The sequence below is a fragment of the Notolabrus celidotus genome, chromosome 2, assembly GCF_009762535.1.
Source record: "Notolabrus celidotus isolate fNotCel1 chromosome 2, fNotCel1.pri, whole genome shotgun sequence".
NCBI lineage: Eukaryota > Metazoa > Chordata > Actinopteri > Labriformes > Labridae > Notolabrus > Notolabrus celidotus.
In genome coordinates this window covers 15801451-15862398 of record NC_048273.1, presented here as the reverse complement: position 1 = coordinate 15862398, position 60948 = coordinate 15801451, and the positions used below count along the sequence as shown (strand labels likewise).

Genomic DNA, 60948 nt, shown 5'->3' with positions numbered 1-60948 from the left:
CATTGTCCAACAGGTCTGCTGCAGTTTGGCTCCATGCTCCCTCATCTGTCACATCAGCTGCGAGACCAAGAATGTCCCACCCTGATCATCAGCACCCTTGCAACACTAGCCCTGGCTCCGACATTTTGTTACTGTAGTTCTGTGGAACCACACAGTATTAATCTGAAATTAATTCAATGTTTTAATGATGTTTCAGTCTCTGACTTCCTGTCTGACTTAATCTGCCCTGTGCGGTATTGATGTGCTGTGCATATCTGCTGCAGAGGGCTCTGGATCAACAGAGCTGCAATGGAGCAGATACACAACAACGTCGAGCCAGTGAAAGCACACACATTGACTAGAGTCTGGTGGAAGATCCTGGTAAGTGCCATTGACCTGTATCAGGTTAAGTTGACACCAATCTCCAGCCAGCAAATTCATTTTTGTAATTAAAGTGGACACATCTGACAGAATACAACCTCATAAAATTAGTTGATCAATGAGTAAAAAGACATGACCTCCTGTTGACAGTTTGATTTCCAGAAAAAATCCAAATAATAATCCTAATTATAATAATATTTGCATCCAGGATTGCAGCTCCTGGCACCACTGCTTTGCTCAGTTCTAAACTTAAAGTTTGGTAAATTCATATCAGGTTTCATTGCTATAGGGTTTGGATGTGCAGTGACATTTCTGTATCTAATCTAATACTTAGGGGGTTTCATTTTTTTTTTTATTTCAACCTATAACATTACTTGTTTCCCAATCTAGGGGCTGCACCCTTCAAAGGCTGCATTTAAAGACCGATAACTGCACAGTGGCGCATCAAAGCCTCCTAATGTGGTTGACAAATGTGTCCTACTTTACCCAGGCCATGGTGAGCTCTTAAAAACTTGGTGTTGCTAACCCTCTTCACGGCAGCACCATCGATGATCAGCGGGGTGTGTTGTTGGTTGTTTGATGCAATGTGCATACCTGCAGCAGACGGCTCTGGATCATCGGGGCTGCAACAGCGTAAATACTCAACACAGCAGAGCCAGTGCGAAAAAATACACATTGACACGAGTGGCGGAGCGGAGGCAGACCAATTTCTTTTTCATAATAACCTTTGACTTATATCACGTGAGGTTGACACCAATCACCAGACAGCAAATTAATTAAATTAATTTATATCATTTCATAGGTAAGTGACAGAAGGCAACTTACAGGGTTACAGTTTTGGTAATGTATCACAAATTGTTGAGACTTCACATTGATGTTATTCAGGGAATGTTTCGGAAATTAACAATATAACATCACACAATTATTGACATGTATCAGGTTTAAGACTTTTAATAATGAAAGCAGAAATAATTCAAAATGAAGGTGCTTCTTTAAGTCCATAGTGAATATTCTGAAATTCATATCAGGTTTCATCACTGTAGGGTTTTGATGCGCAGTGACATTACTGTATCTGATCTAATACTTTGGGGGTTTAAATATTTTCACTTTCAACCTACAACATGGGCTGTTTCCCAATTCAGAGGCAGCACCCTCCTTTTGGTGGATTTTTTCTGTCAGTCAGGGCTGCTCTTAGCGTGAGGTGGCACAGATTTCATACTGCTTTGGTGCCAGAGTTATGCCAAAGGTGTAATCTGTCACAGGCGTCACCCCAGCAGGCATAGAGAAGGTGAAGTGCTGCATAAAGGAGGTGAGAAAGAGGAAAAGCTCCATCCTTGCCAGGTTCTCACCAAGGCATTGCCGTTTACCTAGAAGAGGAAAATAAACTGAGAAACTGAAAACCAATTTAAAATGATTTGGCAATTTGATTATGATATCATTTGAACACTGGCTGGGAAGTGCAATGCAAATTTGCAAAGGATGAAACACTTTTATAAAGTTGGAGACAAGTTAACATTTTGGAAAACATTTTTATATCTTATTAAATAAATACATAAAAAGGGATGAAACACTTTTACCAAGGCCTAAACAATTTACATTTAAGAAAACAATATTACAAAATAAGAGACACTTTTACAAGCAACGACAATTTTACAGGTGACAGAACATTTTTCTAGTCCCGAAACGAAATTGCAAATGGCAGATTTTGACAAAGGAATGTACCAACGATTTTCAAAATAAAGTACGTCTGTAATGTGAAAATGTTCAACAGCCAGGGAATTTATATATATATATATATATATATAATAATATAATATTTGACATTAAAAACACTGTTTCCATTTAAATATTTTGATTCAGACTGGTGAGAGGTAACCTCAAAATGTGTCCCTGCCAATCACAGATATGTATGATTTGATTTGGAATTTCAGAATAAAAAGTATATGATACATTTTTGATAGTTTTTTTCTATTTCTTCACATTTCGAAGTGTTCTCTTATCAGCATGAATCAAAATATTTCAGTGGAAGCAGAGTTGGTAATGTAAAATATATATTAATTCCCTAACTGTTGCACATTTTCATATTACAGAAGTATTTTATTTTGAAAATCGTTGGTTCATTCTTTTTCCCTTGAATCTGCCATTTGTGTTTTTGTTTCGGGACTGGTAAAAATGTTCTGTCACCTGTATAATTGTCTCATCCCCTGTAAGAGTGTTTCTAATTTTGTAAATTTGTTTTCCAAAATGTAAATTTGTCTCCAACATGGTAAAAGTGTTTCATCCTTTGTAAATTTGCGTTGCACTTCCCAGCCACCGTACATTTGTCTTATTTTATTTTATTAATTGTGTATAATAAATCCACTTGGATAAATAGTATAAAACCTAAAACTTTCTTAAATATTTTATTCAAACTGTGACCATTTTAAAGGCTTGAAAATTACAAGAGTTTCAAAACACTATTCTGGTAAAGGTGTACTTTGCCTTCAGCTACATGAACTCGAATGCTCATGAGTATTGATGAACTTACCACCTCTTATCTCGATACTTAATGTGAATGAACGTTACAATCTGTTATGATCCCTGGTCAACAACAATTATGTGAGACCACTGAGTGTTCCCAATATATGCTGGGACAGACCCCAGGCACCTGTGAAAGACGCTAACAAAACAAGGTACCATGTTACTCCTCACCTGCAGAGAAAGGCATGAAAGCAGCTGGCTTCACAAACTTGCCCTCCTTGTTCAGAAAGTGTCTTGGGTTGAAGGTGTCGGGTGTCTCCCACTCATTTTTGTCATACATTACTGAAGTTAAATTTGGAATGATTGTAGATCCCTGTTGATTTAAATTAAATGAAGTTATGTTATGTTATGTTATGTTATATGATATGATATGATATGATATGATATGATATGATATGATATGATATAAATTGCGTTCATGACAATCAACCTTTGGGACAGTGTAGCCTCCCAGCTGGATATCCTTGTTGGTCATGTGAGGCAAGCCGAGAGGAACTATGTTGCCTATTCTCTGGACCTCATGGAGGACAGCATCAGTATAGGGCAGGTTTACACGATCGTCCATTGATGGCTGTCTTGACTGCCCTATAACTCTGTCTATCTCAGCCTGGACCTTCGCTGTGAAGAAGGGAAACAGACAAGAGTTTAAAAAATATGTCATCAACTTTCTGCAAAAGAAAATGAAAGACTTGTGAAGAGATGATGAGCAATGTAGCACCCCTAGAAGAGATGGATGTGTGGTCATTTTGATTAAAATATTAAATCAGTCATCAGGACAAAACTATTTGTACATATCTGTTTGTTGCAGACTCATAAATATGGAGGACAAAGGCCACATTTGTATGTTAAAACTCATTAAAGTTATTGTTTCATAATAATTGCTCATTTTAAATTTGGTGCCCACAAGGTTTCAAAAAAAGTGGGGACAGGGACAAAAAAACACTTAACTAACCTAACTAGTAACGTCAATTTGCAACAGGATAGTAACATGACTGGTTTTACAAAGGCAACACAGAGAGTCTGTGTCTCTCAGAAATAAAGATGGGAGATACATGATTCTGTTAGAGACTGTTTGGGAGGGTTTCCGCACTAGAAGAGTCTGGATGCTACTTCCTTGTGTGCAGTCCAGACTAGTCATCCATTGTAAACATTTATCCAATCATGAAATGAAAATATAACACAGGATACCCTGATACTGTTGAACAAATGAAATCCTTTATCAGGCAAGAATGGGATATGGGTTGCTTGTTGGTTTTCCTCTTGATGCACTCTGCAGCTGTAGAATGTGAAGAACCAGAGAAGTTTGGGCAGAAGGTTGCACTGGTACAACCAGGTCTTGAAGGGAGGCAGGGGAGTCTGGACTGGTAGATCTTCTTCAGCCATTTATGTTTGCTGCACAGCGTTGGCGACATTTATTTGATCTTTTGACGAAGCATCAAGCCAATATCCCAAGCACTTCCTTTGGTAGATCTCGATGGATGGGATGACCTCACCCTGAACTTAGAGACTGAACCTTGTTCTGGCTTTGCCCTTCCTGATCACCAATCTCCTGGACACTTTGAGCCTTGAAGGACATCCTTACCCGAGTGGTTATGTTGTCCAGGATCTCTGGTACCTATCTTGCATGGATATGTGACTTAGATATATTATTGTGATGTTATCCATGAACTCACAAAGTGCCGTAAGGTATGCCATCTGCTGCTATAAGGAGGTCATGCCCATAATGAAAAAGATGGGGGAATGGTGTCCCCTGTTGTAATCCCTTTCTGGAGGTCATGCCAGCTGGTTATGTACTGGCCTTATGTGAATCTGATTTTGAACCCTTCTAGGTAGCTGCTGATGATTATACCATAGGTCACCCCTGGAATGTAGTAGCAGTCTAGCCCTTCTTGAATGAGATCATGTGGGATTGACCCATAGGCATTTGCAAGGTCAGTTCAGCCAAAACATTTTTCCCCGTCTTCTGTTGACCACAGTGGAATGACCGGACAGAGATTTGTGTGCACTACTTCTGGGAACTGCAGCCTCTTCCTCATGTCGACCCTCATCTCCAGGACCTGGCAGTCTGTTGAAGGTTGGGCTTTTGTCTTTTGGTTGAGAAGGGCTTGGATCCCTCCTGATGAAGGTGATGGTCATCTTTGATCCAATGTGGAGTTTGCCGTTTGGGTCCTTTTTCAGTTCCCATGTGTACATGTGTGATTGTGACGGGAGGGTGTCCTACACAGATCTGAAGAGGAAGGAAATACAGAAGGGCAGCAGTCTCCACAGTTCTGCCCACGAGATCTTGCACATATCTTTTTTTGAATTATTAACAATTAGAAAATAGGATTTAAATTATTTGCAAACCATCAAAATAAGTTTGTATCAACATTTTAAACATTGCAGACTTTTTTGGAATTGGGGTTGTATTAACAAATAAGGGTATTCCTTGATGTGTTGGATTGGATGGTGACACCAGCAAAATTGCCAATTATATATTTCACTCATACATTTCCATATCTGAAAGGGACTAGTCTGGTCAGTGCTCTTACCCTGAATCTCAGGGTACTTCGCCATGTAGAGGAAGGCCCATCGAAGGGTGGTGGCTGTAGTTTCTGAGCCAGCAACAAACAGCTCCATGACACACATTACCAAGTTTTCTTCATCAAAAGTGTTACCAGCCTGTCCCTTACTCTGAGAAAATATTCAAAAACACATGTTAAAATCATACTAGAAAATAAAAATGTGCAGCAATACAAGTACATCTATTAGTGTTGAATCTTGTAGCTTTGAACATTTTCAAAAGGCTGTGCTATATTTGTACACAAACAAGAGTTATGCAAATCTCATGTCATATTTTGACAAACCAGATAGCAGATTGTAGTACTGAGTTTGAAACAAAAAAGATGTGACTTTCATAAGTGAATAGTCAGGGTTTTTTCCTAAACAGCACTGTGTAAGTCATACAAAGCGTTATCTAGTTCTTTTCACCATCTGTATCTCATTCAGGTAGCAGTCAATGAAGTCTCTTTGGTCAGAGGGATCCCAGTTTTGTTTGTGTTTCTTCAGTTCTTCTTTTACAAAGTCCCTCACATTATCCCAAATGCACATATTGGTTTGATGTGGCCCTGGTAAACGTCTCATCAGCAGAGGGAATGAGTTGTAAAGCTGCAGAGGGCAGATTAAAAATATAAAACAGAAGGAGTTTCAGCCAAATATTTTCAGTTTGTATCAGTCAGTAGTTATTTTGGGAATCTGTCCAAGAATGAACTTACATTTTACACATTTCAATCATTAGCTGTTCCAATTACCCATATACCCACGTTAAACAACTTGCACCATTTATGAACAGTTTCACACTGAGGGATGTATTTCACTAAGATAGCACAGAAAATCAAAGTAAAACTAATATCTCTAATTGCCATACCTGTGCCCAAATTGAGGCTTGAAGCCGGAATGTTGTCTCAAACCAGCTTATAAGTTGCTTGAACCTCTGATCATTGTACTCAAAGCGATGCCCAAAAACCAGGGAGCAGATGATGTTGGAGACAGCATTGCCGATGATGAGTCGTGGATTGAAGGGCTTGCCTCCAGTTCAACAAATAAAGGAGAAATACATGTATTTATTACATACTCTCTTGTTCTGAAGTATCAATGCACATTTGATACTTACCTTTATAGCTTTGAAAGTCTTTCGCACAATTTGTAAACTCATCCAGGATGACAGGTTCAAGTGACTTGCTGCCAAGACCGAAGTATCTAAGGGTTGAAAGCATAAAACGCCTCTGCTGCTTCCACATGTGCCCACTAGTGGAACCTACACCTGAAAAGAAATGTATCAAAAATAGATTTATTTGTTGTTAGAACAGCTTGTTTGTCAAGATTCACAGGAGCCAAAAAAAAGTAGTGATTTGAGTTTTGTGTGCACAAAGGCTCTGTGTTTTGCTTTGTGGGTGTGTTGGTTATGTCCTCTTACCTAATCCTTTGCTTATGTCCTGCTGCATTGGGATGGATGGACGATCTGCCAGACTGTCCCCTTGAGTAACAAGAGCTTCTTTTAAAACCTCATACCCATTTAAGACCACCAACCACTCCTGGCCCATTCGCAGGCTGTACACATCTCCATACTTCCCTGCTAGCTGTGAGTGGATTCAAGAAAGAAGGAAGAACACAGTGCTCAGAATAACAGATGACAGAAAGATAAGTCCATCAGTTGTCTTGATGCTTTTTTATTATATCTTTGTTGACCTACCTGTGTCATACTCTCATGGGTCTTGTTGTGATCCACAGAGAACATGTTGCCTACAATTGGAAGAGCCAAAGGCCCTGGAGGAAAGCTTACTGGCCGACGGTTCTTAACATAATCTGCGGTGATGATGAAAACTGCAATGAAGATTAGAACATTTATGACATCCCAATCCACATATGATCCAATTACAGAAAAGACTGAATCCATTTTTCAAACAAGGCTAAACTCCGTCTAAATTGAGCCTGGGCTTTGGTTTTTGATGCCTGAAGTCAGTAATATCTGCTCTCTGTCACTCTCCTATCAGAGAAGTGTTATGTTATTGACTCTTGGCCACACAGCTGATGTACTAGTAGATTTGGACTCTGACCTCGTTATTTCGATGGATGAGGGAAAACACTGTTAATCAGTGACCATAAAACAAGATTTGGAAATTTATATTTAATGTAATATAAATGAGGTATTTAATGAGGGGTGTGAAGTAGTTGAAGAGGACTTTTACCTAATTCAAGATTAATTCAATAGCCTGCCAGATTGTAGTTCCCTTTTAACTTTACATTGCTCCTTATCTAAACAGATACAGATTTAAAAATTAACTCCCTTAGTTAAACCTTTATCATCCCCTTGGAATTATTGCTCTTTGCATTCTGTTATGGGAATTAAACATTGATTTTGCAAGTGCCTTTCAAATATTAGACTCACATATATGCAGATACCTTCTTTAAACATAAAAAAATTATTGAAGGCAGTTTAACATCACCTTCATAATATATGTTCTATCTTCTATGATTGTGGGATATGATCACCAAAACATGTTAAAGCCCTGTCATGCTCAAGAAACAGATTTGTTTCCTTTTTGTCCAAGTTGCAGATTTTCATGTCACAGCTCTTGTCATGAATAAGAAAAAACAAAAGGAGGACCAAAGTGCAGACTTCAGTTAGAATTTTAATTAACAAAAAAAAACAACAACAGGAGACAAATCAGACAAAACATACTTTAAACAAATCCATGAAACACGTTAACACCATAATAATAGGAACACTTGGGTTTGACATTCAGGTATGACCGAACATTGAACTCACCCAGAAAGGAGGAAATAACAGAGACTAAACACACACAGGGTAATCGCACAGGTGAGACAAATGAGACACAGGTGGAAACACACAGAACATAATCAGAATGGAGGGAAAACTAAGGAAGTAAAACCAAACCAGAAACACTGGGAAACTTACAAATAAACTTGAAATCTAAGCAAGAGAACAACAAGGAAAATACAACACAAAAACAAAAGCAACTCATGACAGCTCTATTCTTGCTATACTAGTTATCCTATAGAATGCGGGCAACCATGTGTGCCACTGTAACATGAGGGCTCTGCACAGGTAAGAAAATTGCATTAACATCATTGCCATATTAAGGCAGGGTATGCTTTCAAATTCAGCAATAACCTGGGAGCAACCAGCTAAACTGCAGTGGGTGAAGTGACTTCAACTAGCTGGCTAACATGCCTACATTACTAACGTCACGTAACTTAACCTATTTCAACGACATCTTTAAGTAACAAGTTCCTTTTCTTTTTTTTAATTTGTATTGATAGCTTTTAAATCAAGATTAAACCTAGTACCATAACACTTAAATAAGTAGCCTGGGCTTTTATTTGTTCGAATCTGCAAACTCACCTTGCCTTTGTTTGTGACAGTGTTAATAGGAAACTGGCTTTTGAGTGATTTTAAATAATACTTTTGCCCATCAAAGATGGGCTTTCTGTTGTTATTTCATCATTTTTTTATTTAAAGCCAGCACAAGCAATGTAACCCCCCTGATCGTTATCCCCCTTCCTGCTGTCACTCTGCAGTTGGCTTTTCACCGTCTTTCTCAGATGTAAGTTAAAGGTCAGCTTTGGTTCCTCCCATTCTCTTAAACATCAGTAGAAAAGGGTCCTCCTGCTGCTTTTTGTTGCACCAACTTGATTCAGCATGGTAACCATTAGATAGTTACACACACAACAGGATAGGGATTTCCACACAGCAGTCTATTCTACATAACTTAACATCAACCATACAATGCCAGATGTCCACAATGCTATATTCACAAGTCATACATGAGCAGTAGCACAGCAGCACCTTGTAACACTATTTGGTACTGCAGTTATATTACCTCTTGACTGACTGTTACAGCAGGCCACAGGTCATATCAGAGAAAGGGACTGTATGTTAAAGATCATAGAACATGTGAACGTTAATAGCCTGTCAAAAAAAAGACTGGCATTATGGAGAATTTGCTCATGTGTTTCTCCAAGATGTCCTTGACTCCTTTGACAAACGTACAATTGCTGTACACTGCCTGCTTTCAGTTCTTTCAGAGGACTTACGGGGTCTAAGTGTACTGGTCTTGCCTTGCTGAGCTTTTTTTTTTGCAGACTTCTTTGCCATTGCCATTGCACATTTTTTGAGGATTTTTTATGCTCTAGAATTGTTGATTTCTGCCACACATTTTCGCATTTTGCATGCTATTGTGATACAATTACCAAATATACAACCCAATTCAAACATTTTGGACACTGTTTAAAATGTCCAACACAATTTGATGGTTTGCAAAACCTTTAAACCCTATATTTAATTAAAGTTGTGCAAGGACCACCTTCTGGAGTTTTAAAAGTGAAATTGTGTCCATTTCTTGCCTTCCCCTGCTACTCAACTGTTCAGGATCTACTTTGTTACATTTGCCTTTTAATAATGCACCAAATGTGTCAGTGGATGACAAGTCAGGTATTGTCTGGATGGCAGTAGGAGTAAAAATGATTATTTTCCATGTGTTGTTTTATGGTTTTAGAATTAATTAGACAGTTGGAGTTGGAGAACAATACAAAATAGAGGTAAGCCCAAAATATTTTTCTCCAGGTGCATTTACAACATTTTTGACATTTTTAATCTATATGTCTTTATGAAATGGTTTTAAAATATCAAGTGTAAAATGTTGTAAATGAGAAAGACATAAAAACAAAATTGTTCATCATACATTACTTGAAAAAAAAGAAAGAGCAAATATTACTTTTTCATTTCATTTATGACACTCAAACCACGATCACATGGTATGGAGCACAGACAAAACATACAATGTATATAACAAAATGAGGCACACAGCATGGCTGAAGTACAACAGATATTACTTCCTGCATGACACTCGTATTCTAATAAAATTGAATCTGGATGTCTCTTGTCACAGTTTTTGCTGAGCATCTTCAGATCACACCCAGCTGCTCAGGGAGTTAACCATCGAGGCCAATACCTGTTATTTTCTCCAGTCCATCTCCACTACTGTGCTGTGGTTAGCTGCTTGAGACTAGCTGTGAAGGGAGTGCTTCTCAAGGTCCAAGTACAGGCAGTACTTCTTCTTTTTTACCTGGATGGCCTGAACCCTGGACTTGACTTTGACTAGGCAGAGGTTAAATGCTACCTCTTAAGATGAAGCTGATTGGGACAGTGAGGATTAACAGTTACATTTTCTGTTTCATTTTTTTTTGTTTTTGTTTTTTGAACACGCATTCTCTGGCTGGATTCTGATAATTCTTGAGATTCTTGGTTATATTTTATTTTGCTATGCTACCGCCACCGCCACCCCTTAAACATGATCTTTGCACAAACTGCAGTTGTCACCCGAGTTGTACAAGATACTTCCAAACTTTAATGAACTTCCTCCATACATTAGCGTTCTGCCTGGCAAAATGCACAGACCTAATGACGTCCTGATGTCGTAGTACCGCGTAGTACATGCAAATGATTGTGGTAAATAATGAAACTGATTGAATAGTGAATATACCTGCCCTATAGATTTGCCATTTGTCACTAATACCACTTCTTGCTTTTTGAGACTGTATATGATGATACCCAATACCAGGATCGGATTGGTGTATCCATAGCAGTGTTATTCAAAGAAGGCAAAGTATCATGTTGATAGATTCCAATCACATAATCCTAATTGAGGCCAACCAAAAACAAAGATTAAAGCTGTTGACCGTTTTCTGTCAGTCAGAGATTCTCTTAACGTGAGGTGGCACAGATTTCATAATGCTTTGGTGCCAGAGTTATGCCAAAGTTGTAATCTGTCACAGGCTTCACCCCAGCAGGCATGGAGAAGGTGAAGTGCTGCATAAAGGAGGTGAAGAAGAGACAAAGCTCCATCCTTGCCAGGTTCTCACCAAGGCATAGCCGCTTACCTAGAAGAGGAAAATAATGGAGAAGAACTAAGACTCAACCTTGAAAAATGATTTGTTAATTTGATCTATCAATTGTTTTCTGTTAATTTATTCACTTAAGAGCATGGAATAAAATAATTGACAGCTTTAATTCTATAAAAATACTTTTTAAAAATGATTTAGTTCAACCTGTGATAGTTTTTACAGGCCTAGAAAATTACAAGAGCTTACAAAGACTACCCTGGTAGAGGTGAACTTTGCCTTTCGGGACATTTCCATGTTGAGCCCCCAAAGCACGTGAGAACTTATGAATTTCTCACTCCTAATCTTTTCAACCTGTACTTCTTGATACTAAATGTGGATGTACATACAATCTATTTCAAAGTAAAAGCAAAATGTACTGCCCTGATCTGAGTCATTCGGCCCTGGTATGATCCCTGGTCTGCCTATTCTGTATTCACTTCTTAATAGTTCGATTTTGTTCAAGGCCAATCAGCAACAATTATGGGAGAGCAATGGAGGGTCCCAATGGTGCAGCTCAAGAACTAGAATATCATGAAAAGATATTTTAAGTAATTGAAAATGTGCTGCATACAACACCCTTCATAAGGAGGGTAAGTATAAATCAGGTATAAGCCACAGAAGGTCATGCTGAAAAGGTTGTCTGTACCCAGAGTGCTGGATCGAAATGTTTTGATGGAAAGTTGAAAAGAAAGGATAAGTGTTGGCAGTGAATGGTGCACAAGCAACACGGATGACTGCAGCACTTAGAGGAATGTCAAGAAAAACTTGACAGAGCTTCCCAATAAGTGGACTGAGGCTGTGTATGTATGTATCAAGAATCACCAAGCATAGGACATCTTCAGGAAAGGGACAACTGTGGATATTTTGCATTTCATTTGGAAATCATGATCCTAGAGTCTGAATGAAAAGTGGCGAGGCACAGAATCGAAGTGCCACAGGCTAATGACCTCCATGCCCTGCATTACTGAGGGTAGCAATTTGTGATAAAGCCCCAACCAAGTATTGAGTGTATAAATGAACCTACTTCAGAAGTTGGACATGTCTGTACTCTAAATCCTTTCTGTGATTGAGAAAATATTCTAATGATCTGAGACATTGAATTTCTGATTTTCATGAGCTATAAGCCAAAATCTTCAAAACTCAAATAAAAGGCTTCAAATATCTCACTTTCATCCAATTAATATAGAATATATGAAAGTTTACCTTTTTTATTTCATAGTGAAAAAAACATGATTCTTTTTTTTTTTAGCTGCAACTGTAAGCAGGGACAAGCCCCAGGCACCTAGGAAACAAACCTGCTGACACATGTATTATGTTATTACTCACCTGCAGAGAAAGGCATGAAAGCAGCTGGCTTTACAAACTTGCCCTCCTCGTTCAGGAAGTGCCTTGGGTTGAAGGTGTTGGGTGTTTCCCACTGATTCTGTCATACAGGACTGAAGTCAAATTTGTAATGATTGTAGATCCCTGTTGATTTAAATAATATGATATGATATGATATGATCTGATATGATATGATATGATATGATATGATATGATATGATATGATATGATATGATATGATATGATATAAAATGCATTCATGATAATCAACTTTGGGGACAGTGTAGCCTCCCAGCTGAATATCCTTGTTGGTCATGTGAGGCAGGCTGAGAGGAACTATGTTGCCTATTCTCTGGATCTCATGGAGGACAGCATCAGTATAGGGCAGGTGTACACGATCGTCCATTGATGGCTGTCTTGACTGCCCTATAACTCTGTCCTCTCAGCCTGGACCTTTTCTGTGAAGAAGGGAAACAGACAGGAGTTTCAAAAATATGTCATCAACTTTCTGCAAAAGAAAATGAAGACTTGTGAGGAGATTATGCACGATGTATCACCCCTAGAAGAGATGGATGTGTGGTCATTTTGATTATAATATTAATCAGTTGTAAGAACAAAAACTACTAACAAGTCAAGTAAAATGAAATTACCAGATGTGTGGTATTTGATGTTGACACTGACAAAAATGACCACTAATATATTTTTTTCTCATTAAATTACACATTTTTTGCTAAATAACTGGCCTGGTTAGTGCTCTTACCTTGGATCTCAGGGTACTTCGCCATGTAGAGGAAAGCCCATTGAAGGGTGGTGGAATGTAGTTTCAGTGCCAGCCACAAATAGCTCCATGACACACATCACCAAGTTTTCTTCATCAAAAGTGTTGTCAGCCTGCCTCTTACTCTGAGAAAGTGTTAAATACAGATGCTAAAATCAGTTTTCAAACAGGTACCTTTGAAAGGTTTAAAAGATTACGACTATATTTGTACACCACCAAGAGTTTTTGCAAATAACATGTCATATTTCAACAAATTATACAGCAGAAGGTAGTGGTGGTGCTGAGTCTGCAAAAACAATGTAAATCATGCAAAGCTTTGTCTTTATCTACCGTCTGTATCTCTTTCAGGTAGCAGTCAATGTAGTCTCTTAGGTCAGAGGGATCCCAGTTTTTTTTGTGCTCCTTCAGTTCCCCTCTTATGAAGTCCCTCACGTTATCCCAAATGTGCAGAATTGTCTGATGTGGCCCTGGTAAACGTCTCATCAGCAGAGGGAATGAGTTGTAAATCTGCAAAGGGCAAACACTTTTTACACATTTCCATCATTAGCTGTGTTCCAGTAACCAATGGTTATTGGATCCTCATTGGGCCACTTATATCTTTTATGAACAGTTTCACACTGAGGGATGTATTTAAGATGGCACAGAAAATCTAAATAAAAACTAATATCTCTAACTTCCATACCTGTGCCCAAATTGACGCTTCAAGCTGGAGTGCTGTCTCAAACCAGCTTATAAGTTGCTTGAACCTCTGATCACTGTACTCAAAGCGATGCCCAAAAACCAGGGAGCAGATGATGTTGGAGACAGCATTGCCAATGATGAGTCTTGGACTGAAGGGCTTGCCTTCCATTAAACATAATAAATGAAGTTAAATGTATTCATGATATTTTTCCTAATCCTATATGTATCAGTGCCCATTTGATACTTACCTTTATAGCTTTGAAAGTCTTTCGCACAATTTGTAAACTCATCCAGGATGACAGGTTCAAGTGACTTCCTGCCAAGACCGAAGTATCTAAGGGTTGAAAGCATAAAACGCCTCTGCTGCTTCCACATGTGCCCACTAGTGAAAATTACCCTGAAAAGAAATGTATCAAAGATAGATTTATTTGTTGTTAGAACAGCTTGTTTGTCAAGACTCACCGGAGCCAAAAAAAGTAGTGATTTGAGTTTTGTGTGCACAAAGGCTCTGTGTTTTGCTTTGTGTGTGTGTTGGTTATGTCCTCTTACCTAATCCTTTGCTTATGTCTAGCTGCATAGGGAGGGGTGGACGATCTGCCAGACTGTCCCCTTGAGTAACAAGAGCTTCTTTTAAACCTCATACCCATTTAAGACCACCAACCACTCCTGGCCCATTTGCAGACTGTACACATCTCCATACTTCTCTGCTAACTGTGAATGGATTAAAAAAAGAAAGAAAGAACACAGTGCTCAGAATAACAGATGACAAAAAGATAAGTCCATCAGTTGTCTTGATGGTATTTTTTTATTATATCTTTGTTGACCTACCTGTGTCATACTCTCATGTGCCTTGCTGTGGTCCACAGAGAACATGCTGCCCACGATTGGAAAGACAAAGGCCCTGGAGGAAAGCTGGCCGGCCGGCGGTTCTTAATATAATCTGCAGTGAGGATGAAAACCACGATGAAGATCAGAAGACTTCTGACATCCCAATCCACATACGATCCAATTAGAGAAAAGACTGAATCCATTTTTCAAACAAGGGCTAAACTTGAAATGTGTTGCCTGGAGTCAGAAATATCACTCCTCTTTCTCTCTCCTGTCAGGGAAAGTAGGAGTGATTGACTCTTGGCAAACATAGCTTATGTGCCAGTAGCACTGGACTCTGACCTCTTCATTTGATAGTTAGGGAATGTAACGACTGTTAATCAGTGACCATAAAACAATCACTGGAATTAAGTATAAAGGTATTTTCTGAGCGGTTGTAAACAAGTTGAAGTGCACCTTTATTTGGTTAAAGGCAAACAGATTGTAAATACCGCTTTACAGATATACTGTAGATATAGATTTGACTATTTATTTCACAAGGCAAACCCATAGTTATTGCTTGTTGCAGTCTGTTATGACATTAAGATTGTGATTTCTTCCTTTCAAATTAATTATTAATTATTAAACTCACTCGTATATAAATACCCTCTTTCAGTAGCGTGGGAAGAGGGGGGCTCCCGGGGCTGCAGCACCCCCCTGTGGTGGCTGCTACATTGTTTTTCATATTTGTTTTGAAGAGGATGATTTAAATAGTATTATGGTCTGTCAGGCCATCTTGGAAGTTCTAGTGTTAACAAAAAAAAAACAGATTACATATCCTATATCAGATGCTGCCACAGCCCCCCCAGCTGTAAACACGTTTCCCGCAGGTATGCCCTCTTTGGACATGAAAATGTATGAAGGACCTTTAAATATCACCCTCATAAAACAATTGTATATGTTACCTAAACTGGTGTTCAAGCTTTGTCATGTTTCAAGAAACGGATTTCTGTCCTTTTTTATCCAAATTGCATATTTTCATGTTGCTGCCCTTTTTCTTCTATAGGCCTACTAGTTATCCTATAGAATTTAGACAACCTACAACATGACATTGAAAGATGATTGTTTGAACATTTAACACTAAAACTCTGGCTGATGCTATAAAGCCAGGCCCACAATTTGCTTTCAAATTTCATCCAATAAGTGTTTGCTAGGGCAAGATTAGGGTTCTGACAAGGTGAGATAATCGTGTTAATGTCATTGCCACGTCAAGGCAAAGAAGATCACTCAAGCGGCTGCAGCAAGGTGGAGGCAAATACGTTTTATATTTTATCAACAATACTTCTTCCAACTCAAAGTGACGTCAGAGAATTGAATAGGGCCATGGTTTTTGTCATAGAGTTTCAAGCCCAGTAATAATTCTTAACTGGTGCAGTACTTCCTCTCACCGTATTATGGTATTAAAGAGTTTTGTATACCAGAGTGGCCAGGATACCAGGGATCACAAGTGTAAGAGAATCAAGTTGTAATATACTTTAGTCTTATTTCTTATTCAAGTATGTACTTGAAGTGTGTACTTTTAGTATGTACTTGTTCAAGTATGTACTTAATCAAATTACGTGTATTCAGATAAACTTCCCATATTCGGCTAGATTGGGCATCGAGGAAAGGGTTAGGTGAAGATAGTAATACAAGGATTAAAGAGAAAGAGGGACTTTCTGGTTTTTTGCAGGTCTGCAGCTCAGGTGGCCAGATCTGTCTCACTGATGGTGATAGGGGAGACGCGGAGTGGGATTTGTCCCAGGTAGGAAAGTTGTACTGAAAGAGGTTATCGTATTCTTTTTCGACTGAGAGAGGTTATCTTATTCTTTTTCGATTGAGAGAGGTCATCTAAGGAGTGCCATTTGGGAAAGAATTAAAGGTATAGAAGTGCTGAGGTTGCTGACGCTCAGGGGCGTCATTGTGGGGGGAAAAGTGGGACTGACTACCAAGGGCCCAAGTGGGGAGGGGGGGCCTTAAAGGGCCTGAAATAAAATGTGTTTCTCCTAGCTTTCTTTGTTTTGTTATAACTGTAATAAGATAACTAAAATTGTCTGAATAAATAAACAAACATTCAGAATTCCTTTCTGGACTTTCTTTAGGGCTCCTTGAGATGCTCATCTCATGCCTAAAGTGGGGAATTGTCATATTTTTATAGCATCAAGTATGGCTGAATCTGATTGAAGTTTTGAGTTTTATTTTACTTCATGAGGTTAGATTATACCAAATAAGCCCCCCTTGTTGTTATTCAACAAGTCACTTGGCTTCAAATAATCTTGTTTAAATAGGTGGACAGTCTGAAGGTCAATATTGTGCAGTAACATTTGGAGAAATTGTAAAAAAAAAAATATATATTGATATGTAGCTTAGATTTGATTCAGTTAACCAGGATAGTTTCAATCATATATTTGTGTATAATGCAAATACACCAGCATTATAGCAGCAATGTTTGTTTTGTAGGATTGGTAGTGGTGATGGGGCCCACTGAGATATCTTTCAGGGGGCCCAGAATTCCTAGAAGCTAAGCGTGATTTCACTATTGTGGTGTCAACATTTCAGGAGAGTGTTCTTATGCTGTCTGTCTTTTTTTAATCCAACAACGGAACCAAAGTTTTCAGACGAGTGTTTTGTTTTGAAATCCAGAGGACCGGATGTTGTGAGTTGTCGCTTCCTGCCTGTTCGTGTTCGTGTGACCTGCTGTGTCCTCCAACAGTTGCGATTTGACACCCGGTCATCTAAGGATAAGATCAACGAAACCATGGTTTTTGAGGAGAAGATGATCATGAACGGAGAGCCAGAGGATGTTAGTAGATCTTGAATACTCGTCGCAATTCAACATTTGATCGTTAGCTAGAAAGCTAGCGTAAGCCGGCCTGAATAAGCTACACTCGGGCAGTTAGCATTAGCCTACATTTATATTCTCCTCGCTTTTCACAGTTAGGTTGAAGATAATCCTCACAGCATCTATTAGTTTGTCTTTTTTTGAGGTTGACATGTGAATATTGGAAAGTTTGACGTGAATTTAGATGAAAACGACATCTAATACCTGTATGCTAGGAGGTGATTCATGTTATTGATCTGATTGTGTCTTTTTTTAGGAGGAGGAGGAGGAAGAAGAGGAAGAGGAAGACATGGTGGTATGTTGTTTCGAGCCTCACATCACAATAATGATATATTTTTTTTAAGGTTACTAGCGATCACAAGCCTGGGCACCCTTTGATGTTATTAAAGTCTTCTATTTATGGAGGATTCCAAATGGTAAAGCCTGTAGATGTGTCACTTTCTTGAGAGCAAGACTTGAGACACCATTACACCACCTGTTTCACCCTCTCTATAACATCAAGTATCTACCTGGGGTTGTTTCAGGTCTTTCTCGCTACCGCCCCTCCCCCTGGATCTTTGTCTATAAATACATGAGACGTATTGTCTCGCACTAAAAAAAGGACCCCCTAACAACTCCCGACACCATAGGGGTAAACTGTGGTAGAGCATGGAAGACAACAAAGTTACATCTCATCATGGATAAAATATTGGCACAACCACTGTAGACCCTTCTACACCCTCACAACAGGTTGACAGCCTATGTGGTATTTCTTTATGACATGCCTCGTGGTTGTTGTGGTACTCATCAACCACTACATTTTGGATTGTTGTGTGTTCTGTCTTAGGATCCCCTTGAAACATTTCGTCAGAAGTGTGAAGAGGCAGAGCACTGTGTGCACACGAAGGAACTCCTGGAGGAGTGTGAAACCAGAGTTGGCTCACGTTCTGCGACACAGGAGGATTGTACCGAAGAGCTCTTTGACTTCTTGCATGCTCGGGACCACTGCGTAAGTTTAAAATTTTCAAAAATGTGTCAAGTGGAAATAATTGAAATACATGCTGTTTTGAGATAAACAAAACGTACTTGTCCTGAAAGAAAGGACGAGTGCTTCAGTGAAGAAACCCATCCCACTATGCCCTTTACTGGTAAATGTAGTATCCTACCCCATGGCTCCTGATTTCCCCAAAGCCTGCTGAGATAAAAAGGACAGCTGGGGAGCTCCCTCTGTCCATCAAATCAACTAGCAGAACACCCAATTTAATAAAGGAGAACAAGCTTTAGGATCAACGTGGGTTGCAAATGTTTGCATGCAAGTAAAAGCCCTTTCGCCTCTTTTTCAGCTGGGTTGTGCTTTGCTCAGCTCAGCAACATCCCTAATGAGCAATTTTATGTTAAGGATAGACCTTGACATATTTAGGAAGACAGAGTGGTGAAAGACCAAGCAAGTAGGCATAAGGGGGTCTGAAGTGGACTTACTAAAGATATGTTTGAGGAAAAACTAAAAGCACACAGTTGAAAACCATAAGTACAATCATATGGGTTAACAAAAGTTGTCTAGTAAACGTAACTAAAGTTAGGCAATTCTGACTTCAAATCAATACTAAACTGACTTAGTGAAGACAAAACAGATCGGGATGTAAACAATAATAACAATCCATGAGTGCTTTTTTAAAAGTGAAGTTTTAATACTGTAATATAGAAAATAGTTTTTTTTGTTGCATAAAAGATAACTGGGGTAATCAAATAAACATAGCAAGTCTTATTATGCAGGATTCCTTTTATTCTAAATACACACAGTACAAATAGAGCTGAATTAGTAATCAGTGTTACTCAATATGATGTATTTTATGGTAAGTATGAAACAAAAGCTCATTATTCATCACTTTAGCTGTTGTACATGTGCAATATGCATGTAATATGTGAAGCCAAAGGGTCACTCTTTAGGCTGAAGATATTTGACCTTGCGTTGGCATTCACAACCGTCTGCATCGTTAACGTAAACTGTACACATACTTGACCATATATTATGCCTCTTACCGGAAAATACCTCTAGAGGGCACACCAGAGAGCTCAGGCTGTATGCAGCTATTGAATTTATCAAATGAAAACAAGAAACATGGCAGGGACTTGTGGAGGTTACTGTCATGTTAATCCTGGGTGTCAGTGGCCAGGTAAATGACACATTTCTGAGCCAGCTGAGGCGACTGATGGCCTGAGGACAGGACACAGCGCCAGCAATATCCCCAATTAATTTTTCCAGCAATATCTGGATTTTTGAGGTCATGCACAGCCGACGACACGCCAATCAGAAGCAGGGAATTTGGCAGCTGTCAAGTGTATTTCCCGCCTTTGCTGAGCTCTAAAGTCAAAACTAGATGTAGCGCATACAGGTTAAAATTTACTACCAGCTGTGTGGCGTCAGACTAGGGCATCACAATAGTGTACTTGCATCTCTCTGGTTAACCTCAGCCGCCACCTCTGTAACACTACGTCATCTTTGTGTGTAAATTGTACATTTGACTCAAAGTAATCTGACTTAAACTGTATCAAAGAATAATGAATAGTCCTTTAAATAAGTATGCTAATTATATGTAAGAAGGCTTTAATACTGGCAGCTTGTGTTAGGTATAAGAACTTAACTGGCAGCCACATGCAACCTTTCCTCTAATTACTAATACCTCTTATTTCTTATATTGGATCACAAGCTGCTTCATCACTGTCAGCTGTACTGTACTTTCTTTGACAGTATATCCATACAGTGGAGATAACTAGTGTTGTACTGCACCATAGAAGGAAAATGTTTTACGTACTGCATGTCACAAGAATTAACTTATGGCTAATATTCAGATGTGCAAAAAACAGTTGGTGCCCCTTAAGATTACCCGTCCTCTCACTTTATTGTGGTTTTGCATTAATGGATTTCCTCTTGTGTCTTCTCTAGGTGTCACATAACTGTTCCATTCAGTCAAATAAAGTCCACCTGATTGTTGCACCACTTGCTGAAGACATTCTACCAACATTGTACGGCGAGGAGAACATGCTTTTAAATACATCCATATGTGGATCTGCTGTATGTTTTTACCTTTAAATGTATACTATGCTATATTTGCCCACGTGAAGAAACAAAGTATTTAACAATGTAATCAGAGTCGATGTTCCATTAAAATGAATGGCTTGAAAATGTTTTCTTGTGTCATACTTTTTTTTATACATTGCTTCATTATAATTGTAAATGTTGGTAATGATTCATGACAAGTTTAACTGATTCACAGACATTACGTTGTGAAACATTATGTCTTAAAGTCATCTGATGTGTTGGAGTTAGAAAATAAACTTGCACTAAGAAATGTAAGCAAGTTTACATTAAAATAAAAAGGGAAGAAATAGAATCCAACATTTATTTGCTCAAATTCTGCCTGAAAAGACAATGCTAAATATAATTTTTATGGAGGTATATGTAGAGTATGTAGTGTAAGGACATGCTTATGACAGGAGGACAGAGTGTGACTTACATAAATGGGACTGACCACAGTACAGTTGTCTGTGGACATTTAAAATGATCTGTTTCTTGTCTTTGTGGTATGAGCTAAACACGTAGCAGCATGTGACACTTTACTGGCAGTCACTGATTGAGAAATACATATACAAGACAGGCCTTCAATGGGCCTGTAAAAATACTTATTGAAATACATTTTTAATTAATTATGAAACAAAAGATAACCTACAAGACAGACCAGGCCAGTGGCGTATACAGGCTATTCTGAGGTGTATAGGCAAAAAAAGAAGAAAAGGCACCTCCTTTCAAACCCCTGGTACGCACAGTTTAGGGTGAATATAAATGTATTGAGACAGCGTTAACAAGAGAGGGTCTGGGGGTCCTCCCCCAGAAAATGTTGAGCATCTTACACTTAATTCCTGCATCATGGTGCATTATGTGACCAATTGTGATGGGAATTGAATTATGAAAAATGAAAACAGAATTATATTGATATATTTCTATATTATTGGTTATATTACATTATTAAAATAACATAATTAACTACAAGGGCATCTAGATGGCCATTTATTTTACATTTCATTCAATGGAGGGGAATCCAAAGGACACTTGTGTGCATTCAATCTAAAGAAGAGGAATCAGGAGGGCACTTTTTAAAAACAATTTATTGACTTTAAGGCTTCGAGGAGTATTTTTCCATATTAAGTTCACTTGAAGTGCACCAAGAGGGCTTTTTTCTTTACGTCTAAGACATTTAGGGGTTTCCAGAGGGTACTTTTTTTTATGATTTGTGCATTGGAGGGGCGTCCAGTTTTAATTTTGTTTTTGTTTTATACACTCGAGGAATATCCAGTTTTAATTTTGTTTTTGTTTTATACACTCGAGGTTTGGCCATTTGAAGGGCATCAAGTGTACTTTTTAAAAATAATAATTTTTTTTACGTTTTTTACATTGGAGGGGCATCCAGAGGCCTTTTTTTTAATGTTTTATACATTTGAAGGTCATCCAGAGAGCATTTTTTTTAATGTTTTATACATTTGAAAGTCATCCAGAGAGCACTTTTTCTTGCGTTTTCCAATGAAAGGGATCAGGGGAAGAAAATCTGTAATGTTTTATCTAACCCAGAGGAGTCAAACATGCGGCCCGCGGGCTGAAACCGGCCCGCCAGAGGTTCCAATCCGGCCCGCGAAACGACTTTGCATGAAGAAAAATTACAGAGAAGACATTAACTGCAATTTACAATAAAAGTAAGTACTATTTCAAATTTGTCCTCTGGGGGTCGCATAAAATCATAGTGCTGACGGAGTACCCTGTACGGTGCTCTGGGACTTTTCTTCTCAAAATGAGAAAATAGATTACTTACTGTTTGCATAATCCAGTTGAGATTCATAAAGACTTTTTAGAGCACTATAAGGTGATTCACTAACTACTAACACTAGCACTACACCCCTGCATACAACACTGTCCAGGGGACAGCAAACTGTTCATGCTGGAGCTGAGGGGTCCCTAATAGTCAACTTTACCTGCTTCATTATTATAATCTCTGTTCTTTTGCAGTAAACATTACACTGTGTGTCAGGTGAATGGGAACCCTGTGTGTTTGGTGTGTTCGCAGCAGGTTTCAGTGCTTAAAGAGAAAAAAAATTGTCCCACTATGAGACTCAGCATGGCAAAAAATACAACAGCTGTTTTTGTAGAAAGATTGTACTTGTACTTTTTTGCACTAAAACAAAGGGAAACATTTGGAGTTTTCATTATGTATAGGTTTTTATGTTATGATTTTACTGGTCCGACCCACTTCAGATCAACTAAAAGTATTGAGTATATTTAATGTATTTTGTTTATGTCAGACAGTGGGTCATTTAGGTCCAATCACTCAGTTGAAGCAGCAATAGCACCCTCTACCTTGAAACTCGTGATCTTGTTCAAAAGCATGCTAGTCGGCTATCCACACCTATCTTTTTCTTGCGGAGGAGCAACACGATGGATTTGTAGCTCGACTCGTAAACCGCGCCCACTAATCGACTTAAAAGCTCCGGCAGGTCTGACACTTTGCCAAACCAGTCTTTAACAGCAGTCTGTTTGTGTCTGCACACATTAGCTGGTCTGCTCTTGGAGCTAGAGGACAGACGAGGAAGGAGCCATGGATTTCAGACAGTTACTTCAGGAAGTCGAGCCTCACTATGGGACAGCTGCAGTGGTTACAGGTGCAGCCTGCGGGGTGGGGGCTCTGATACTTCTGCTGCAGAAGTTCAACAGCCACCAACAGACAAAGGAGAAGATCCGGAGGGCGAGAGCACGGAGAGATGACAGCCTACAGCGAGCTGAGCAGGCTGTGCTCCAGTACAAGGAGTCGGTGAGACCTGATACCTGAGGGGAGGAAGTTTAACAGGGAGTGTTTGACAGTTAAGGCAGCTGTCAGGTGAAACGATGTGGACTGGCCCAACGACAAGTTACAATTTGCAATTATTATTAAGCATAGAGGTTCAAACAGGTAACATTAGCTAACAGTTAGTATTGTAACGCCCTAACTTGTTTAAGTATCTCTTTGGAACTGTTAAACTTCAACAGTGTTAACTAGAAACTTCATTAAATCATGAGGGCTGTGGGGAAGAAAGAGCACGGGACAACATCAGTTGTGCGTCGTGATGCCTTTGATGACTCTTCATCAACGTAGGAAAACAGCAAATCCAACTCATGTGACACCTTTACTTCAACTAAAAACCATATCATCCTGAGCAACCATAAACAGGCAGTTCAATATATAAAATAGAAGTATTTGAACTTCATCAAAGAACTCAATGATAAAAATAAAATTTGAATTAAATAAGGACTATTTGGTGACACTTAAAATAAATTAGACCAAAATAAATCTCATCTTACAGTAGTATGGATAAGCAGTTAAAATGATTAACGTGAGCTACGTAGTCAACGTGTACGTCAATACCTTATCTGATCAGCTCAAAATCAATGGATAAACGCTTAAAATAGTTGGCTCAAGTAATGGATTAACGGTGTAAATACTTAGTAGAAAGTAATGTACAAACGTTTAAATATATTAAGTCAAAAGTAGAGGGAAAGTTGTTTAGATCAGGGGTTCCCAGACTTTTCAGCCCGCGACCCCCAAAATATAGGGTCCACGTAGCTCCCGTACCTACGCCGAGGCCTATGCACGTAGCTGACGTGCACCTCCTCCAAAATGTAACTCCCCATAGAATCGACGCGGACCACAAGCCCTGTGATTGGTCCACTCGGCGGCTTTGTCTTTCCCGCATTCACAGCACTTCCGGGATCCCGGATATCAGCCGCACATCTTCCGTGTATTTCATCTCCTCTTCTCTATTCTTCATGTAATCATGTCTGTATGATAAACAGCAACATGTATCAGCTGTAGATTAACATAACACGCTCTGAATCTCTGTGGAAAAGTAAACAGAGATCGTAGAGGGGCCGGAAGCAGGCGACCGGCTATCAGAGAGACCACACTGCCCTCAAACGTTTCGGCAGAGAATTGCTGCTTGACACAGACACAAGTATGTGGGTCTCATGTCCGCGTCAGCCCCTGCTGCGAAGGGGAGACGCAGAAGTATAAATCATCCTTAACTGTCAGCTAACCCTAACCCTAACTTTAGGAGTCATCTGGCAACAAAGAAAGGCAGAAAACTAATTAAATTAACTTGTTTGCAGGGTTTTATTTCAAATGTAATCACTATTTTTGTCTATAAAAAAAAATAAAAAATTGGAAGACATCTCATGACCCCCAATTGGTGTCTCGTGACCCCTCAGGGGGTCCCGACCCACACTTTGGGAACCCCTGGTTTAGATAAGTAACGTCTATATATCATCTACTTGGGTAGTTGGGGGTCTTATAAGTCAAATAGAGAAGATATTACAGTTCAGTCCTTACCTGGTTTTGATTAAAAAATATAGGCTATGTGTAATATTAGGGAAGAGTGTCAGATAGCAAAATGTCATAGTGTCGGTCAGCCACTGTGACAGCCTTTAAAAAGTGAATACATGGACTTCTTTATCCATCAGTCATTTTGAGCATTGATGGTATAGTCTCAGGGTCCTGATATTGTACACATGTTTCAACTTGCATATGAATATTAATGTTATGTAACGAGTGCTTAATGTTTGTGTGTGTGTGTGTGTGTAATTGTTTGTCTTCTAGCATCCCTTGTATGATCCTGCTCACATCTTGCCACTGTCCCTACCTGAGTTGACAAAGCAACTGCAGGAAGGCTCCCTATACCCAGAGGAGGTGTTTTACTCTTACTTGGAAAAGGTCTGATACCAAATACTACACAGCTCATTTACAGTACAAACCAGTAGAGGAAAATAATCAGTTTTAACGTCCAGTATCCGATCTCTCTTTGATGTATATTTGTCTTTAGATCTTTGCATGTATATGTCTTGTATGGGTTTTTAAATCATATGAGAACAGTTTACAGTTCCTCTCCAGATCTAAGTTTTACAAGACTTTCATGTTTTACCAAAGAGCTACGATATGAACCTGGCTGATTTGTGTTGTTGTTCCTTACCTACAGACTCTAGATGTGAATAAGAAGCTGAACTGCTGCACTGAGATCTTGTTGGAGAGTTTCGACCAGCTGAAAACTCTTTCCTCCAGCAAGAAAGGGCTTTTGTACGGAGTTCCAGTTAGCATCAAAGAAAACATTGCATACAAGGTACATCTTTTAGTTATATATTACCTCAACATTATAACAGGATGGTACTTAAACTCACAGGGTTTCCACTTTCTCACTATGTAGGCCACTGTTCAACTAGTCCTGCATTCAATATAACTTTAAATCTTTATGCCTTTGACTTGCTCAATGTAATACTGCTCTCTTTGCCTTTTTTATGTTCCAACACAAGAATCATGACAACTCCTGCGGCGTGGTCAGTAATTTGGAGAAGCCTGCTGAGATGGACAGTGTGCTTGTTGAATTTCTGAAGAGACAAGGAGCAATTCCTTTTGTGAAAACCAACGTGCCCCAAAGCCTGTTAAGTAAATGATTATCTAACACTTGGTCATAAACTCAACCCGTGCATTTGTTTTTGCATGGTGCACTTAGCTTTGTGCAATTGTGCTTTGATATTTGGCCAACACATAAACTGTTGTGAGGCTTTAACATGTTACTAAAGCTGTTAAGCTTGTAGCTAATCTGTGTTTCCTTTTATTGCCTCACCAGTTATGACTGCAGTAACCCCATCTATGGCAGACCTTAAACCCCCACAACCTCCAGAAGACCTGTGGAGGTTCATCTGGTGGTGAGGGGGCTCTTATTGGGGAGGAGGGTCTGTGCTGGGTTTTGGCAGCGATATAGGAGGTAGTATCCGTATTCCCTCCTCATTCTGTGGGATCTATGGCTTTAAGCCAACAATTGGACGGCTAAGGTGAGCGTCCTTACCTTGTCTAGATTATGAGTAACCACAGTGCAGTCATGACACTTTGAACTCATTTATATCTCTTTTGTCCGGGTGGTTTCCTGGTCAGCATACAGGGTGTAGCACCTATTTATGGAGGGCAAAAATCAGGTTAGTAAAAGCTGTTTTATGATTGAATACATACTACATATTTTGGAAATATGTTAACTCTTTCTGTGTTTCTTATTAAATCAGTGCTGGCAACCATTGGACCCATGTCTAGGGATGTGGACAGTCTGGCTCTGTCTATGCAAGCCCTGCTGAGTGAAGATATGTTTCACTTGGACCCCACTGTTCCACCCATGCCTTTTAATATGCAGGTGTGTTCTCTGATGAAAAAAAAAAACATGACATTTAACAATTAAGGAGATTGGGGTTGTGTTCCAGACTATTTCTCGAGCAGGACTAGTAATTCCCATTTTGTTCTTGCATGAACAAGACTTAAAGAGTTAAAAAAGTATGCTAAAGATTGCAGGTAGATACGTTTTGTGACATCTGGAAAGAGCAAGTTAAACTGAGCTAACCGACTGCTCTCCCCAGGTACATAGTTAAAGTCTGTACACAACACAGTATCCCCATGTACTGTATCTGTTTAAAAAAAAGAAAGTAAATAAGTCTACTTCCCAACTGTTTAGTAGTTATGCTACAGCGTTAAAGGATGTGCTTCTTACAGTACTTGCTTCAAGCTTGTGGCAATACCCTTTCCTCTATGTCCCCATGCCCTTGTGCACAAAGCTAAGTTTGTAAAGACACAATGTTTCAAGTTTTGAGTGAAATAACTTGCTGGCCTTAGTAAAACCTTTACAATAACCCCAGCTCACACTTTGGTACATACTGTAACCTTATCAACCAGGATCTGTAAACACCCGACTAATGCTTGTGCTGCTGGTGGGAACAGATCCCTGCTGACACGTTCCTGTAGGAGGTCTACCCACAACATTCAGACAGGGGACACACTGTCCCTAACAGAGATAATTTAACAGGGCTATGACCAGAAAGAGCTCACATATGTTTGAATTAACAAGTTTAATCACTTTTAGCAGTGTTACTACATTAGTTTACTGTTTTACTGTGTGCTGTGATTTAACGCTAAATTGAACCTTACTCTGAATAAAAGCATCAGCCTCCCCTACTCATATATTCGTCAGCTAATACCTGCTCTGTTTGTCTCATCCTCAGATATACCAGAGCTCCAAACCCCTCAGGATTGGTTACCTTGAGAACGATGGCTTTTGTCAACCATCTCCGAGCATGGCCCGAGCCGTCCGAGAGGTCAAAGCTCTATTAGAGCAAGCAGGGCACACTGTAAGACCAAACCTCACACAGGCATATGTACAGACATTTTGATACACATAAAATTTAATCTGAGCTGTTTGTTTTTAATGCAGCTTATTTCCTCTCCCCTCCTCTGCAGCTGGTTCCCTACAGTCTTCTGAAGGTCAGACAGAGTTTCTATGAACTGGTGATGAGGGGTGTTGCAGCAGATGGCGCTGCTGCCATAGTTAAAAAACTGTAAGTCGATGTTCCCTTTGAGATTCCAGTTATTCAGTCAGTGTAGAACAAATGTATTATTTTATTTTTTTGCACTTTATACAAAGGAGAAATTTAGCATTTTATCTTTAAACTTTTATTAAGAATTATTTTGAATAAAAGATATCTCTCTAAAATAATTGTCAAAGATTTTTGAAATCCTCAGAAAGCTTGTTTTGAGAACAACAAAACCATCACTTATTTATCGTGCAATGGTAGAAAATTCTCATATCTAAAAAAATCTAATTGGTAACTTGTTTTCACAATTATCTAGATTTTTGGTGTGTGGTGTTCATTTGTCTGGTTCACTTCATAAGTCCTCTGACTCCTCGTGTTCCATCATGAAGTTTATGTTTGTTGGATCGAAATCAGTATCTTGTGTATGTTGCACGCAATATTGCAAAACCTTTTAGTATGCATGCTTGTTGTATGTTCCCCTAAGAAATGCTAACACATCTTAGCAATATCAAGCTGTATAGATTTGATGTGTTTATTTGTAGCCTGTTGTACAGTGTGACTGAACATTGTTATACCGTCCTGTTACTGAACTACAATCTCTTTAAACAGACAGTTTCTTTTGGTGTCAATCCTTCATCATTGTTTGTGTTTTTCAGGGAGGGGAGTCCTCTGGACCCCAGCATCAGAACACAGGCGTACCCGTTATATTTTCCTACGTGGTTGAAAAAAGTCCTTTCATTCCTCCTCAGCCACTGGTGAGTTCTCTACTTCTATAAAGCACACACTGGTATGAAGATAGATTAACCCTCCTATTATCCTTGGGGTCAATTGGACCCCATTCAATGTTTAACGTCTCTAAATTAATGACTAACATAATTTTTTTGGCTTCTTATTTCATGACTTTTCCTAATTTCATGGAGACAACTGGGAAAACGTAAAATTAAAATGTTGATATGTTCCAACTTCTTGTAAAAAAAGTTATGCATCAGTGTTCCTTGGGTCAATTTGACCCCAGCCTGTTTAAGCTGCATAAAAAATATCATCATTTGCACACATTTGTTTTGGTTGTTCTGGATGATATTGAGGTCACTATACTGTAACCAAGGACACTTTTGCATGTGACTGCAGGAGCTAGGATCGAACCACCAACCTTGGATTGAGATATAATATTTCCAGCCACCATGTCTCTAAAGACATTCAATGATGTGTCCTGTGCCATACATTTTGATAATATAGAAACAAGGCAGGGCCGAAGAGAGCATGACAAACTCACAGCAGTTTGATGTTCTGTTTGACAAATAAAGCCATTCTAAATGCTTTAAATTGTGTTTATGCTTGAAATATATTTCATTAAAGGCTATTTAGGTAGTCAACAAATAAACATAAAGTACCTGACACATAAACCTGGTAACAATCAGTTTTTGGAGGTTTAAATTGCTGGGGTCAAATCAACCCAAGGATAAAAGATGTTAGTTAATTTGAGGGTAACAGAGGGTTAAAGAAAAGTCACTTTTCAGAGACTTTTGAAGTCACTACTTCAAAAGGTCTGGAGCACTCACAGGGTCATAGTAGAAACATACCTACCAGTTTTCAGCCACTGAGTCTTCAATGCATTAGCATGCTTTAACTATGACTCTGTGGCCTTGAAAATAAAGCCTTTGATTGAATGACCCTCTGAGTGCCTCAGGTATTTGGAAGATGTCTGTACTTGGACCACTAAACCATGCACCAGGTGTTTTTTTGTGTTCTTTTTAATGATCTTGATCATTTTTTTTGACAGAACTGATGCCGTGTAATTAACGATGTAAAATCATGTCTTAACTTTTGCAGGCTCCTCGTTCCTCTGCTATGCTAAATGCTCTCTCTGGTGTTGGGTGAGTCATTTTAAAATTGACAGCTTGTGCTATGCATTTAATTACTCAATTATTGCATGTAATGGACACAGTGAAAAAAGTACTCTTTCTCTGCCTTATTTTCAGATCCGTCTCAGAGCTGTGGGAGCAGCATGAAGCTATCGAGGTACTGTTGAAGACAGTTAGCTAAATATCAGCCATGAGGTGAAACTGTCTTAGATAAGAGACTAGAGCTGATTGAAATCAAGAGCATTGGATGAAATAGAGGATCATCTCATCTCTTTGTCTGAGTAAAAGTAGTGGATACTAGCCATAGTAACACCAGCTCAGGTGAGCTGAATTTTAAAAAAGCAGCGAGTTAGAGACATACAGGTTAGTTTTGTTTGCTCAAATAAATATGTTTCCCCTTCTGTACAACCCTGCAGGAAGGTACCAATGTTTGTGTAGCTCAGCCCGCCCTCAGTCAAACAGACCACAGACCTGCAGCTCTATGATGTAGACTAACTTATGACACAAACAGCAAGCAGACACGATCTCCTCCAGGCATTTGTGTAAACTAGCAGCTTTTTAAGAGTCGCAAACATTAGTCTTTAGCTTTCAGCTTGAATGAATGTGTATTGTAGACTTTGAATCTTTTGTGTTTCCCATTAGCACTACATTGAAGAAACAATAGCAGATTGAGACGATGCAACATAGACGTGCTGCTGTACCCTATGATTGGACCAGCCTACAACTTCTATTACTGCTGCAAGAACACTCGTACGTTACCCCAGACACTTTAGTACGATATTTCCTCTGTCAGGCAGAAACCTTGTGGGTGTCAGTAGGCTTTCTACAATTTAACAGATGAAAAGTATTAAAAAATCTTGTGTTGAATGTCATGCAGTGTGCAGTTATGTGTAAAACATAGGTTTTTAAACTTCCTTGAAAGTGGTGGTTTTGGAGATACAAGGTTTCTGCCTGACAATATGTGACAATATGACAATATGTGTTGGCATGCTGAATGATTAGAGAGATGTATGACTTTGAAAAACAACCATTCCTCTTCATTATGTTCCTATACCCTGCCATATTGTTTATCATTTTAAGACTGCATTTGAATGACTAAAAAAGAGTGGGAACAACAGTTAAAAACACACCTCTGTCTTCTTTCCTTCCAGAGATTTGCAGTTACACGATGCTCTTCAACCTCCTCAACTTCCCAGCAGGGGCTGTACCCGTCTCCACGGTGACTTCAGATGATGAGGAGGAGCTGAAGCACTATAAGGGCGTTATCAGGATATGTGGGACAAGAGTTTCAAAGAGGTAGGAAACATGAAAGCCAGAGATGTCTCCAAAGATGTGATACAATACAGCACGAAAAAGTCTTACTTTTGTGAAATTCATAGATTCATGGGAAGCTGGTTTGTGTTTTACTGGCCCTGAGTTTGACAGAGTCATTTTGAAGCTGTTTCTCGTCTTACCAATGACTCATTTGTGTCTCAACATTTGTCATTTGATGCATATGAAAGAGAGTTTACCTTTTTAAAGATCCAAGATTATTATGGAACCAATTCACACAAGTATTAGAATCAGGGATTCTAGGATCAGATGTTTGTGGTTCTGAGCCGGGCAAGATCTATTTCACTGTTTGTACATTTTAATTGCAATTTCATTCCCACATTTGTGAAAGAAAAGTAAAACACTTTTGGGGAAAGTCTGTGACTAAAACATCAAATCTGATAAAGGTTATTTAATGCTGAGCCACAGCAAAAAGAGAAATGATTGAAATCATAAAAGAAACATATGGTAACCCTAATTTCTGGGGAAAGACAACTCCTTTAGATACAGCAGCTCCTCAACATATACATAAACAGTATGTATGTTTCTGGAGTAAACCAGCCCCCTATAGTGAGTACCAAAAATCTCTCAAGTTTTGGGATGCTGGGATTCAATTTAGAGGTGCTTCACCACCCCCAACAATGGGCTAAAAACGGCCATGATTAGAATTAAATGTTTATCAACCACAAGGGGGCGGCAATGAGCATGAACCTTCTTCACTGGTCATAGTAACCATAACATCTATTGCATATTGAAGCCCATCAGCCTTGAGATATTCAGATTGATTCAAATAAACATTTATAAGAAGTATAAGTGTTTGATATATACTTTTGTATTTATTGTGGTTAAGCTGCAGAAAACTTTGTATATATTATATTATAATTTCATCTTAAATGATTTCTTAATTATGGTTGTCTGAATGCCTTAATAAAGAAAAAAATATATTTGTTGTAACATTGATATTAAAGGTTCTATTCAGTTTAACTCTTGCTAAATGAGCACAGTTTTCAAGCCTCATCAAAAAGCCCTGGTTCTACATAATAATTATAATTACCTTCTTATTGTGTTTTATATTTAGTGTCTTTATAAGTGCAATATTCTTTTATGTAAAAGGCCAATATGTTGGTGTTTAGTAACTTCTTGTTGAACCCCCCACCCCTGAACAATTCCTGCTAAAAGGACACCAAGACTGAAAAGAGACAACTTCTTAAAGCAAACACAACCTGGGTCAGTGTTTATAGATGCTTTGATTTTGGTTTTCTGCATCGGACACAAAGGCTGTTTTGGAAACCACCTGCCACATACTACCTACGAATATGCAGTACGTACTGCATACTGCATACTGCATACTGCATACTGCTTACTGCGTTTGAAGGTAGTATGTAGTGTGACTGTTCTGTTTGGTCTGTTTTGTAGTATGTTGGGCCAGGTGTTGCTGGATTTCCGGTTTCGGTAATCGGACGTAAACAGCAGCCAAGCTGATAGCGAAACTGCTTTTTTTTTAATCAGTTATGAACTTTCAAAGTTAAAAAGTGGTTTATATGGAATTTCATAATTTTCACATCACCTAAAAATTGAGTGCCTGCCGTTATATACAGAAAAAAAAGGAGCGTTTTGCATTGTAGAAACAGTACGTGAGGGAGTCTGATTCGCTAAATACTAAGAAATTTTCCAGAATCAGTACGACATCTGGGTAGTTTTGGCATACTGCAGATTTTGCTCTTGTTCACATACTACATACTGAATTTGGCCAAATCAGTACGTACTGCTAGTATAGTAGGCGGTTTTGGAAACAGCCTGAGACACCATTTGTAAAGTGCTCTGACCCCTTCAAGTTGAAGTCACCTTATCTTTGCCAATGTACTTTGTAGTTCTTTTGTTGCTCTTTGTGTCAACAACAAGCCTCTGACTCTCATGATTTCAGCAGGTGAAGTAAGCACTAGGGGTGGCCTGTCAGATTGTCTGTTTAAACCAAACTTCAGTGCCAGGCCCTTCTAGTCTCTGTTTAAGAGTAGTTCCAAATTTGGTCAGTAGGTGGAGGCAGAAGACTGTGCTTGTTCCCGTCTGTTGACTGACTGAACCCTGTGTTTGTGTGCAGGCTGTGACTGGAGCCGAGGGTCTGCCCGTGGCGGTGCAGTGTGTTGCCCTACCTTGGCAGGATGAGCTCTGCCTGCGCTTCATGAAGGAGGTGGAGGAACTGGTCAAACAGAGCAGGAAATAAGGCCTGGAGGCCACAGGTGGGATGCTCACATCAGGGGCTTTAGGTTTAATCTACCTTCAATAAAGATTACAAGTCCCTGAAACAAGCAATAACGAAGGTGCTCCATTAGAAGGATATTACTGCACTAAACACAAGACAACGATAAATTACATCAAAACTAAATTAAATACAAGTCAAATGAAAGTTATTAATAATGGATTTAAAAAGGTACTTGGACTTTTTTTTATCTGAAAGGATTAACTCAGGTTGTGTTGTGATGCTCAGTGGTTTTTATGGCCATAATTAAGAATTAATAACGGGTATAGGTTAAATAGTTTGAGATTATTTAAAAAACATACTGATATGAACGGCTCACTCCTTGTGTTTTTCTGGTTTTCATGAATGTTTACTGTCCTTTTTAAATTTTAACAATTCAGTCATCTGCATAATGCTTGAACTTTTTTTGCTACTATTAATCACTACACAAAATAAGTGACACTTGTTTTGACGTTAGAATAGATATGACGTAAAGTCTCAGATTTGTTTTTTCACCGTTGGAATTATTTAATATTTCACATGATGCAGCAATAAGAGAATGAATATGCCTCAGAAGAAATTCAAATCACGCCAAGCAGCACTGCACCCACAGTCAAAAATATTTGAAATGTACTGAATTTATATTGTCTCCATCATATTAATGTCTTGAAAATAACTGATCAAGATAAAACAAATTAAATGATCACTCCAGATTACTGCTGTTGAAATGTATTTCCAGTTGTACCAATGGTAATGCACCACAACAGGTAGGGCTTCATCTTCTCCTCCTTCCTCTGCTTATATGTTTCACCACTTCTAAAATATTTAGTGACATACCATTGATGTTTACAGCTTTTACAGCCTGAACATAGCTGCTGAATATTTGGAAAGCTAACTTTTAGAAGTTTTAGAACATGAAGTGCACCTTCAAAGCATCCACCTTGTTTTTGCCCTCTTCTTTTTCCTCCAACTCTCCATCACCGTGTCTCAGATGAGTATAGAAATATTTTTTACTCTCATATCATATCAAGTGATTGTTGCACCAATGCCATAACAGGAAATGAGATAAAGGAGACTAATGACACATAGCGCCTCCATCTACAGGCCAGCGCACCATGTCGCCATATTGTGATTACCCCGTGTTATTGTAATATGTGTTTCTGTTGGGTTTACATAAATTTACATATGCTTTAAAACACTCCTGGGATGGGAAACCATTACCAACAATGTTAGTGTGTTCCATTACTATCGCCCACATTTGCTCTGTTGTCTCATTGAATAGAAATGGCCGTGTGCATGTGGTTGAGGAAGGAGGGCACATTAGGCGAGGAGGGGGAGCTGGAATTGAGAGGTTGTTCTTAGCATTATCTGTGGCACATAGCGAGAGGGTGTGTGGGTCTCGCTGTGCCACTCAGTCAGGGAGCATTAAGCTTTAAGATGCAGTGAAGAGACTCAGGTCTTCAGAGGGAGCTTGACATTGTTCATAAATCCCTCAGGATCTGAAACAGGAGCAATGACAAATACATTCACAAAGACGGCCTTCAAACTTGCCAATTAAATGCATTTACCAATTACAATCTGGCAGCTCTATTTATAATATAGAGTCAATTTACATTGGTGTACTTTAACTGTGCCAGATGATATCACATTTTAAATTATAGAGATGAGAAAATCAGAGTTTTTATTTAATCCTAACACTACCAAATTCTACAATTTAACACATTCATGTTACTTTTATTAACTATAATGTGTCAAACTTTTAAGATGTGAGACTTTGCCGTGGGACCTGCCTTTTTGCAAGGGACTAGATCAGTTAATTATGCCCTAAACAAAGTTTAAAGTATTCAATGTTCGATTAATTTAAATGTCAAATGGACTTGTACATTCTTTACACCCCATCAGTTTACACCACCAGTCACATTCACCCCCTCACTTCCGTAGTCATACCCTGATGCAGAGGATGCTTCTGTAGAAGATCAGTGTTACCTTATTCTAAATGTACGCGTAAGCTTTCATACACTCCTGAACCATCACCGGGAGAACTTTGGTGTTCAGAGTATTCTTTAAGGACACTTTGGCATGTGACTGCAGGAGCTAGGTGAACCAGTGAGACAAGCCCACCCAGCAACAGCTACAGTGGATATCAAAAGTCTACACACCCCTGTTAAAATGCCAGGTTTTGTGATGTAAAAAAATGAGACCAAGATAAACCATGTCAGGACTTTTTCCACCTTTAATGTGACCTATAACATGAACAATTCAATTGAGAAAAAATCTTTTAGGGGGAAGAATAAAAATAAATAAATAAATAAAATGATGTGGCTTCATAAGTGTACACACCCTATTATAACTGGGGATGTGGCTGTGTTCAGAATTAACCAATCACATTCAAACTCTTGACAAATAGTAGTCAGTGTACACCTGTCATAATGTAAAGTCACTTTGATTGATCCCAATAAAGATCAGCTGTTCTGGGAGGATGTTGCTGACATTTCCTCAGTTGCATCCTTCAGCAAAAGCCATGGTCCACAGAGAGCTTCCAAAACATCAGAGGGATCTCATTGTTGAAAGGTATCAGTCAGGAGAAGGGTAATGTTCCAAGGCATTAGATATACCATGGACCACAGTGAAGACCGTCATCATCAAGTGGAGAAAATATGACACAACAGTGACATTACCAAGAACTGGATATCCCTCCAAAACTGATGAAAAGACGAGAAGAAAACTGGTCAGGGAGGCTTCCAAGAGGAGCTGCAGGGTTTTCTGACTAGTACTGGCTGTGTATTACATGTGACAATATCTCTCCTATTATTCATATGATTCAGCTGTGGGTAGGGTGGCAAGACAGAAGCTGTTTCTTATGAAGAAAAACATCCAAGCCCGGCAAAATGTTTCAAAAACAGACATGAAGTCTCCCAAAAGCATGTGGCAAATGTTTTATGGTCTGATGAAACCAAGGTTGAACTTTTTGGCCATAATTCCTAAACGTATGTTTGTCATAAAAACAACATTGCACATCACATAAAGAACACCATTTACTAACAGAGAAGCATGGTGGGGGCAGCATCATGCTTTGGGTCTGTTTTTCTTCAGCTGGCCTTAGTCAAGGTGGAGGGAAGTATGAACAGTTACAAACACCTGTCAGTTTAACACAAATCCTCCAGGCCTCCTTTAGAAAGATGAAGATGAAGAGGAATTTCACCTTTCAATACAACAACAAACCAAGGCATAAATCCAAATCAACAAAAGCATGGCTTCACCAGAAGAAGATTAAAGTTTTGGAATGGCCCAGCCAGAGTCCAGACCTGAATCCAGTTGAATATCTGTGGGGTGGTCTGAAGAGGGCTGCATGTGCACAGGAGATGGTCTCACTGTCAGATGGATTTGGAGCTTTTTTGTAAAGTAGAATGGGTAAATATTACCACGTCAAGTTGTGCCATGCTAATAGACTCCTACCAAAAAAAAAACGGAGGGCTGCAATAAAATCAGAAGGTGCGTCAAACAATTATTAGTTAAAGGGTGTGTACACTTATGCAACCACATTATTTTATTTATTTTATTTTTTATTCTTCCCCCTAAAATAAACAAAAAAAAAAATTGAATTGTTCATGTTATAGGTCACATTAAAGGTTGAATAAATTCTGACATGATTTATCTTGGTCTCAATTTTTACATCACAAAACCTGGCATTTTAACAGGGGTGTGTAGACTTTTGATATCCACTGTAGTTCTGCAATTCATTCCAAGCAGAGGGTGCTGCAAAGTTAAAAGCCTTTTTACCCATCTCAGTTGTGACCTTTTAAAAGCACCGATTTAAATACTCAGAATTAAGGATAGCCCAGTTTAATTTTGCCACTCTGTTTTAAGGTTTCTGGTAATGTGCTGTTCATGACTCTGGACACTTAAATAAATGAAGCAATCTTCAGAAACTTTGTCAACACCTCTGGCTTCCTCTGTTGTAAGTTGTCAAAAATGTTTCCTAAAAAAGGCCTTTCAAATTAAACACAAAAGTAAGAAACAAAGATAATGTGACAGTTTATTTTAAATAAGGGCTTAATAATGATTTATGAGCAGTATTTTTACATGTTGTAATAGCTTGGAGTAAATGCATTGTGCATAATCCTGCAGAAGATATTTGTGCTTCAAACCCACAAATAATCTGTCACTGTGGCAGCTCTCAGCACATATAAGTTCCAATATTTAAACTGTTGATGAAAGTTATCTCTAATTGCTTATCTGGATGTAAGTCTACATTCATGACAATGCTCAAGCAGAAGCATTAAAGTTCATACAAGGTTTTTAACTTGAGATTGGCTTCTTAACTCCATGTGAGAGTCACTGATACTGTTGGTCTCTGTACATCCCCCGATCTGCTGATGTTGGTGATGTTGTTGACAGATGGGGTCAAAAAGTCTTACCCTGATAACTAGTATACCTAAGAAAACTCTAAAGATTTAGTCATAATGTTTTGTGTAACACTGACAAAGTTGAAAAGCCAAGGTTGGAATGAAAGAGTTTGAGAAGTTTGATGTCTGGCCAAAGCTCAGCCTGTTGTAATCAGACTGCTGAACCGTCCAACAACCATGACAGGCCAAGGTGCTCTCCTCATGTAACGTCTCATTGATAAGAGCAGCAAACACCTCATTTACAGGAACCTTAGGCTATAAGATCAGGTACTTTAAAAGCCATCCAAACACATTCAGACCCTGCCCGTGTGCCAGCAAATAAAACACCTTGATATCGCCCCAACTAAACTAGGATGATTCTGTCTTAATGTCCCATTTCAGGGACCAAGGAGCCCATAGTCTTTATGGCTCCACAGTATTGCAGGTAATAATGTTTGACACAGCAGGGCTTCTGCCTTTCAGATGATCAAAGTGACAAGTTCAGCCTGCAACCACAGCCACTTACAGGAGACATCAAGAAGCAGCAAGATTGGCAGCTTTTAGTGCTTTGGTCCATTTCATCAGCCGTTACTACCAGCAGAGGCGACGTGCTGTGGAGGACGAGTGGGAGGAGGGGAAGGCAGATTAACAGACAGCTGATACAGGTGTATAGGCGGTATCAAACAGCAGCTCTGTCAATACAGCAGGCTCTAAAATTCCCTCAGAAAGGGGCTGAGGGGCTGGGATCCTCAAAGTATACCCACAGATTTCACTATGACAGGATTAACTGGGAGCTCCGTATGATTTTCTCAGATTCTGTGACTCAACAATTCAGTGATCCACGTTCTATCGGCTTTAAAGGCCCCTATCCCAAGTTTCAAAAGCTTACCCTTCGGACAAGGGACATTCTTTCTCCCATGCGGTTCCGCTTCCCCTTTTCTGCGACATTCAGTTGTTCATCAACCCCCGCGTCCTCGCCAGCTCTCCCATCCTCCCTTCTCTGCACATCTGCTTGGTTTGAGTTTTCCTTTCTTTTCTCCAGCGCCTTGCTTGGCCCAAGGCCCTTATAGCCAAATTGGTTTACATTGGAGAGATAATGCTCTGCAAATGCGCTTAAACACGTACAGTAAAAAATGCAGACAGTGCGTGTCAGGATTATCACCCAAGTCAGGGGGAGAAAGGAGAGCGTCTCTGTTGCACAAAGCTGGGGAGCCGGAGTGAAGCCTGCAGATATAGTCCGTCTCATCCACTTCTCAGGAGAAAGAGAGGAGGATTTAGCATTTGCATGCTAGTCTGTAATTCCTAGCATTATATAACTTGTCGCCAACAATCAAACTCCTGTATTGTGAAAGTATTGTTTCACATGGGTGAGCAAAGTGTGAAGTTAAACTCTAAGGGGAAGGGGTTTTAGTGGGAGCATGGAGACAGCTGGTCCAAGATGCATGGCAGAGACCACCCTATAAGCCTGTGCAAGAGATATTCTGAAACCCAGCCTCAAACCCAACAGAAGGTGCATCTCAAAATCCCCTCAAAATATTCAGCTTAAAGCATAAATGACTCACCTGACTGCACTGAGTGGCATGCTGAAAGAGACTGATCCAGGGTGCTACAGCTATGGGAGGAGAGTACACACATATACATATGTATAGCCCCAATGATTATGCCTGCTTGACCATACAGATGATTAGAATGTCCTTTAAAGACATCTGTTATTGCATTCAATATTCCGTGTTTAGAAAAAGTGTAATATTAGATTTTTTAGATACTTTGAAGTATGAAGCCTGAAGGTTCATATACTCGTTTATATCTTATTCCTTTTTAGTTTTTTACATATAGATATGTGTAAATATCATCCCCTTAAATATGTTACTCTCACATGTGACATTTATTTTCACAACTGATAAAAAAGGGAAACTTTTTACATTTGATGATTTCATGTAGATCATTCACATGTCCTTTCTTTTATTGGGAAGGTACTGGGTTTACCTGTGCAAGGCCTTAAAAAGGAAAATATCTAGCTATTAAATGTAGTGCAGAGAATATCTTTGCTTTAACTTTTAATTTGTGGTGATATTTTTCCTATTTGGGCATTTTTGCCTTTATTTAGACAACTACTGAAGAGAAACAGCACGTGGGGAGTAGAGATTGTGTAATGAGATGCAGCAAACAGTCCTGACAGGGAGTTGAACCAGCAATCATTGTCCCGTTTCTTCACTGATACAAAGCGTTTATCATGCAAGCATTCCCCTTTTTGTCCTCCGAAAACAAGACATTTTAAGGGAGGAAAATATACATTTAAGAACAATAAATTCTTTAATAACAAGATCAGTGTTTAATATCCTGATAAGTAGTGTAACAATAATTAACGAACAAGGAAAAACTTCCCCATAGATATAAAGAAATAATAGAATACATTATGCACAACATTTTCTGACTTCCTGAGCCTAGCTATTGTTTGACATACAGATGTCAAACAACAGCATCTGTCAGACAGAGTTTCTGACTCATTCACCGTCAAGCCAAACTGGCTCCCCAATTTGAAGCAGCTGAGACACCCCTGTGGATAAAGCAGAAACCTCTCAGCTCTGTGGATTTTGTTCTTTACATGCATAAGTAGAAAGTAATGCTTTCTTTCACTCAAATGTATCACTCTGTGAATCTTTGCTGAGGATAATGTTAAAAAAAAAAAAAACAGACTTCCAGCAGCATGTTGTCAATCACTCCCTCTGACACTTACACCATGACACTGCTTTCAGACATTTGCAATGTAGAAGTCATCGGTCTCGTTACTGATGGTCTTATTTGTTTTTATAGGTCTTAAAGAGTCGGCAGTATTAATTTCAGTCTGTTTAAAAACTAGATAAAACTCCATACATGAGTTTAAAGATCAAAGTGTTTGTCCAAATCCCTGACATTCAGTTTGAAGTCATGTGTTGTGTATTCATTCTAAACAAATCCAATTAAAGGAGTGCTCTGATACATCTGATGCACCCTACAGTCAGTTGGTAAGACGTAGCTTCTGCATCATATTTACTGGTAAAAACACCTTTTTGACCTTTTTATTATTATTATTATTATTATTATTATTATTATTATTATTATTGAGAGGGCCCATAATTTATAGATACAGCCCTTTTTTTAAATTATTTAACACTGTTAGTCCATGAGACAAGAACAGGCTGAACATGCTTTAGCTGCACAAACAGTGCTTGTTAATAGTATTAATTGATTCTCTTTTTGTAGTCTCTTGATGAGATTTGCTAACGATGAAAGTACAGAAAATGTTAAAAGAATAGTTATTAAATGAAATAAATGTTTCCCACAAGCAAAGTTGTGTAACCAAATAAGGCTCCAAACATAAAGAAACACCAGCATATCTAAAAAGGAAAGTTTTACATACAGAACCGTATCCAGGCAATATTGGGAATAACCGTCCTCCGCCTGTACTCGTCTTTCCTTGGAGGACACTAAACTGCTGTCCCTGTCCACCAGCATCAGTGTAAAACCCCTCCACATGCTCTGCCATGGGGATTTGGGTGTAAAACTTCCAAGAGAGACCACAGCCAGCCCCCCCTTCCTCCCTTCCCAAAATCCCCCCCCCCCCCCCTTTTCCTCGTCCCCAAGACCTATACCCCTCCTTCCAATCAACGCCGTCCCCCTCAGACCCCCCAACACAAAGCCCTCAGTGCAAAACCCAGCACAGAAATCACAGCACACCATTCAATCATTGTTTTTTCCCCTCTCTCACCCCTTTATGGTCCACTAAAGGGTTTAGGGCCGGGCAGAGAAGGAGGGGGCTGTCACTGAGGAAACCTTAGCCCAATTGATGAAGTGACAGGAGCTGCCAAAATATGATCCTAATCCTGTTTCTAGCATTCTTTTAGCCCGCTGGCATCGCAATTCCTCCACACATTCTCTGAGCTGTCAACTAGGAAATCCCTCTAATAGCGCATTGCCCAGATACACATCAAAGAGCTCCTGGAAACCTTCAGCGGCTTAGCTGCCATTGACACACTCACCACACTCACACATACACATACACACAATTTTCCCATTAACTTACACCCATATGATCTTTGAGAACACACACAACACAGACACATTGACCACATGTTTAAACACTATGTCTGAAAAAATGCTTTCGGCTGTTTCTAAGAATTTGCCCCAAAATAGTTTTCACTGTACCCTGCCCTCTCCCAACCTCCCCTCTCACCTCCCTTTCTTCTATTGGACAGTGATATAATCTTTACAATCAATGAGCAAGAGAGTGGTAAAGAGCAGGAAAAAACAGGTGTCCTGAACTTTGCTGACTCCAGGAACCCTTTCAGTCCCATTTTATCTCATTCTATTCTTACTTAATCCATCGATATCCCAACCAAAGGTATCTTCTTATGGCAAAGCATTCTGTTTCGGTGCAGCCAAACTCAGCTGACAGGGTGGGGAAGAGGAGAGCAGAAAGAGCGAGTGAAGGGTAGGTGGGTGGGATGTGGATTGGAGACTCTTTAGAGCCTGACACTGTGCTTCAGTCATTTCATTTAGGATTAGTTATTCCACACAGGGTGAACAAGTGGCAGGTTCCCCCTTATGTGGCGTGTAAACCTCACCACCAATGATGGTAGACCTCCTGTGTCTAAATTATGAACGGTTCATCAAGGCTCTTTAGAGGAACATATTAAGTAAACTTTAAATTGCACTTAAAAAGATTTGGAGGTAATGTGCGTGGAAATCAAAAACTGTTTCTTAAGTTACAGTTTCCTGTCAGTCCGTCTCAGAGATGTTAGCAATCCACAGAGAAGCCAGATGGATTCGACACCCACTAATCTAATCCCTCTCCTTTTGCTAACTTCATTTTACTTAAGAAACTTGTTTTGGTGTGTTCATTCGTCTTTTCGTTTGCTGCTTTGTTTGTGAGAGCTTGTAATAACTCCTGGTTTACAATGGCTTGCCGGGTCCTATTCTGATTCACCTTTTAGCTAACAAGAGTCCAAAGATTCATGAATCCCTAAAACTTGTGGAAATACAAAACTTCTACTAAGACAATGGATTGTTTCAGTAACACTGGTGCCACTCTTTTCCCCATTCAAATCCACAACTTGTTTGGTATTTGTTCTTTCTGTAGTTTTTTGTAAAAAGCATCTTTTTCGACTCTCTTTTTAACTTCTTCAGTCATTTCTTTTCTAATTTGTGCTTTTCTTTTGGAGAAATGCTAAATTGAGACATCAGCACAAGCAAACATTCTCAACCGACAACACTGAGAACACGAGTCATTCTTATGTTTGATTTATTCCCTTTGCATTGAACAGATAAATTACTTACATCTTAAACAATTGAGAAATACATGTCTTTAATCTACAGTGACATAATACATACAGAACGGGCCTGTGCATCTCTCTGCTGAATATGCCGTCGGCTCAGAAAAGGTGACGACTTTTCGAGTTCAATCCGGCACCCGATTGAACAAAATCTGCCTGGAGTTCATTTTGAGTTACCGTGCCTCCTTTATTTCTCCCCGTATAGGTCCCTCACTTAAAGCCAAAATCCAAGAATAAATTGAAAGTTTCCTCTGAAATTCTTCACACAAAAGGAATATGAGTTACTCTGTTAGCCGGACAGTTGAAGGCAAACACTGACGGATATTTAAAACGCTCAATGGATTGTTGGATGCTGAGCTGAGTGCTGGTACTTCAAACAAGGCAGGGTAAAAAATACATTTGGCCAGGGATAAATTGAGTCATCTGAGCCTTTCTGATGTGGATCTTCATCTTGGTTTTGCAGCTGTAAGCCATGCTGCAGAGGGTGTGCATGCCTGCATAGGTCACATTTAAGAGTTTACTATATAATATTTCAATATCTGTGAATGAAACCGACTGCTCAGGTGTTCAAGATCTCCTGCCTGGTATTCACATAGGAGGCTGAAGTCAAAGTAAGAGGCTAGAATTATTACAGTTGGCTTACGCTGCTGTGTACAAATATCCTGTGATCACTGGCCAAACAGTCACAAAGGTTCAATCACAACTGCGGTCAAGTTGGAATTTTTTTCATAAAGTCTGTCATTTTTCTGCCTCAAGCTGAGATGTTCATGATTTGGTTGCTTGGCGTGGTGAGCTGCATGCGTTACAATGATGAGTCAAGGTGTGATGGAAACCCAGGGACCAAAACTGGAGGAATGTGTCTTAGAATACAACAATTTTGAATATGTGTGTGCTAAAAGTTTTTTTTGTGCTGCTTTGGTTTTAGAATTGGGTTCATGTGACACATTAGAAAACAGCAAATAACAGGTTTGTGTAAGCATAAATTTGCAGTTTGGGTTATTTTGGTCTCTGTAGTTATCTTCATGGTCAAAACCAGAAAATCAAACTTTTTTCTGGGTTAATTCTTAAGAACTTTTGGAGTGTTTTGGTCAGATACACATAATTGGAGACAGAGTGAGTGGTCAGGAAGAAGGTGGATGTACCAAGAGGTGCCTCAGGTTGAAAGGACCCATAATTCACAGGTACAGCCCTGACTGGAGAGTGAACATGAACACTGGGCAGTCTGAGCTTCAGTTAGGGAGTGTGTCAAGTCCCAGTGACGCTGCGTGCTGCTTGGCCCTCAGACGGAGGTTCTCAATGCTGGTGGTCTTGCTGTTAGGCTTCCAGGGAGGTGCCTGGTGGCGTCTGCAGCAGCGGGCTGTTCCACACCTGCTGGCCTGCGAAAGGGTCTGATAGTAGGACTGGCAGGGCAACGAGCTCAGTGGGGACTGCATGTTGACGTTCATGCCCAGGTAGGGCAGAGAGGGCTGCGTGCTCATGTCAAAGGACGGGTAGTGCACCATGTTGTTGGTGGCGGCCATGTGCTGCCGAAACTGCTCCTGCAGGCGGAAGAGGCTGAGAGGAGACGAGGCATAGGAGTTGCCTTGCGGCATCCAGTGGTTGCGCTGCTTGAGGAGGGCAAGGTGGGGGAGCTCATAGGAGAGTCTGAGAGAGACAGGAAGAAGCAGAGTATGTTAGTACACTTCACTTAATTCAGTTCACGAGTTTATTTTGTTTTGGAAATACGTGTGCTTCAGTTTATGATTTATGTACATTTCAATCAAATATCTGTCTTTAGTTTCCCCAGCTAGTGAATATAAAGGAAAGGAGCAACAGTGATATGTGTACCTGATGTGGGGCTCAGACGTTTGCACGAAGGGGAGCCGCTCCCTGGCTGCACTCCCCCCTCCCCCTGCGTCTCCTCCCTGATCCTTCCCCTTGTCTCCCCTCTCATTTCATCCTCTTCTCTGTCAGCACTTTCTTCTGCTACTGACTCGCTGTCCGATGGCTCTGGGGAAGTGACGTTCACTTCCACACTCATCTCTCCCAGGCTGCGGCTGAGCAGTTGCCAGCCTCTCCGTCTCTGAGTGACAGGAGGAAGAGGAGGAGGGAGGGGGAGGAGTGCGAGATTCTGCAACCGCTGTGGTGCTGTTGGTGTTGGCGGAGTTGAGGTCAGTTTTTGAGTCATCTGTGGAGCCCTCTGCGGGTCCAGACGCCTCCTTCTGTTTCTGGAGCTGCTCCTTCTGCAGCTACGCTGCTTCTTACGAAACTTTGCTCGACGGTTTTTGACCCACACCTGGATGATGGAGGAATAGACAGATCAATATCCTGGTTGAGGACTAACAATAACTTAACAGTCACAACTTCAGGATTTATAAGCATAGCTTTGTCTCCACATTTTTCTGCACCTTGTAACATCACTTTTAATGCAGAACTAGTGCCTTTAGGTTCAACTTATCAACTTTATATAAACAATCCTCTTGAAACACATCAAATAAATGAATGGTCAGGAGGTTTACCTGGACGCGTGCCTCAGGCAGGTTGGTGCACATGGCCAGACGCTCACGCATCACCACATCAGGGTAGTGGGTTTTCTGGAACGTTTTCTCCAAGGCCTCCAGCTGCTGGCGGTGAATGCTGTCCGACTGCGCCGCTGCTTTCGGTGCTGGGAGCCATATCGGGCCTCTAGATAATGTCTTGAAATGTACAACCGTTGAGAGAAAAGAAAACATGCCCAGTTTAATTGAAGGACAGTGATCCATACAGTATTTAAATACTAAGTTGATGCTTTAGGGAAGGGGAGTTTTGGATGATTATGAATTACAGTTTCACATCAGACCACAAGATAAGCAACTAGTTCTTACCAGCCAGTCTTTCTGCCAAAGTGAGGGCATGCACTGAGGGCCTGTAGTCCGGCGCGTGCTGGGCCTGTTGCGCCGCCTGCTGGTGGAGGTTGTACATGGCGCTCAGTGAGTTCATGGCGTGGAGCGAGTAGCCGTTCACCCCGTAGTGCTGCATGACTGGAGAGCTGTCTGCACAGAGGAAAACAGGGTGAGTGTCAAGGCCTAAATTACCAGCAGATCTATACTGACTTAAAAATATTTATTGTCATTGTATTGATATGAAAAAGCGAGAACTTGAACAATGTCCATTAGTATTTGTTGCAGGCTGACGGCAACAGGTTTACTAGACTGTCGGCATTTATAGTTCCAGTGGAGAATACATCTTTTTCTTTTTTCTTTTTTAATTAAATGAAAACAAACCACACAAGTAAGACGTTTTAAACAAATTGATATTTGGTCTCGCCTTTTGTAAATTGAAGAATCCAATAAGGCCTAAAGTTTCTACAAAACAAAACAAATCATAAAATTATTGCTGTCAGAAATAAAGGTGTTTGGGAATGCAATTAAAAAGACAGGCAAACAATTTTATAAAAGATGATCGTGAAAAGAAATTTGGTAAACAATTATAGAATTATAATTTGTCTGCAATGGTATTTCTATGATCTATTAAGGACATTATTCAGAATAAATGAAATAACCTATATAGGCCTACTTTTTTTTTTAAATAAACACATTTATATAGAAATAGGCTATGCGTGTCTTCTCTGTTCATTATGGCATTTTTTTGTGGCCTAACGTTAACATTAAATAGTTACAGACCTCTTTCCTATAGTTTTCTTCAATTAAGGGGCGATATGCAAACGAGAATTAATGTTACTCTTATGGCACCCATTATTTGTTGTTGTTGTTGTTGTTGTTGTTGTTGTATTAATTGTGGAAACTGATCCATTTTAATTCTGAGGTAAAAAGAAAAAAAAAGAAGAAAGAAAGAATTGCATTATTTTTTTGAACCTCCTCTAAATAAAAAGGCACTGAAATGACTTCTGATTTTTGGAGTCTAATTTTACCATCTCGCTAACCGACACTGAACTAACAGGGTCCGTAGCCTACAGGATTCTTTGAACTAATTCTGAAATAAAAAATGTAATTTCAATGTCCATTAAATCAGGGTGGACTGACAGCAGCTGAGAAAACATTTTTATTCTGCTCCCCGAGAGTTTGACTCACGCGTGGACCGTTTATTTCAATCTGTGGCGGGTCCCTGCAGGTCACTTTCTGACGCCTGGGGGTCCGCCGTGATGTGTGACAGGTCTTCGGTGAAATAATCACGCGGGATCCCCAATAGACTCCTGTCTAATGTGGGTGCAAATAGGGTTCCAACTATACAAGGCTATTAATTTGTCATCAGGCCTGACACTTAGAAGATGTGTGTGTTATTCAGTGGGTTCAAAACGTGTGACTAATGCAATAATTTATATTTCTATAGTGACTTGCATTATTTCACTAAATCAGCCTCTGGCTGGATTTGTGTAATCTGTTCGATTTTTTTAAATCTGCAGCTTAAAAATTGAACATAACGCTGTTTTGTCAGGACAATGTCCCCCAGCCTTGGGCTCTGCTTTAAGCCTAATTATGTTAATGACCGTGAATGTATGTGTTACACAGCGTTTACTAAAGACTGCTTCAGGCCACAGCTCTGTATGCAGACACACACACTTTAAGAATATATGGGGATGAGTGTCATTTAGGTTAGGCAATTACTAATTGGAATGTTTAACAAAAAAGGAGCTTCTTTGTAACATCAACAGGGCTGCACGGCGTCCGCCTCCCAAAGAGACGAGCTGTGTGTGACGAGTTTACAGCTGTGTGACACTGTTTGGGAAAACCATAGACTGTATAAAACCTATTGCTAAAACTCTGAAAACGGAAGCTGTGCGCCTTTAATCGATAAAGTCGATCAAATGACTATCGCTTTTTTTGACCTGATTGAGTTTAGTTGAGGATTGGTACTCGACGGATTTCGCTTAGAACCGATGTTATGGAGTAGCTGGATGACAACAAACTCCATAACAATAGCGAACACAATTATTAAAGTTTAAAAGGAGCAGCAAATTCCCTGAGAGATTAAAAAAGAAAAGCTTTTGTGGCTTCTTTTTAAGGCTCAGAAATGTGATCACTGTAAATAGTCCAAACAGACAAAGTTCTTACCTCTCTTCTCTCTGCGGGATCTGAATCGAAAAGTCCCCAAAAACGGCCGAATATTTTCCTTTTAAATCTTCTTCTCTAAAGTCCCCAGATGATTGTTCATTTTTTTTTCATTTCATAATATAAACTTCATTTATGTTTAAAATCCTGAGAATATCCAGGCGCTCACTGCTCCGTCTCTCCGCTCTCTCTCTCTCTCTCTCTTTTTCGTGTGGCTGTGGATGTGGATGTGGGAGGATGCTGAGCTGCCATCTCTCGGCCTTTAAAGCGCTCCGGGTGGGGTCACCGGGCCGCTCACACGCTCCCTCTCTGTGCCAATCACATCGCTTTCCTCCTCCACCCTCCTCCACCCTCCTCCTCCACATTACTCTGCACCTCAGACTAGATTCTTCTGCGTCTTAGGTGCCGACGTGACTGTCTTTATTTCTGCTTTGGAGGGAAAATGATAGCGTTATCTCTGCATCCTATAGTCTGCATAATATTTTGGTTTGGTCAAAAATGACTGTTTTAGTTCTCACTGTCTTGTTTAGATTTCATAAGATGAAAGTGATTTTATCTTTTAACAAGACGCAGACCCTTTCTACCCGAAAGCTTTTATTACTGCTTATTAAATATCAGCATAACAGAATTTAGTTTATGATATTCAAAGTCTTACCTTTATAACTATTTCTGTTATTTTCGATGAAAATGTTTTATTCAAAATAAGCAAGAGCCAAAATGAAAAAGCCCTTCTGATTTTTTTGTATATTTGTTTTATCTAAGAATATTTCATGCAAAATTTTATACTTTCCTTCATTGTAGTTTAAGTTTTGTGACACATATTAGAACTATTATTAAAAGCTAATAAATAATTAAATAATGTAAAGGATCACAGGTAAATAATTGCATTTTTTTATTCATAGAAACAGAAAAATCCAACATCATAAAACTAAAAAAAGAAAAAAAAAATCAGCAGAACATCCATTTCTAAAAGAACCCTGAGCTTTTTATATGCTAAGGAAAGTCCAGTTCATAAAATGCTCAAATTCTTCTAAAATGGTTGAAAAGAGTTTAATTAAATGATATGCAAATGGTAAGTGATGGCCTGTACCACTCCTTTGCAGTGCCTTGTGCACAGTGACTTTCAGGTTAATACCCCGATTTAATTTTATTTTCTCCCTGCCTTGGTGTGACTACATGTTTTGGTGGGTATGCAGCTGAGATGGAGAGATGCAGGCTGGGCTCCACTCCTGCCTCCAGCAGCTCCCGGCCCCAAGGGATTTAGGTTAGGATTGGGTAGACAAGACGCCATTTCACCCTCCAAAAAAATGTCTTAAAATGACTGCTGGTAAGAGGATTAAAACAATAATGCCCCTCTCTTCTTCAAGGTTTTTAGAAAAGATTTCTTCTCCCGAAGAAAAACCGTTTAGGCTGGAATTAAGGGCAGCGAAAAGTAGCCTTTTAATGTAAAGCTTGCATATTTTGTTGAATTTTCTCAGAGAGAGCGAGAGAGAGCAAAGCAAGGTGGGGTAAGGGGGTTAAAATCCTAAACTCAATTTGATCTTTGGCCACATTCATCTGCTGAACTTAAGAGTCCTGGCAACAGTCAATGCACAATGTGGAAATGTGTGTTTTATTTTTGCACGTTCACCTGAAGTTCACTTTTTCAGACTGCAAGTATTACCCTTACTTTTATCCTATTGTGCTGCTTATACAAAAAACAAAAACATGAAAAGAAACAAAATGAATATGAGTTGAGAGGACAGCTCAAGCAACAAGTGGTTATCAGATCATAACCAATGTTTAATGGGAGTGATCACAAATGAAAACAGAGATTAAAATTCAATAAAGTGTTGAATGTTTGTTTTCTCATTCAGACCGTATCTTTCTTCTTTTTGTTTTTGACAGTTACGCTGCAGAGATTTGGCCACAGAGGAGGAAAAAAAAAAGAAAAGAAATGGGATTAACTTGTGAACGGATGGAAATAAGAACTTAAACTGGAGGTAAATCTGGCCAGTGTCTCTTTGTGGGAACCGTTTCTAAAGCAATTAAAGCGAGAAGGAATTCCTCTCAGCTGCTCTTCCTCAAATCAGCTTTTTTACGGAACTTAATGCGGGCTGATGTCCAGCACGGCTGAGGGCTTTAATACAAGTGTCAGAGGGCCTGCTATTAGAGTTATATTAGGCCAGTGGAGCAACAACCTGTCCAGACCATGCAGCAGACTCACTGACTCAGTTCAGACATTTTCACATACAACTCAATGAAGTCCTTAACTCATACTTATTATGATGACTTATATGGTAAGACAAATAGTGAGGCATACGATTACCATATTATACAGGTATTTCTAAGTGTTTACTTGGAACAGGGAGGCATCATTTGTCATCTCACCCTGCAGAATTATGTTCCCATGAACTCAAGACTGACTTCATAACCGTAAATGTTATTTTTGGAGGGTTATAAAGACTGTTTTAAAACTCATCATTCAGGAGTTTAACTTTGTTTTGCTTATTCTGACATACAAAATACATGAGGAAGGCATAAAGAAGTACAAAGCAGAGCTGACGCCAGAATTGTATCCAGAATAAGAGGTTGATTGTAGCCTATGATTTCACATCATCTTCAGGTTTTTTATTAGGTTTTGCCTTCTGACAGTTTATTTCTTATTAAAATGTGGTGCACATTTTTCTTGTTAGGTTGTTTTGTCTCTTGTTTATCAGACAACACAGGCAAATATCTATCAAAATTGCGAAAACATATCAGATATGCAGAGAGAACAAAAAGAATCAAAACAATGCAGCAGAAACATTTGATTAATTTGTTGCTGCTTTAGTTGCTGCCGATGAACAGAGTCAGTGCTGTTGTTTAAACTTTTCAGCTCTCATTTTGCAGAACACTTCCGGTGGTTTTGAGGCCCAATCATCATCCAGCATGCAGGCCGTAGTTTACTCCTCTGTTTATTCACTATCTTCTCTTCTTCATCACCTTCAAGGATCTCAGCACTGCTCGCTCCCGGCTAACTTTCTAAACCCCAAATTCATCTGAGATTTCTGCGGATTTCATCGCTGCACTCATTGTTCTCTGCACTCAGGCTGCATTCAGGCTTTATCATGTTAAAGCCTCCTCTCAGATCTGAGTTATCGTCTTTGCTCTCAATCATCCTCTCGCCTGCTTTCTGAATATCAAAACTTTATCCCTGCATCAGGACTTTGGCTGCCTGAATCAAAGCTCAGCCGATGGAAGCTGCAGCGATTTATAAATCATGTTCAGTTTTTAATCAGGTTTATAGCGCATGAACGTTTGTAATTTTACCCCTCAAATGGCTCCCTATATTTGCAAGTGGCGTTTTACATCAACTCGAGGAGAAGTTGATGCCTTCAGCCTTCAGAGCCCATTAACTTTTATCATTAGGTTTTCTTTAACTTCATGAATATATTAGGTTTCAATCCAGCTGCTCCGGACTGCACACGCTCTTAGTCAAGGTTAGCTTGTGCTCATTTGGGTGAAATTAATCATTTTGATGTATGGTTTAGAATTGACTGCTTTCTTGGGACTTGTGTGACTGGAGTAACAAAGCAACTTGCCATTAGCAATCCTCAAGCTGTGTATAAGCGGTGCATTCGCGTCTAAGACTTTCCCGGTTTGTGTTAGATAACCTGATTTATATGGACAGATCTCTGGCTTCAGATGCCTACACTTCCTGTACTTTACATCAATTAATGATTGTGCCAAAAGACGAGATCTCACAGCCCCATACACATATACACGACCCCAATATTACACTCATTTTGTTATCATAATTTTCTTCTTTTAAAGCTCCTGTGAGGAGTTTTGAAATCAATAGTAATGCCATTTTATGACCCAGAAAAGAAAACCAGGGTACCAGACAGATTAATCCTGTATAGTTATTTTGCCTGTGAATGCTAATGCAGGAGGTGATTAACAGTACATTATGAATCAGCCTCTTTAGAAATTGTCATTAACAAGGATTCATTCTTTTAGACACTTTGGACATTGCAAACACAGTAGGGCGGGGGGGGGGCAAAACATTTACCAACTAAAAGTTCCTCATTGAAGCTTTAAATCGAGATTTCTGCGTGTTAAAAGGACGTTGTTCCTTGGCGCTGTAACTAGCTAAATACTGTGAGGTGCAATGCTCATGGTGGATTAAGATGAGATAAGATCGAGTCCTGTCAGTAAGAGGGGACTGGATCTTATCCTGACTTGGTGCTGGGTCTTTGTTAATAACTTAACATAGAGTATGTCTAGACCTGCTTTGTTGGTACACTGTGTTCCAAATGATTATGCAGGTAACTTTTTCTTGAAAGTTTGGAAGACTGATCTTCAGGAAAAAAAATTGTGTTTTAGTATGATGTATTTAAGGCCTTGCTTTAACAAAACCATTTTTGTTTGAATCTACAAAGCTTTCTATTATCCCTTATCACAGACCACATGTAAATAAGTGTGCCACATTATTATGCAAGTCCTATTCAACTTTGACCATGGGCAAGAAAAGTGACCTGTCCAAAGAAGAAAAGAGTCAAATTGTCAAGAGACTGAGTAAGGGGGAATCTACTAATGATATAGCCAAGAAATTACAGCGTGACCACCGAACCATAAAAAGATAGGTTCAAAATAGTCAGGATGGGAGAAAACCCAGAGTACAAAAAGCTTGTTGAACATTATCAAAGTGAGAACTGTCAAAAATCAAGTGAGAGATTTCAAAAAGACCCTTGGCTACCAGTCAGGCTATTTTTAAAGCTGTGGGCCAGGTCTACTCGATGTAGGATGCTAAGACGAGTGGCAATGGTCCAAAAGGCTAAGAAAAGACCTCCTGTGAAGAAAATATATCATGAAAAATGACTGGAATGGGCTTAACAATACATGAAGGCCAACTTCTCCAAAGTTATATTCACCGATGAGTGCCAGGCAACCCTAGATGGATCGTATGGGTGAGCCTCTAGTTGGATTTCAAGTGGCCATGCTGCTCCAACTCAAATACAACGTCTACAAGGCGTTGGTGGTGTTATGTTCTGGGCTGTTATTGTTGATGTGAACTTGTTGGTCCTTTCCGGGTTCAGGATGGTGTAAAAGTTTCCTTCCATGGAGGAAAATATAATCAAAAAGACTCTAGTGTTCATGCATGACAATGCACCATCACATGCCTCACGTTATTCCCAGGACAGGATGGCATCTCAGGGCTTTAAAGATGATCGCCTCATGAACTGGCCAGCTTACTCATCCGATCTCAAGAACTTGAGAACTTGTGGTCAATAATAAAGGAGATAATTTACAGTCATCGCAAGAAATACAGCTCAAAAGAGCATCAGTGGAAAACCATACAAGGTGCCGCTCACAGTGTCAGCAGAGAAGTCATCAGAGACCTAACTAAATCCTTTGACAAGTGACCTCTGACCCTCACTGAAAGAAAAGGAAGTTATATTGGACATTTGAGAAAAACTTTAGATTTGAAATGGTTCAAAGACATTAACAGTTTTATTTTGTACACAATATTAAAGAAAACTGTTGTTTCTTTGTTGAAGTTTGAATAAAGTTGTAGTAAATATTATTATTTTCAATCAATAGAATGTTTAAAACGGTGCCTAGTTTTGATTTTTATAAGTTACATGTTCTTATCACCAACTTACATTATGATTTGGCACACTCATTTCTGCAGATTCTGCATTTTTTTTGAAAATACAGCCAATGTACTTTGAAAAGCATAATTTTAACAACACATTTGAAGAAATATATTCACTATCTGACTTCTAAAGCAATTTGAAAACAACTGTTAACATCGTTTTTAAGTAGTGGGAGAAACTTTTCCATCCACTACATATTGTAGATGAAGTACTGTGTAATATGATGTTATTCTGCCATGCTGTTAATTATCACAGAGCATATCTTCATAAGGCACTTTCTACATTTTGCTAATACACCAGGGGCCTCATGTACAAAGGATGCGTACGCACAAAAACGTGGCGTACGCTCTTTTTCACTGCAAAGGTCAGATGTATCAAGAGTGAAATGACTGTGGAAATGTGCGGTCCCTCACACCAACTTCATGGCTGGCGTACGCACGTTTCTACAGCTGTTGATCCTTGCGCACAGATTCATACATCTGGATAATTATTTTTGTGTGTACTACATTTTCTGGATTTGACGTACGCCATGTTTCAGTAGGAAATCCAATCAAGTCTTTGTACATGAGGCCCCTGGTCTGTAATAATTGCATCCAGCTAGAAGAACATGAGATCATTTCCTTCATCACCCGGCAATGAATGACAAAATGCCATCTGCATGTCATCAAGACAGGGACAAAGTTACTATTATAATAATATTCTTCATTTCTTTTGAATAATATCTTAGTCGTCTGTGTGGCCAGTGAATCTATGTAAAGTGTCTGCTCTCATACATGCATGAAGTATATGTTATGACAGAGCAGAGAGCTCCACAGGTTCTTCCTGGTGTCCTATACATTGTTGCCAAAAGTAAAGTTACAAAAGTAAAAGTTGACCTCTTAGTACAGCCTGCATATTAACATGCATATGTTAAAGGGAGACTCCAGCTTACTGACATCCAACAGTTTGTTGGATTCATCTATATATATAGTTTGATATTTAGAACAGCTTTAAAACCGTGCCCCACCAATTGAACATCATATTCCTTTGATGAAATTTGACTAATCATGGAAAGATCAAAGTCACTGCAATGAAATCTCCATTTCACCCATTGTTCTGTAACCGAAAACTTGATGCAATGCAATACAATGCAATTGAACTGCTTGCAATCTGATCAGAGATTTAGGTGTGTCATGCTAATCACAGCTTAGAAGACTTGAGCTGCTAGCCCCGAGAAAAAACACAACACTCCTTTGTAACTCCACTGCCCCAGATTTTCACCCAGAATTTAAAATGCCCTTTGTTCATCTGATGTTGCCTCAAATGACATCACTTGAGGATATCTACACTTTAGACCCACAAAAGGATTAATTCAATGTTTTTGGATGTGTCAAATTACATCTGTGATGTTTGTAAAAACTGTACTTACAACTTTTCACATTAGCACTTTGGTGGAAATTGATGCTCAAAGATAAAAAAAAACCTCCAGCAAAACAGTAATTCTCTGACCACAAGTTGTTCACTTTCACTATTGTTGATCCGTGTGTGATCCTGTAGACACTGCACACCACGCTGCAGCCAGGGCCGCTCCTCTGAACGGTTTCTCTGGCAGACTTGACATATCGAGGTTGGCAGGTTTGTTTCCTCCCTCTTTCTCAGAGCCACTCTTTGGTTGTGCCCCTCAGGCTGCGGCCCAGCACAAGGGTTCCTATTGTCAGGGCCTAATCCAGGGGCTACACAGCTTTAGCAACATGGTGGGATAAAAGCCCATCAAACCACTACTTTATGGGGGCAAATCTTTCCTAATCCCTCGCTTTATCTAAACAAAAGGAGAGAAACAAGAGGATAGAAAGAAATTGTGCAGACACAGGGCAAGACCGGGAGCTAAGATGCAAAGAAGTAGTTTCACTGGAGAAGCTAACCATTTTTGACAGGCTTTCACTAAAGGACTGACAAAAAACGGACACCAGGATTCTAAAAAGGGCCGTACAGGGTCTTTTTCTCTTTTCTGAAGTTAAGCTTTAAGATCCTTGGAGGGATATGTCGAAATTAGTGAGATTAAATTCAAAAACCTGAACTATTAAGAGGACTTGGCAGGGGGCACCTGTCAGTTTTGGGCACTATAAAAAAATTCTGGGTTTACTCGGATTTCGTAAACAAGCAACGACTGTGTGATCTTGAATCTATTCTTTGCTCTTTTTTCAAACTGGGGGAAAGAGAGTATGGGAATTACACTTTCGCGCCTCACACAGCACTAAGACAATCTCCTCCATCGAACAGACTGTGCAACGCTGACCCGTGTCCTACACACATTTTATTTCAAGAAGGCCCAAGTCAGCAGGAAGCTGTTTAAGTCTTCAAAGACACTGAATGACAGCTACAAATTGAGCTTTTCATTTTATGTCTGCGTTTCTCAAAGCCTAAGTTCAAGTGTGACTTTACTGTTTGAACTGAGCGCCTTTATAAATTAGAGGACTTTGTTACTTGTAGGTTCTCTGTGTGTGTTTGTGTGTTTGTGTGTATGTGTGTGTGTGTTCCAGTGACAGATCCCCTGACCCCATTTCTTGTCATCTGCCAATTCCAATTTCTATCTTTGCTCTGTGGCAACTCGCATCGAATCCCAAGAGTCGCATCTGCAAATGACTGTGTGAGTTAGAGGCTCCATTTTCTGCCACAGTCCAAATGGACCACAAGAGGACCATTTGGAGCCTGGCGGTTGCAGAGCCGAGCAGAGATTGAGAACAAGCCAGTTTGTTCTGGCTGTATATGAACATAAACCACTACAGCCGGGGGGCCTTCAGTGTCTTTCTTGCCCTCTCGGGTATATGAACAGAAACAGACGGACATACATATTAGTAATAATTCAACACCTGATAGTAAAGTTAATATGCACACACATAAGCCCATTACACATTTCTAGATTTTTAAGTATTAAATTATCATTATTTCATTGTTAGAACAAACACTGATTTAATTAGCATTAAAGTTTTCCTATTTCTCAGAGCACGCCCCCTGCTGGCCAGTGAAGATGCCTCCTGAATAGGGTAATTAAGAGATAATAGGCTAGGGATGCTCGTCAGGGACTGAGTGATTAGTGATTCATTACATGAGCTTAGAACGAGGAAGAAGAGCAGAGGGAAGTGGTTGGGTTTTTGTGGGGGGTATACCGGAACAGCCTGACAAATTGCCAATAGATTTATCCTGAGTAATTAACTATCACCCAGGGAAAAGGCTGAGACTGCGCCTATCGTCTCAGTTATCAGGCTGATTCTGTTTTTTTTTTCTTGTCCTGTGTTGACAGTTGTTGAATTTTCACCGTATTATATGGTCCTGAGTACATCCTGGAACATTTTGACAACAGCCAGATCACGGTTAATTGCGTGAAGAATGAAAAATTGCCCCCAGCATCAATAGAGCTCACTTATTTGCAAGTTATATCCAATTTTTGAGATGCTGGCAGATGACAGAGACGAAACTTGTGGTGACATTATTGCCTCTGCATTGGATTTCATTCTGTTTGATATCAGTGCTAACTGTCTCAAGAAGGATTTTCTTTTTGTGGGCACCTGAAAACGCAAACCTTAGATAATCAGTTCCAGCGTGGACATTTTTTGAAAACACAACTCCCTCCGTCACCTTGTAAAAGAACAGTTATTAGTGGTTGCACATGCGTAATATGTCCTCAGTCAAATAGCCATGTGCAGGGAAAATATCAACAGTGGCAGACTGCTATGTTGTGTTTGTTTTGTTGATAAAGACTTGACTGTCTTTATCAACCCTGCTTCTGACAGTTATCGGTTGAGTGTGTGTTTGCCACAGTCCTCTTGGTTGGTTGTACTAACCACTCGGTTGAAGAATGCCTTTATTGTAAAAGGTTCATGCGTGGTGTTCTTCAGTGGTGTTTCATTACAAAATTGCACTCCAAACTAATGGCCGAGCATGCACACTCCAGCATTTTCAGTAATTTCTGCAGATTCGTGCACACATGCATTGTTCTCATGACGCTGTCAAGTGAGCACTAATTTTTTTGAAGGCCTAAAAGGCAGACTTTTCCATTTTCAATTTGCCTGTTCTCGCATCTCATGCTAATGAATCGGGATAACAGCAAAAAGTAATTTAAAGTTACTTGAACTTTGAAAGCCAAATAACTTTGTCGGCCTATTGACTTCTGCTTCTGCTTCTGAATTAAATATTTTCACTTATGCACCTCTGGGTTGTATGAGGACATAAAATGAGCAAAGAAAGAAATGCTGCTAGGAACCCATGTGAGGTAGATAGTGAAAATCATAGAACAATTGGACATCTAAGAATTGTAGCAATAGAAAGTGCATTAAACTGTGAAATTCAACAATTTTCCCCTTTAATAATCTGTGCATGGCACACATGAATGACTCCCATCCACTTTTTGATTGTCATGATCCTATAAAGTAGGAAAGTCTATATTTCCATCTTCATAGTCCTCCCAAAGCCGGCCTCCCATCCAGGAGTAATCCTCTCTGGTCCATATCAAGCTCAAAAAGCAGCGCACACTTACATGGAGAAGTTGATTTCCTCTGTCTGTTTTATCTGATTTGGAAGCACTTAGAAACAGCTCAAAGTCTTTCCTCGATTAAAAGGATGGGGGGGGGGGGGGGGGGGGGGGGGGGGGGGGGGGGGAGTCTGCCGGTGTGATAACCGCTACCTACCTCTCAACATCCAACATCTGGCTATTGTTGTTAAATCTGCTTTGAAGCATCTGTGGGTCATCTGGATTTGAACATTTAGAGAATTGAGGCTCATCTGTTGAGCTTAAGTCACTCTCAAGTTGCATTATTTCCTTTTTAGTCCCTAATCAGAATTAAGGCTCCTGAACTGAAGCCCTTTTACTCTTGTAAAAGTGCTGCTTCCTTCCTTATAGTATCTTGTAAATGAAGAATGTATGCAAGTAGAGCTCAAACATGCTCACATCGAAGTGGATTCCCGGTCATTGACAGTTCAAAACCATTTATCCATTAACCTGCATTTCAGTGAGGTCACAGCTCACAGGGCATACTAAGTCGAGCTCTTCTCCCATAAGCTCTATTATAAAGAGTTTTGCACAAATGAGCATAAGGGTTTGATTTATTGTTGTTTCATAATCTGGGTTTATGCCTTGTTCTGCAAAAAGCCTTTCTAAGAAGGCTTTGGCTGGCTGTCAGGGCAGAGCGGCATCCAGCATTAACCCAGCAACTGGTCACTCTCGAAAAGTTCAAATGATGTGCTATATATAAATATTCCCTTCAGAAGGTGCCAAACTGATTGTGTTTTCCCTGTTTTCATTCTTTATCATTGACTGTAAATAGAATGGACAACAAGCCTTCATTTCCAAAGATTGAAGCTACAATATCCCCTCAGTGTGCACTGACATACTGTGCTGGAGGAGCTAAGGCATGCACAGAAGCAATCTGGCAGTACTGATGTCACACCCCTTCACACATCTAACTTACCAATAATACATCTAAGATCCTTCAGGTTGCTTCAGCCCACAGTAGAACAGTTTTGTGTGTTGTTTTGAAGTGGTCATCTAAAGCTGTAGAGAGTTCAAAGTTCAATGGCTGCTGTGTTAGTGTTTGTTTGTCTCCTCTCACCATTCCTAATCCAGTAAAGAGAACGCTGAAGAGCTGTCAATCAATCATCTTTTTAAAGCTCCAGTGAGGTACTTTCTGTTTGTGTTGATTTTGGCGCCCCCTGTGCACAAAGTTCGTATTATATTGCTGGTTTTGTCCTAAATGAAAGTACGAATATTTTACAAAAGAAAAATCATTCTACTTTCTTTAAAAGACAAATGTATCACCCATTAAGAATCTTTGTTGGGGTAAAAGTCTGTTTCTTTAGACCTCCTAACCCCTTGAAGGAGTTTCAGGCATTAGAAATAAGAATAAAGACATTTTCAGTCTCGTTGCTGATGCTCTCTTTTGCTGCTGTAGCTCATAAAAAGACATCATTGTACATTTCAGTCTGTTTCATAATCAAAAAGAAAATTCCTTACAGTAGCTTTAATTTTATTTCAACATTTAAATTCAGTTTAAAAAATACAAGCCATTTTTCGAAATGTTTTCCCTTACTCAGCCTAGTGCAATAAATCATTCTTTCAACTTAATACAGGTTTAAATTGAAGATATATCTGTATATATCCTGTGACAATATGTGTAAATCAAAATTCTGTGAGCTAACCTTAATTTTAGTGCCAAAAAAGGGCTGCAAAGTTGATTTATTTTTATTGGGTTACACCTGCAGATCAGCAGGTCTGCTCCCAGCCATTTGGCTCTAATTACAGAAAGCCTCTGCAGAGAGTGTGAGCTGCAGTGTTTAAGAAATGACCGAGTCTGCCTGAAGGCATCCACCTCTCTGCAGGGACGCTGTGCTTGGCCACTTAACCTGAATACCTGCTCACACAGATCCAACCAATCAGAGTTTGATTAAGGCCATATTTTCGAGTTTAAGAAGTAGTGGGGGTGAGCAGTTTGGCTAGCTAAAAACACACACCAATCAGAGAAGGTGATGAAGAAAGAGAAGGTGGCGGGAGCTGTGAAACAGAGAGGCCTTCAGAATAAAAAGGAGTCTTGCTGGGCCCAACTGGCCATGTAAAGAGTCAGGCTGTCCTGCCTGTCAGAGGGGGGCTGGCTAGAGGAACTCGGTAGTGAGTGCTGCCGTCTTGTCGTTAGATAATCCCTCCAGCACACAGCAGCAGCAGGGGGGCCGGCCAGAGCCTGTTAAAGAGAGCCAGTGCTGATGGATATCTGTGTGTATTTATCTGTTCCTAATGAGCGCTGATTAGCTGCCCACCGAGCTGGAACGTGGGCCTGAGAAATGTAAACACTGCAGAAAATGCCTTTAATTTGAGCATTGTGCTGTAGAATATAAAATGGTTAAACTATAATGTTTCGTTTCCTCTCTCATCATTCAAAAATGTGGAGATAAAAAAAATCATACACAAACAAAAACTCCATGCTGATATTGACTCTAATGGTTTATGGGTGTGTATGTATGTTTTGAGTGTGTT

The 60948-nt window shown here is 39.6% G+C and overlaps 5 protein-coding genes across 7 annotated transcripts; 2 read left to right on the top strand and 3 right to left on the bottom strand.

The window, feature by feature from the left end:
* Window positions 1–1132: 1132 nt before the first annotated feature.
* LOC117829969 (cytochrome P450 2J2-like) lies at window positions 1133–8277 on the bottom strand. 3 transcript variants are annotated; one of them, XM_034707836.1, is made up of 10 exons: window positions 8189–8277; window positions 7112–7242; window positions 6836–6998; window positions 6533–6682; window positions 6287–6447; window positions 5851–6027; window positions 5412–5553; window positions 3311–3498; window positions 3052–3193; window positions 1552–1727 (listed from the first exon to the last, which is right to left on the bottom strand). In XM_034707836.1, exons 2-10 carry the CDS (start codon window positions 7154–7156, stop codon window positions 1552–1554), a joined length of 1344 nt encoding a protein of 447 aa, XP_034563727.1. In that variant the 5' UTR covers window positions 7157–7242; window positions 8189–8277. The 3 variants fall into 3 exon arrangements, with proteins under 3 accessions (XP_034563719.1, XP_034563727.1, XP_034563735.1); XM_034707844.1 differs by having other exon boundaries at window positions 7112–7224; window positions 8189–8242; XM_034707828.1 differs by lacking the exon at window positions 8189–8277 and having other exon boundaries at window positions 1133–1727; window positions 7112–7315.
* A 1876-nt stretch (window positions 8278–10153) lies between these two features.
* Window positions 10154–15218, bottom strand: LOC117829990 (cytochrome P450 2J2-like). The gene is given in 14 exon segments (XM_034707857.1): window positions 10154–11322; window positions 12652–12750; window positions 12753–12792; window positions 12920–13089; window positions 13092–13106; window positions 13409–13463; window positions 13465–13551; window positions 13757–13933; window positions 14109–14269; window positions 14356–14505; window positions 14657–14743; window positions 14746–14818; window positions 14936–15003; window positions 15006–15218. Coding segments are annotated over 14 exon segments (1503 nt in total). The 5' UTR covers window positions 15139–15218; the 3' UTR covers window positions 10154–11134.
* Window positions 15219–17591: 2373 nt separating this feature from the next.
* On the top strand, window positions 17592–20962 carry LOC117824533 (cytochrome b-c1 complex subunit 6, mitochondrial-like). The gene is made up of 4 exons (XM_034700058.1): window positions 17592–17756; window positions 18052–18090; window positions 18622–18783; window positions 20719–20962. Exons 1-4 carry the CDS (start codon window positions 17712–17714, stop codon window positions 20863–20865), a joined length of 393 nt encoding a protein of 130 aa, XP_034555949.1. The 5' UTR covers window positions 17592–17711; the 3' UTR covers window positions 20866–20962.
* Window positions 20963–23169: 2207 nt separating this feature from the next.
* Window positions 23170–34314, top strand: LOC117806795 (vitamin D3 hydroxylase-associated protein). The gene is given in 19 exon segments (XM_034675860.1): window positions 23170–23629; window positions 25448–25561; window positions 25824–25964; window positions 26155–26309; window positions 26472–26497; window positions 26500–26565; window positions 26568–26676; window positions 26777–26817; window positions 26902–27026; window positions 27886–28011; window positions 28121–28218; window positions 28851–28953; window positions 30025–30068; window positions 30174–30213; window positions 30699–30723; window positions 30726–30806; window positions 31208–31315; window positions 31318–31352; window positions 33466–34314. Coding segments are annotated over 19 exon segments (1773 nt in total). The 5' UTR covers window positions 23170–23416; the 3' UTR covers window positions 33589–34314.
* Window positions 34315–43252: 8938 nt separating this feature from the next.
* Window positions 43253–48537, bottom strand: LOC117832242 (diencephalon/mesencephalon homeobox protein 1-A-like). The gene is given in 12 exon segments (XM_034711291.1): window positions 43253–44629; window positions 44631–44676; window positions 44679–44891; window positions 44894–44944; window positions 45128–45329; window positions 45331–45530; window positions 45533–45575; window positions 45799–45908; window positions 45911–45970; window positions 45973–46066; window positions 46112–46311; window positions 48331–48537. Coding segments are annotated over 11 exon segments (1305 nt in total). The 5' UTR covers window positions 46298–46311; window positions 48331–48537; the 3' UTR covers window positions 43253–44529.
* Window positions 48538–60948: the final 12411 nt, after the last annotated feature.

Coding starts and splice junctions, on each gene's coding strand:
- LOC117829969 (XM_034707828.1), bottom strand. CDS start 7,315: ATGGATTCAGTCTTTTCTGTAATTGGATCATATGTGGATTGGGATGTC. Junction 3,499..5,411: donor GAAGTACCCTGAGATTCAGG/GTAAGAGCACTG, acceptor CCTTCTTCACAG/CGAAGGTCCAGGCTGAGATA. Junction 3,194..3,310: donor GAGGCTACACTGTCCCAAAG/GTTGATTGTCAT, acceptor TTAAATCAACAG/GGATCTACAATCATTCCAAA.
- LOC117824533 (XM_034700058.1), top strand. CDS start 17,712: ATGGTTTTTGAGGAGAAGATGATCATGAACGGAGAGCCAGAGGAT. Junction 17,757..18,051: donor TGAACGGAGAGCCAGAGGAT/GTTAGTAGATCT, acceptor GTCTTTTTTTAG/GAGGAGGAGGAGGAAGAAGA. Junction 18,784..20,718: donor TGCATGCTCGGGACCACTGC/GTAAGTTTAAAA, acceptor TGTCTTCTCTAG/GTGTCACATAACTGTTCCAT.